The 71,144-nt window shown below is 42.1% G+C and overlaps 4 protein-coding genes and 2 long non-coding RNA genes across 12 annotated transcripts; 3 read left to right on the top strand and 3 right to left on the bottom strand.

Moving 5' to 3' along the window:
- The first annotated feature begins 3,529 nt into the window (after positions 1–3,529).
- Positions 3,530–9,386, top strand: LOC127301315 (probable ubiquitin receptor RAD23). 4 transcript variants are annotated; one of them, XM_051331526.1, is made up of 11 exons: positions 3,530–3,701; positions 5,028–5,189; positions 5,511–5,564; positions 5,998–6,086; positions 6,459–6,524; positions 6,652–6,829; positions 8,166–8,303; positions 8,396–8,512; positions 8,595–8,707; positions 8,786–8,867; positions 8,975–9,386. In XM_051331526.1, exons 1-11 carry the CDS (start codon positions 3,636–3,638, stop codon positions 9,101–9,103), a joined length of 1,194 nt encoding a protein of 397 aa, XP_051187486.1. In that variant the 5' UTR covers positions 3,530–3,635; the 3' UTR covers positions 9,104–9,386. The 4 variants fall into 4 exon arrangements, with proteins under 4 accessions (XP_051187486.1, XP_051187487.1, XP_051187488.1 ...); XM_051331527.2 differs by having other exon boundaries at positions 6,462–6,524; XM_051331528.1 differs by having other exon boundaries at positions 6,474–6,524.
- Positions 9,387–10,293: 907 nt separating this feature from the next.
- On the bottom strand, positions 10,294–15,534 carry LOC127301317 (uncharacterized). 2 transcript variants are annotated; one of them, XM_051331532.2, is made up of 8 exons: positions 15,217–15,534; positions 14,098–14,247; positions 13,940–14,006; positions 13,781–13,864; positions 13,550–13,671; positions 13,058–13,137; positions 10,815–12,371; positions 10,294–10,727 (listed from the first exon to the last, which is right to left on the bottom strand). In XM_051331532.2, exons 1-8 carry the CDS (start codon positions 15,360–15,362, stop codon positions 10,462–10,464), a joined length of 2,472 nt encoding a protein of 823 aa, XP_051187492.1. In that variant the 5' UTR covers positions 15,363–15,534; the 3' UTR covers positions 10,294–10,461. The 2 variants fall into 2 exon arrangements, with proteins under 2 accessions (XP_051187492.1, XP_051187490.1); XM_051331530.2 differs by having other exon boundaries at positions 10,294–12,371.
- A 3,956-nt stretch (positions 15,535–19,490) lies between these two features.
- LOC127298127 (uncharacterized) lies at positions 19,491–20,028 on the bottom strand. The gene is made up of 2 exons (XR_007849625.2): positions 19,936–20,028; positions 19,491–19,828 (listed from the first exon to the last, which is right to left on the bottom strand). It is a non-coding gene; the product is annotated as an uncharacterized lncRNA (long non-coding RNA).
- A 6,520-nt stretch (positions 20,029–26,548) lies between these two features.
- Positions 26,549–32,025, bottom strand: LOC127301319 (uncharacterized). 2 transcript variants are annotated; one of them, XM_051331536.2, is made up of 7 exons: positions 31,726–32,025; positions 30,490–30,636; positions 30,329–30,392; positions 30,168–30,251; positions 29,945–30,066; positions 29,366–29,433; positions 26,549–28,594 (listed from the first exon to the last, which is right to left on the bottom strand). In XM_051331536.2, exons 1-7 carry the CDS (start codon positions 31,869–31,871, stop codon positions 26,853–26,855), a joined length of 2,373 nt encoding a protein of 790 aa, XP_051187496.1. In that variant the 5' UTR covers positions 31,872–32,025; the 3' UTR covers positions 26,549–26,852. The 2 variants fall into 2 exon arrangements, with proteins under 2 accessions (XP_051187496.1, XP_051187495.1); XM_051331535.2 differs by having other exon boundaries at positions 30,329–30,395.
- Positions 32,026–32,340: 315 nt separating this feature from the next.
- Positions 32,341–36,355, top strand: LOC127301318 (protein FAR1-RELATED SEQUENCE 5). Its single transcript, XM_051331533.1, has 7 exons — positions 32,341–32,434; positions 32,508–32,879; positions 33,332–33,596; positions 33,714–34,404; positions 34,545–35,002; positions 35,145–35,432; positions 35,510–36,355. Exons 1-7 carry the CDS (start codon positions 32,394–32,396, stop codon positions 36,152–36,154), a joined length of 2,760 nt encoding a protein of 919 aa, XP_051187493.1. The 5' UTR covers positions 32,341–32,393; the 3' UTR covers positions 36,155–36,355.
- Positions 36,356–44,217: 7,862 nt separating this feature from the next.
- LOC127298128 (uncharacterized) lies at positions 44,218–46,121 on the top strand. 2 transcript variants are annotated; one of them, XR_007849627.2, is made up of 4 exons: positions 44,218–44,333; positions 44,887–45,095; positions 45,783–45,849; positions 45,922–46,120. It is a non-coding gene; the product is annotated as an uncharacterized lncRNA (long non-coding RNA). The 2 variants fall into 2 exon arrangements; XR_007849626.2 differs by lacking the exon at positions 44,218–44,333 and having other exon boundaries at positions 44,769–45,095; positions 45,922–46,121.
- Positions 46,122–71,144: the final 25,023 nt, after the last annotated feature.

Consider the following 71,144-nt stretch of genomic DNA (forward strand, 5'->3'; position numbering starts at 1 on the left):
GTTTCATTAATTGCTATATGTTCTGCTTCGGTCGTAGATTGGGCAACAACAGATTGTAATGTTGCCTTCCAACTCATAGCACATCCACCAACAGTGAACACATAACCTGTGAGGGATCTTCTATTATCCAACTCGGCAGCAAAATCTGAATCCACATAGCCTAGGAGTCCCTCACCGATCTTGTCAAACTTCAAGCAAGCTTTGGATGTGCCACAAAGGTACCTGAAAATCCACTGAACAACTTTCCAATGTTCTTTACCAGGATCAACCATGTATCGACTGACCAAACTCATAGCATATGATAAATCAGGACGAGAACAAACCATGGCATATATCAAGGAACCAACAACACTAGAATAAGGAACTTGTGACATGTACTCAATATCTTCATCATTACTAGGACATTGCAATGCTGACAATTTGAAGTGAGAAGCAATTGGTGTACTAACAGACTTTGCATCATGCATATTAAAACGATGAAGAACTTTCTGAATGTAATTTTGCTGACTAAGAAATAACACACTAGATTTTCTGTCTCTTGTAATTTCCATACCTAGTATTTTCTTAGCAGCACCAAGATCCTTCATCTTAAATTCACTACTTCATTGTGCTTTCAAAGTAGTGATCTCTTTCTTGCTCTTGGCAGCAATCAACATATCATCAACATATAACATCAAGTATATTGGTGATCCATTAACAAACTTGATATAAACACAACTATCATAGTGAGATCTCCTAAACTTATGTGCAATCATAAACGAATCAAACCTTTTATACCATTGTCTTGGAGACTGTTTCAAACCATAAAGGGACCTCTTCAACTTGCAAACAAGATCCTCTTTTCCAGGCACAACAAAACCTTCAGGTTGGTCCATGTATATCTCCTCCTCAAGCTCTCCATGCAGAAAATCAGTCTTTACATCTAGCTGCTTAAACTCAAGATCATGCATAGCCACAATACCAAAGAATGCACGAATGGAACTATGCTTCACAACCGGAGAGAATACATCATTATAATCAATACCTGGAATTTGGCTGAAACCTTTTGCTACTAACCTTGCCTTAAACCTTGGAGGCTCATTAGGAGACAAACCTTTCTTTCTTTTAAATATCCACTTATAGCGGATAACCTTCTTTTGTTTAGGCAAGGGCACAGCACCCCATGTGTCATTCTTGTCAAGCGATTGCATCTCCTCTTGCATAGCAGAAATCCACTTCACGCGGTCAACGGATGCAACGGCCTCAGCATATGTAGTAGGTTCAGTATCATGCTCCACCTGTTCAGCACAACTCAAAGCATGATGAACAAGATTACACTCTTCAATTAAACGAGGACGTGGACCTTTGTTACGCCTCGGTCTATCAGCAGCAATGGAACTATTTGTTTGCTGCAAAACAGGTGGTGAGTGTTGAACAGTAGTGTTATCAATTTCAGCAACATCATTTTCTTTCTCCTCCACGTGCTCCACCTGCACGCTGATCCTCTGTTGCTCATCATCATAATTATCAGAAAAATCAACAGCATCAGTAACATCTGTAGATGAACTCTTATAAAACATGACAAACTCATTAAAGACTACATTCATGCTATGCAAAATTTTCTTAGTTTCAGGATTTCATAACTTATATGCCTTAACTCCTGAACCATAACCAAGAAACACACACTTAAAAGTCCTAGGCTCTAGCTTTCCATTATCAACATGAGCATAAGTAGTGCAACCGAAAACTCTCAACTGTGAATAATCAGCAGATGAACCAGACCATACCTCAATAGGAGTTTTCTTATCAAGCGGAATACAAGGTGACATGTTTATCAAGTAACAGGCGGTGGAGGCTGCTTCAGCCCAGAAACGTCTATGCATACCAGCATTAGACAACATGCAGCGAGCTTTGGAGATGATGGTTCTGTTCATCCTCTCCGCCACACCATTCTGCTGAGGAGTATATGGGATGGTGTGGTGCCTGATAATGCCTTCGTCGCTGCAATAATCATTGAAAACAGTAGAACAAAACTCCATGCCATTGTCAGTACGAAGCAATTTAACTTTCTTTTCTGTTTGCTTCTCTACCATAACTTTCCACGTTCTAAAAGCATCAAACACATCAGATTTATGTTTCAGAAAGAAATACCACACTTTTCTGGAGTAATCATTTATGATAGTAAGCATGTAATTTGCACCACCAAGAGAAGTCTTGCGGGAAGGTCCCCACACATCAGCATGCACATAATCTAAAATCTCTTTAGTTGTATGAACGGAAGCATTGAATTTAACTCTTTTATGCTTACCAAAAATGCAGTGCTCACAGAACTCAAACTTACTCAAATTGCAGCCATCTAGCAAGTCTCTCCTGTGTAATTCTGCCATGCCATGTTCACTCATATGTCCAAGACGCATATGCCACAAATTAGTTTTACCAGGTTTATCAGGAATAACAGCAGCAGCAATACCAGACAAAGTGCTATCTCTAAGAACATATAATTTACCTCCATGGACAGCAAATCTGAAACGATCTCTCTAAAGACCGATAGGTGATTCATCATTGACGCACCTTCTTGCAGCTTGTGCGAGAACAACTTCATCTTCACGTGCATCTTACTGGTTAGATCTTTAGATATGCAGATCAATTCCAGTTTCAACTACAGCGCCGCTGCGGATTTCTCAGATAGCACTTCCCGCAAGATATTATTGGATAGATGAAGCTGAATTAAAGAAAATGCCTTAAGGTCTTTCCTCTTTTCATCATCGGTCCAGGTCTTGGCATCTTTCTTGCCAAATCCATCAAGAGCTTCATCCAGATCAGAAGATTGGGTAAGGATCGCCCTCATCTTCACTTGCCACAGAGAAAATCTCGTGGTGTAATCCAACTGCGGTAGATCGAACTTCAAAGAAGACATGTCGCAAACCCTAGGTTGAAATCTGGGCTCTAATACCACTTGTTATAAAAGCGACAAGCAAATAACGAAGAACGAAACAAGAACACACGCAAGGGACACAAGATTTAACGTGGAAAACCCCTTTCAACACAGAAGGGGAAAAAACCATGGGCGTTAGCCAACAAAACTTCACTATATCGGGGAGTATTTACAAACGTCGTGGGTTATCTTATAATCTGATAAACCCTAGCCGGCGACTTACAATATGTATATATAGACGGTGGCAACGATCTGTACCGTACCGCGGGGGCTGCCGCCCCCCGCACCCCCCTTCGCAGGCGTCCCTGCAGGGCACGATGTATGGGCTAACTTCAGACTCTGCTACGCTTCGGCCCAAGCCTACCGCGCGACGAACCTTGCTCCGCTCGTTAGAAGTTAGCCTCCCTTTAGTATATGAATTTGAATCACAATATAACAATTTTAAAATCTGAAAATACGAATTTTGAGCTCGGCCCAATATCAGGTTCCTGACCAGGCACGTTTTATCAATTGAAAAAAAAAACCCAAACCTAACAAGACAGAAAAAGCGACCCTTTCAGAAAAGTACGGCCGTATATAAATCCAGCAGACCAGAGGGGTTAACCTAAAAAACCATCCGTCCACGCTGCTCCGGGGGGCTCCCCTTCTCCCTCCGCCTCCGCCTCCGCCTCCTCTCGAACTCGACGAACGCCGCGGCGACGCACGCGAGCGACGCGGCGAGATGAAGGTCTCCGTGAAGACGCTCAAGGGCTCCAGCTTCCAGATCGAAGTCAACCCCGCCGACAAGGTACCGCCCGCCGCTCCCGATCTGTACGTCTGCCGTCGCGAGGGTTGGGCGAGATTTAGGGCTGTTGATTGCTGAGCTGCTCGCGGGGCTGGGTTGCTTGGTGCGGTTTCTGCGACGAGCGATTGGTAGAGTGCGTGCGCCGTGCGGGACTGGTGGGGCGCGAGTCGTGTGAGGGCCCAAACAGATGTTTACTGTTATTCCAATCTGTAGTTTGTAATTTTGCGTGGAGCAGAGAGCAGATGCGGAGTTCGTCTAGGTTACGGTTGTGTTCGTTTCGATGAGTAGATTGTGATTGTTTGGTGAAACATGGGTGTAGGATTTGCGGGGTTGGACTGGTTGGTGTGTTCACCAGATGCACAACCAACTTGAATCCTGACCTTACACCGAAGTGTAGAACGTAAGGGTCGTTCTGTTGGGACTTTCTCCTTCCAGGCTGCAGGTGCCATCTATTGATGAAAATTTTCTTCTGGGTGTATATTTTGATGAAACTTTGAGCCCTTGATTACCGACTCAGATAGGAGCAGCTGGAGATTTGGTACATACATCTGTTGGCTGCTAGAAAACAGTTTTTCTTCAGAATATACTGACTTGTTAGTTAGTAATCTTCTGATTTGTTGCCAAAATAGATGAGTACTATATGAGTCCGGGTGGTCGTTCATGTTTTGAATGATTTTTTTGTCAAAACGAAGGGATAGTATGCTGGCAACAATCAGAGGAAAAGCAATGTTAGGAATTAGAGTTAGAGGATCAATGTTGGGGACATGGTTTGGGCTGGCCACAATTGGACTCTCTGTAGGCTGTAGATACCTTTTCTCGGTATGAATGTACCCTTGCAGTACATAGGGTAGGAACAGAAAGGCGAAGGACATCCTTAATTATTACTGTAGTGCTACTTGAGCATTTTGCTACTCATATACTTTTATCACTTGAAAGAATTCTGTATATATTGTCATCTTCCTTCCTATGTTCAACACCCTCATGATGGGCCCATTATGGTATTGATTTGGTATTTCAGGCGTTTCATAAATCTATATTTATGAAAATAATCATGAGCATGTCGAGCCCGTTCCATCCATCTCTGTTTCTTTTCAGATTCCCCGAGCCTGACCTAATCGTTAGCAAGTAGTCAGTAATAGGGACATTGCAACATCACGTGAATAGACCATCAGCGCAGACTGGATTCTTCATAGGTGCAAAAGATGTTGGGCTCTTTGCCATGTTTTTGTGTAGTATGGGGTGTAGCCTTTAGATTTATGTGAATTCCTGGTTCTTCAGATCCTTTGTTATGGGAAAACTACAACTTATATAGTTGATTCATTTGTGCAGATTTCTGATGTGAAGAAGCTCATTGAGAGTTCACAAGGGCAGAATGTGTACCCAGCTGACCAGCAAATGCTTGTACATCAAGGGAAGGTGCTTAAGGATGAGACTACGTTGGAGGAAAACAAAGTTCTTGAAAACAACTTTCTTGTGATAATGCTTAGACAGGTAGGGCATCGTGCTTGGTACTAGTTAATAGATTTCATAATGTCCTGGATTAGCATAGCAACGCAAAAAATGATAGAATATCCATTACAAATTTACAATCTTCGTCTTGTGCATCGTTAAGTATTTATTTTGGATATCAAGAATTTGAACTCTCTGATTGTAATGAACTTCAATATGTATTGGAATTTCCTTGAAAGATATAGTTGTTACTATTATCATTCCTTTTATTTGTGTATAAATGACAGCCTACAATTGCTTTTTCTTAACTGATCATCAGATTGATAATTGTTATTATTGCTTCTGACTCAACTCCTTTCACAGAATAAGGGCTCATCAAGTGCAGCTCCAGCTAAATCGAAGGAACCCTCAAATCAGGTGAGATGGAACTTCATTACACTGATATGGGCTACTCATGGCTAATGTGACTTTATGTTCATTTGGCACAAAATTTTCTTATACATATATCTAAAGCTTTTGAAGTTATTTGCCAATAGTACCACCTTTTGCCACATTTAGTCACTGAAACTACAGTATGTTTAAGTTTGTTGTCCTCTAATAGGCAGACATAGTTAATCAGTATGGTTTAAGTTTGTTGAATTAGAATTGAAAATTTTACGAAGTTCTCAACTACGATCTCTTGACTGGATTAATTTTTATCACCTTGTGTTTTTCTTGTAAAGTCATCATTACTTGCTTATTTCCCAACAAAAAAGATTATGCTCGAGTATGTTAATATGTTTCAGTGCTTCCTGGCTGTGTATCCTTCTATTCCTGAGATCCCACAGTTTAACTTGCATTTATTTTGCAGGCACCACCTACTCAGACAGTGCCTGCTACTCCTGCCTCTCAAGCTCCAGTCACCCCAGCACCTCAAGCAGTGACTGCACCAGCACCCATGTTAGTTTTACTCATATTGAAATAAGAAACCTGATTTGACCCTTTTCAGTTCTATTCCGCTGTGTTCAGGGCTTCTTTTGCTCTCTACTTTTCTCATTGGAGACATTTTTGACAGGAAATATAAAATTCTTATACTGGTTTAGCGCTTTAATTGACATGCCATAAGAGACAGAAGTCTATATCTCTTATCTTTTAAGTTCAGTTACAAACATAGTATTTTACATCCTAGCTGTAGTTTATTTTTAACTTACATAGGAAAGTTGGTTGTCGGTAAATGATAGCTGCCCTATCATTGATTTGCACTATTATTGTTATGTTATATGGCAAGTGGTTGTTGCCAGCTAGATAACTATATCCTTATCTTTACTGAAGTAGTGTACCTGTCAGTGCTCCTGGTCCAGCTGCCACAGCCTCCCCAGCTCCTGCTGTTGCCGTCTCGTGAGTCGATTTATTTTCTTCATTTCATCTTAATTTGATTTGTAATCTCATAAATACATTTCCTGTTTCAGTGAAGTCATACTACTTCCCTGTTAATCCCATTGACTTATTACCATCATTTGTACAGCACTGAAGCAGAACCTTATGGTCAGGCTGCCTCAAACCTTGTTGCGGGGAGCAACCTAGAGGCAACAATTCAGTCGATTCTTGAAATGGGTGGCGGAACATGGGACAGAGACACTGTGCTGCGTGCCCTACGGGCTGCTTTCAACAATCCGGAGAGGGCTATTGAATATTTATACTCTGTAAGAAGATGTCCTACTTTAAAAATTCTCAGGTCCCCTTTGATGGTTTGATTATGACTCATTGTTCTCAAGTTTAGACAAGCAAATAAGCATATTAGAGCATCCCTAGTGGTTCCTCTAAAGGGCCATCCAAACACATTTAGATGGTCCTGGGCCAAAAAAAGGCTCCCAGTGGTCTCTCTATCGCTCCATCTAAATTTAGAGGAGCTCCAATATCCTCGCTCCATCCTCCAGATATAGAGGACCAAGCCACGACCATCGAAGTGAAATTGCTGCCCGCGAGCTCCTTCCCGCGCGCATCTGGAGACGAGAAAAGGAGGCGGGAACGTCTCCCGCGAGGTCGCCGTCGCCGTCGCTTCACTCGCCGGCCAGGTACGATTCAGCAGCGGCGCTGGGCGGGAGCTCCGGGAGGCGGCGCTGGGCGGCGGCGCTGGGCCGCGGCGATGGGCGGCGGCGCTGGCCACGACGCTGGGCGGGGGCTAGGGCGGGGCGCTGGGCGGCGGCCGAAATCGAGGGAGGCGGCGCCGCTGGGCGGGGGCTGGGCGGCGGCGATGGGCGGGGCCGGCGGCGGCGATGGGCGGGGCCGGTGGCGGCGATGGGCGGGGCTGGCGACGGCGATGGGCGGGGTCAGCATCGCTGCGAACGAGGTCTTGGTCCTCCAGCGAGCCAGAACAGCTCGCCCGATGTGCACGTTGCTGTCTGCTAGTCTCTGCTAGTTTCCTTGGACGCGGACGGGGTTGTGTGCTAGTCTCTGCTAGTTTCTGTCCAAACTATGTTGCTAGTTCTATAGTTTGTGCTAGTTTTTGTACTAAAAAATTTAGAAACACAGGTGATTGAATTGCCTCAACTGAAATATGTTTTGACATGTTGTTTTGCTAGACAAATAGACAACTCACAGATGGATGATATTGGGTTTTTAGACATGTTGAATGGGGAATCAGGTGAAGGGAATTGGAGTGGCACACAATATTCTAGCCCGTTTGAAATATAGCCGTTTGAAATATTACTAAACTATATGAGAGAGAATTTAGATGTCCTAGATATAGAGGAACCACTAAAAAACTGAGATCATCTAAAAATGAATCTTTATAGATGATCATCTATATGGAAATATAGAGGACCTCATTTAGAGGAACCACTAGAGATGCTCTTAGATGTCTAAATTATATGGTTATTTACTTGTTATAACCTCTTTTAGGGCGATTTTATGTATTCTAGTAATTTAGCTACCATGTAATATATATATGCAGGGGATACCGTGGTAAATTCATATTGAAATAACTTATATTGCAGATCTCTTGGCTACATAACTAATACCTCTTGATCTTTCATGCAGGGTATTCCTGTGCCGATGGACATTCCTGCACCACCTCCAAGTGCCCAGCCAGCTGATCCTGCCCAGGCTTTACAAGCAACTCAAGCTGCAGTTGCCTCTTCTGGACCTAATGCTAGTCCCTTGGACCTCTTCCCTCAAGTACTTTCTCCCTCCCTTCCCTTCATCCTGTGGTTCTGTGATTTCCTCTTTTATAGTGTTAAGTGTTAACGCTTGCCCTGTTTAACTTGCAGGCCCTTCCAAATGCTTCAGCAAATGCTGCTGGTGAGGGAAATCTGGATGTTTTGCGTAACAATGCACAGTTCCGAAGCTTACTTTCCTTAGTGCAGGCTAACCCTCAAATCTTACAGGTACTTTTAGTGCTGCTGCTCTTTTTTCCTGTGTCAAGTAATCTGCTTATTACAATTGATTAATGCATCATTTTGTTTACAGCCATTGCTTCAAGAGCTGGGAAAGCAGAATCCTCAGATTTTACAGCTGATTCAGGACAACCAGGCTGAGTTCCTTCGTTTAATCAATGAACCAGCTGAGGGTGATGAAGACGAGTATGAATCTTTTCCCCCTTCGTGACACTTTACTTGAACTTTGCATGTTGTTTGACAGTCTCATGCTTGCTGAACCAGGAATCTCCTAGACCAGTTTGCAGAGGGAGTTGTTCCTCAGACCATAGCTGTTACTCCTGAGGAGAATGAAGCTATACTTCGTGTAAGTTACTTGACAATTGCCCGCATTTGCATTTTCTTGTACCTTGTCGTAGTATCATGGTTATTTGCTGCACCACGATACAATCTCATTGCATTTTGCATATGCAGCTTGAAGGAATGGGCTTTGACCGGGCGCTTGTTCTGGAGGTGTACTTCGCCTGCAACAAGGATGAGACCTTGGCTGCAAACTACCTGTTAGACCACATTAATGAGTTTGATGACGGAGGGCCGCAGTAAGATGAAGCGGGTTGTTTCTGAATTACATGCAGATGCCACAAGCCCATTGGAGCAAGGGTGTGTGGGAGGCTGATACTCCCACACTCAGGGCAGGCATTAGAGATCTTTTTGAGATTTGTCTTCTTTAGTCTTAAAATTCTTCTCTGCCTTACAAATTAGTACATGCTCTAGATTATCTTTGAGTGTTAATTACAGACTTGACAACAGCTTATAAAAGTTCTGTGTCAGTTTTACTGGATCTGCTGATCTAGTGATAGTCGAAATGGATGTTTCTAAAGCGTTATGAGCTCTTTGCTTCTGAACAAGCCTGTATCACCTGGCTGCTCGGTCTACTTTTGGGTGTGACTGACCGTGACCCCCTTCTCATTGCCGTTACCAGCTGCGCCCTTAGAAAAAACATAGTACGAGACAAAAGAGAAATTATTCTTTGCCCAGCCCATGAATCATTTTTTTTTATGTCTTAGCTTTCGTTGCACTAAAAGCGGGCCATACCCATACTTCCAAAGCTTTGGTACCATGAAGACTGGGAAATTCCAGCGAGTTATGCAGTCCATACTCGTGTCTATTTAACCCAGCACTGCAGTAAGATGCATATATTCGTAGAAACGTCATGGCAAAGCAAGGAGTGGCAATAACCAGAAACACGTTACAATGAATAAAGTATGAAATGGAGCAGCACAGCTGACCATAGGCTGTATAGCAGGGATACTTTTTTTTTGTTGAACAACTTGAGGTGCGGGTGCCGGAGGTGCCAAACTTTCATTCAGCTCATAGGAAATGTACACCATGTATTAGAGAATTGGTGTTTGCATCTGTTGAACTGCAGAGATGCAAAAATGATCTACAGAGTAACAACTTACAAGAATTCTCAACTTTCTCAGGATACGCCCATCTTTCAACAACACACTGCAGTTGCACCAGTTCACCATGCGCATTGCACGGACGTTCAGATCAAAGCCGTACACGCCCTCCACACGCCCCCCATAGCTACCATGATTATGTTTACACATTTCATGCTATAACGACAGTGGTAAAGCTAATACCTTGATGCTGCATATACACATTTCATGCTAAAACGATAGTAAGCGCTAACCAAATCTCTGAATATGCCAAGAGCTTTGTCAGAATCATGATTCTGAATCGGATCGAACTTTTATGGTAGCATCAGTGCATCACAAACAGCGGGATCCTAACTTTCAGAATCGTTAAATCTTACTTAGCAGGATCATACAATTGTTCCACTCAATTTGGGTCGTAAAGTCGTAGAATCGTATAGTAAAATCATGAATCTGATAACTATGAAAACACTGCCAGCGTTAATCCAGAATAAGCAAAGTGAGAGTTGATGGAGATGAAGTTCAGTCATCATCAGATATGTCTATCACGTCAGGGCTATCAGTGGCGATGGCGCTTGCTGCTGGTGGTTGTGACAGATGTACAGGGGCTCGAGTCATCACCTGGTCAGCAGAGGGGACTGCAGCAATGTCCATGCACGTAGATGAAAGTGGAACGGACGGATCTGCGTGGGCTTGAGTTGCCGCCAGGTCCGCAGGAGGGATGACAATGTCCATGCATTGAGCTGGTGGCTGGAACTGACCTCTAGGGATTCGAGTCGTCATCTGGCCTATAGGAGAGACACCAACAATATCCATGCTTGGAGCTGGTCGCTGGGATTGATCTCTAAGAGTTTGAGTTGGTGGCTGGGACTGACCTCTAGGGGTTTGAGTCTTCACCTGATCTGCAGGAGGGGCAACAATGCCCATGCGTGGAGCTGGTCGCCGGGACTGATCTCTAGGGTCTTGAGTCACCACCTTGTGGGCAGTACCGATAAGAATGAACTCCAAGCATTGAGATCGAGGTGGTGGCTTGGCTTGTTCAGATGAGACTTCTTCCTCCGCAGGTTCGGCCTTGACGGAGCCCATTCCGCTGGCACTTCGCTTCCTCGACCGAGAATAGGTTATCTGAACTGCTCGTTCTCTCTCTCGTTTCCTCCGCTCTGTTCTTTTGTTTACAAGTGGCTCAGCTGATCCACTTGAACATTCTGATTCGTAGATGTTAGCCCACACACTAACGCAAGCATACTCCTTTTTCTTTCCCGGTCCAACGCTTCTCCTCCTTTTCCTCTCACGTGCAACGCTTCTTGTCTGTTGCCTCTCAGGCGCAACGCTTCTTGTCTTTTGCCTCTCAGGTGCAACATGGTTTGATTGCTTCAGTTTACTTTGAGAAATAGCACGCTGAAAATCTTGAAGACTATGCTGCTTCCCTGCCTTGTCTGAGGAGTTGGTTATGTTTTGCTGCTTGGGTATACTTTGAGGGGCAGCACGCTGCGTGATGGGTTTCCGAGTCACTTCAGGCTCACGCTGCTTGTGTGCCTGCTTTGAGAAGACATTGTCCAGTACATTTGCATTGCTGCGACCCACACAAGAGGAAAGTTCATTCTTCTCCGACGCAACCAAGTTTTGTTTCAGTTTTCTGGGAGCGGTAGCAGGTAGAACACTGCCTTTCTGAATGCCTTCAGGCTTGTGAAGTTTGCCTTCTTTGTTTCTGGTGCTGCTTCCAAGTGGTTTTGTATCTTCATGTTTCTCAACGAAGTCTTGCTCAAGCTTCAGTTTTTTTGAGGGAGAAGGAAGCGCGATACTGGATTTCTCAACACCCTCGGGCTTGTGCCACGTGTTTGCTTTCCTGGATGTGCTGCCTCCTGGTGGTTTTGCATTTTTATAACTCCCTAGAGAGAAAGTCATGTCTTCCTCTAGCTTCAGTTTTTTCTGAGATGCAGCAGGCTGGACATTGGATTTCTGAACGTGCTCTGGCTTATGCCACCTACTTGCCTTCGTGGAGGTGCCACTTCTCGACGATTTTGCATTGTAGAAACTCTCTACAGATCTAATTTCATGCTTCTCCGATGCAATAGATGTTTGCTTCCGCTTCAGTTTGCTCAGAGGAGAAGCAGACGAAACAATTTTTTTCTGGAAGTCCTCTGGCTTCTTTGAGGAGCAACTACCAAGTGATTTTTCATTTTTGCAACTTCCTATAGAGAAAAGCTCATACTTCTCCGATGCAACAAACTCCTGCTTTAATTTTCTCCAAGGGGTTGCAGGTACAATTGCTTTCTGAAAGTCTTCAGGCATATTACTCTTGCTTGCCTTTCTCCGAGGGATAGCAGGCACAATTGGTTTTGGCACAGTAGAATTCTCCTGAACTTCATCTGAATATGATTCTTCTACAGCATCTTGTGACTTGGATGTTTCAGTGAGAAGCCCCTGTTTACCTGAACAAGCCATGTTGTTAGTTGATATGGTAACATGAACTTGCTAGAACAACATTAGCTATAACAGGAATTGTCTTTTGGGTGGGGGGGGGGGGCATTCTAAAGTCTGCATTCTTGTTGGAGAATGACATTTTCACACTAATATTGGAAGTACTGAAGTTTGAACAAAAGTTCACTACATCTAAACATTTATATGATCCACTTAGTTACTCAAGTGTAGAAAGAGCTACCATACAGTGGACTTGATCCTTCAGTTGTGAGGGCAACAGATTGTGTTTTTTTTTTTGTTAGGATACCATGGTTTCAGTTTCATTGCTACTCCGGACAGAGACATCTTGTTTTTCAGTTCCTGACTAGCATAAGCGAAATATATACTCCGTACAATATACAAACACCTACAACATGGCATCGACTACAAAATTTCATAATACATGGCAACCATGCTAAATGCATCAAGCTAAAGAATAAAATACAAATGGGCACAAAGAGCTGCATGCTGACAATAATTAACGTGTTTCCTTATAAAAATGGTGAAGCTTGAATCCATACTTCAATTGTGCTTGCACGAACATGATGCATCAATGGCAGATACAAGAATGTAGATTGATTGTAAACCGAACTAATTAAGGTGGATTACATAGTAGGAAAACTATGAAGCTCAGAAGCCAAGTTAGTTCAGAACTTACAACCAACAGCATAACCTTTCGGAACCATCTTTTGACCTCGTTTTGGCACCACATATGTACCACCACAATTCATCTTGTGGCTGCAGACAAGAGCATCAGTCAATGCACCTTTGAAGTTCACCACGCAAACAATAGTTGAAAGTAAATATTATCAAGAGATAAATTGATATAACCCACCAAGAGTATTAAAAAACAAATGGAACATGCATCTACTTATCAGTTTGAGAGGTTATTATGCATCTGAATGATTCAGAGGCAAATTCGCAAAATCAGATGCACCACCCATGGTCCAACGGCATATTTTATCGACTTTGTGCAACAAAACAATATCTAAGAATGTAAGGTACAATTTTGAGCCGCATGCACCGGTTGATGCAGAGGCTGGGGCTGCCCCATTTCGAAGAAAAAAAAAAGAATGTAAGGTATAATTTTACGACGCTATCCTATAATCATGATGAGTTTATACGTCAGGGCAAACTTATGCAGTCTTACTTGTGCCAGTAGCAAAGCATGTTGCCACAGGTAGCATGTTTGCTAACATTCTCAATACAGCAGGAATCAGATGGAGGGCCCAGCTTCGTGGCTCTCAAAAGTGTAACGGCACACGATTCACACTGAAATGTAAGAAGTTGAACATTCCGGTAACAGGTAAAACAAGAAAGCAATTTAACAAAAAAAAGGGGACATTAAGAAAGAGAGCTTTGGAAACTTGGAAAGTAGTACCTTCCACAGATTTCCCTGGATACTCGGGAGTTCTTCCGGACTGAAATCATGGGTGGTGGTGATACAATAGCCACCTTCTGGTCTCTGAGTGGCGCAAGCAAAAACGAAATCATCAATGGAGTACAATGGTTTCAAACTTATCTGCCAGAAAATACAAACCATATAATCTTCAATGGAGCAAGCGTTGATAGCATCCATCCAATCACGGAAAACAGGACCATGCATACTGCATGGATTCGCAAAAATAATTAAGCAGCGGGCAGGCTGGGGCTGGGACTGGGAGATGACTAAAGTGGAACGCACAATCGAACATTTACCTGAGTTTCGCCATACCATGCTTCATAAATACGATTGCATGAATCATCAGATGCAGAAGGGCGTTCTTCAGATCATCCTTTGTGCGATGTTGCAGCATTGGTTGATAGAGTGTTATGGTTTTGCTTCCAAATGAACAGGATCCGAAACCACTGCTTATAGACAATGAAATCAGTGCTTTCATTGCGCTTTTTTCATATAAAGTTTGCAAACACAATTAAATAACTAACCGAAACACTATATTAACACATACTATTTTATAGCCCAAGATCAACTTGGTACTGTGATAATGAATCTGGCTACTGTGATAATGAACTTGCAGTAAAAACAAATCTCTTGCAGAAGTCTATCTAGCTACTGTGATAATGAACTTGGTAATGATATGATGCAACCTAGTACCTAGAGAGATAATTAGCTCGAACAAGAAGTCAATAGGAAACTGCTATATCTGAAAGCAATATATAATTCAAGTACATGTCCTGTAAATACATTGGTGTACACCAATTTCTCTAGGAATAACTAATTTGGCATGCACCCAAACCCATAATCAATATTCCAAATCCATGGAGATGATCTAAATGTCAGACAGACTAACCAATGAATTGTTCCTTGCGCTATGCGTAGCCATTCTTACACTGCGAATAAGTAGGTAACGTTAAGCAGAGTCTGTAATCCGTGTGCAGTATATGCTGAGGGAGGTTGGCCTAAAGCCACAACCCTTGCCAACACATTATTAATATACACAGCACTTGAACACCTTGAGTACTAATTGAACCTCCTTGTAACCACTATGCCCTTAGCCAGGGGGAAATTTGAACATTTTGCACCATCTCCTCGGAAACACGGAGCTTCTCCCATCGAGAAAAGGAAATGAAAGGCAGGATTGCAGAGAATCTGAGTGGGGGAATCTAAGGCAGGAGTAAGAAGAACAAAATCTAAAGCAGCGATCCTAGGGATGATCGGTCTTGAAGGAATCGAAGAAAGAATCGGCGAGCCAGCCGGGGATTTTTTTGTAGCAACAATCTGGCACGCCCGCCCAAAATCAAAGAAACAGGGGCGCAAGAACCGACTTGAGCGGCAGCAGCAGGGGGGAGGCCGAGAGGAGAGGCCTTCGAACGCACCTGCAAGTCTTCGTGCGCGGGGAGGTCCACTCGACGGCGAATGCGGCGTCGTCGAGCGCGCCGCGGAAGTAGAGCCCGTCGTAGTGCCGGAACAGCTCCCACACGTCCGGGTTCTCCTCCGCCTCCGGATCCGACGCCGATTCCATGGCCGCCCCGCCCCCCACACTTCAAGGCTCACGCAAATGCAATGCAAGGCCGAGCAGCAGCACAAATTTCTCTTCTCGGGTGAGCAGCAAGAAGAGCCGGCGAGGGGAGGGGAGAAGGGGAAAAAATTGGGGTTTTTGATCTTGATGAAGGCTCTGCTGGTGCATGAGAATGGTGCTGGGAGAGATAGTGTGGGTAGTGGGGGGTGTCAGTGAGGCTGACGGTGGGCCAGCGTGGAGACTGTGGTTCTGCGGTGTGGGCCATTGGCTTCTAGCTCGCGTGTGGGTTCCACACCCAGCAGGAGCTACAGGAGTAGAACTCAAAGTTTTACTGAGCCCTCTTTTGGTTCCTTTTGACGTAGCATCGTTTTTTTTTTTTACCTTCTTGTTGAACCGTTCCCTTGTTCAGGGTGGCATCTGTTGAATCCAGCAGGATCAACTAGCTCTAGTTTGAGCCACAAAAGAATAAGATCAGAAATACCTTGATCTGAAGATGATGCCATGTCTCCTCTTGTTTAATTGCTCACACCAAAATGGAGCAACTTGTGCTTGATTCTTCCCAGTGCTTTAGTGCTAGCCTGATCGGTGGCTTAATTTGTGTGAGAGAGAGAGTGAGAGAGAGAACTGAGAGCAGCCGTGTATTCTCCACTCTTCTAGGGTCATTTGACCCCTTTATATATGTTTAGCACTATGCACTAGGGGAACCAGCACCGTTGGATCAAAATCGATGTCTCCGATCAAGACAACACATAAGGATAGGTGGCCAGTTAGCACCGCCCTACTGTAGCACCGTCCTACTGTAGCAACCCAAAAAGATCTGACCTAGGAGAGCAGCCTAGATCACCAAAATATCCAACATTCTCCCCCTTAATCGTAAGGCTGATCATTATAAGCTCATTTTTTCAACAAAATAATGTACTAGGACGAAAAGATTATAATGGTCTGTTAGGTACCATTTAATCTAGTGACTATAGCACATTACTTCATATCAAAATGAACCTCTTTAATTTATGAGCTCCATAAACTTTATTCACATCATATATTAACTTAATTTACATAATTCTTTTCATAAACATCATAAACATTACAGACTCATCTTTTGATAAAATGGTACACCAAGACAATAGGTTACAACAGTCAATTAAGTACTGCTAAACCAAGTGACTATGGTTCCCATCCGATCTCAAAATGAGTCCCTTTTGGGGAGATGGTGCCATAATAGTTCCAACTTCTCCAGGATTAAAAGCTTTCAACCAAACCCATGCCGGCAACATGCTCTCTAAATACGCTGGGTGGTAAGCCTTTCGTGAGCGGATCCGCTAACATAAATTTAGTACTAATGTACTTGATATCTATTGTTTGATCCTGGATTCTATCTTTCACAACAAGATACTTAAGGTCAATAAATTTGCCAGCTGCACTTGACTTGTTGTTACTCGCATAGATCATAGGGTTGATTATCGCAGATAGAGTGAGAGGCCTGGAAATCTTGTCAATCACTCTTAGTGCCGGATAAAATTCTTCAACCATACCGCCTGCCCGGTTGCCTCATAACATGCTACAAATTCTGCACTGCATTGTCGACGATGCAAGAATAGCTTGTTTGAGCTTTTCCATGATATAGCTCCTTTTGCAAGGGTGAAGATATAACCTGATGTGGATTTCTTAGTATCAACACACCCCGCAAAATCAGCATCTGAATAACCCACTATTTCGAGATTATCAGATTTCTCATAAGTAAGCATGAGGCCTTTAGTACCTTGCAAATAACGCAAGACCTTTTTACTGACCTTCCCGGTGATCCAGGACCTGGATTGGACTGATATCCGCCAAGCATCCCGGTCACAAAAGCTAAATCGGGGCGAGTGCACACTTGTGCATACATAATACTCCCAACAATTGAGGCATAAGGAATTGACTTCATCTGCGAGATTCATAATTATTTCTTGGGCCTTTGGAAAGTCCCAAATTTATCGCCCTTAACAATAGGAGCAGGCGAGGCTGAGCACTTATACATATTGTATTTTTTCAGTACTTTTTCAATATATGCTCTCTGAGATAGCCCCAAGATCCCTCTGGATCTATCCCGGTGAATTTCAATTCCTAAAACATAAGTTGCTTCACCGAGATCTTTCATATCGAACTTTGAAGACAGGAATCTCTTGGTCTCCATCAACATATTTTTATCACTGCTGGCCAAGAGTATGTCATCAACATACAATATCAGGAAGATATAATTACTCCCCCTGAACTTAACATAAACACAATTGTCCTTCTTATTTTCCTTAAAACCAAATTTCTTTATGACTTGATCAAATTTGAGATACCACTCTCTTGATGCTTGTTTCAAACCATAGATGGATTTCTTCAGATGACATCCTAAATGTTTATTTTCTTCCATAACAAAACCTTCCGGTTGTGCCATGTATACATCTTCATGTAAGTCACCATTTAGAAATGCCGTTTTGACATCCATCTGATGTAGCCCTAAATCATAATGAGCCACGAGTGCCATAATTATTCTGAATGAATCCTTCGAAGAGACGGGTGAAAAAGTTTCATTATAATCAATCCCTTCTCTTTGAGTGAATCCTTTTGCCACAAGCCTTGCTTTAAACCTTTCGATATCACCCTTGGAGTCACGTTTGGTCTTATAAACCCATTTGCATCCAACTGTTTTGGCTCCTTCAGGGATTTCTACTAAGTCCCATACATCATTAGTGCTCATGGACTTCATTTCATCTTTCATAGCATCGAGCCATTTAGACGAATATTCACTTTCCATAGCCTCCTTAAATGAGGTGGGATCATTATCCAACACTGGCTCATTTGTATCCTCACTCATGTAGGTGAGATAATCATCAGGAATAGCAGGCTTTCTAGCCCGCTGTGACCTTCTAAGAGGCTCATTATTCGGCACATTAATAACAGTTTGAGACTGCTGATTATTTTCAATAAGAGCATCATTAGTTGTGACATCTGGAACAGTCGCCGGTGTATCAGCAGGTGTTGCATTAGCAGCACGTTGCCTTCTTGAATACACTCGTAATTGCTGTTCTTGGTCCTTTTGTTGTCCAGTTATGTGAGCACCATCAGCTACAGGAGCTGAAACTTGAGGTGCAATTTCAGTATGTACTGGAAACACTGGCTCTTGGATTACAGGCATCGGGACATATTCCTGTTTTTCCTCCAAGACTATTTTTCTGGGAGTCATGCTCCCCCTCATCATATCACTTTCCAAGAACACAGCGTGTCTTGTTTCAACAAATTTCGTTGTCTGATTTGGACAATAAAATCGATATGCTTTAGATTTGTCAGGATAACCAATAAAATGGCAAATCGACTGTCTTGGGGTCTAATTTTCCCATAACTTAGGATTAAAAATCCTTGCTTGAGGACAGCCCCATACATGAAAATAATTCAGGGTTGGCTTTTTCCCAGTCCATAATTCATACGGTGTTTTGGGCACCGATTTACTGGGAACCCTGTTAAGAATATGTGCTGTTGTTTTAAGGGCTTCCATCCATAAATTCACTGGTAAAGTGGAGTGGCTTAACATACTCCGCACCATATCCATAAGTGTGCGGTTTCTCCTTTCAGCCACCCCGTTTTGCTGAGGTTCACCCGGTGCTGAGTATTGGGCGGCAATGCCATTTTCCTGTAAGAATTTTGCAAATGGTCCAGGAATTTGACCATAAGTTGCATGTCTGGCGTAGTATTCACCACCACGATCAGATCTTACAACTTTAATTCTTTTATTACATTGATTTTCAACCTCAGCTTTGAAAATCTTGAACTTGTCTAATGCCTCTGATTTTTCTTTGATTTGATAAATATATCCATAACGGGAGAAATCATCAGTGAACGTTATGAATGAATTATAACCGTCCACCGATCTCACATTAAACGGACCACATATATCCGTATGAATTAATTCCAAAACTCCCGTGCTTCGGTTTGCACCTTTCTTAATTTTCTTGGCATATTTTCCTTTGATGCAGTCGATACAATGATCAACATCCGCATCCGAAAAATCAAGAGAAGGAAGAACTTGATCTTTAATGAGACGCTCAATCCTCCCCCTCGAAATATGGCCTAAACGATAGTGCCATAATTTCGTTGGTACCGACATTTATATTTGAGGTAGAACCCACATTATTTATATCATCACAAAGGGAAATTACATAAAGTTTGTCGTGTCGACAGGCAAGGCCAACATTATTATTGTCATACATAATTATACACTGCTTATTCCCAAAGTGACACTCATAACTATCATCATCTAAACATGAGACGGAAACTAAATTCCGTTTCATCGAGGGTACATAAAGAACATTATTTAGCTGAAGCTTAAAACCGCCATGAAGTGTAAGAGTGAAGTCTCCAATCGCCTCGGCATAAGCTTCAACACCATTAGCAACTCTAATTGTTCTTTCCCCTCTTTTTAGGGTCTTCCTCATATTGAATCCCTGCAACGAATTTACAACATGAATTGTTGCACCTGAATCAATCCACCAAGTATTGGTGGCATAATTAACATAAAGGGATTCTTCAACAACAGTAATAGTGTCGGTACCTCTTTCTTTGAGCCATCTCTTGAAGCCAAAACAATCCTTTCGCCTATGCCCACCTTTTCCACAAAAGTGGCAAGCATTGGAATTATTTCCTTGACATTAGGCGCTTTTTACGGCTTCTTTTGCATGTGAACCTTTTGAGGATTGGCCTTTTTCCTTGAACTTATAAGGCTTGGGCTTCACATATTCATTCACAAATTTTCTATACTTCTTCTTTTGTGAATGACCAAACTGATTAACATGATCAATTCTGTCAGCCTTAAGCCTTTCTTCTTCTTGCACACATCGCGCCATCATTTCATCAATCTCCCATTTAACATCCATCGCATTATAGTTGATCATAAATGGATCAAATTGGGGGGGCAAAGATGACATAATAAAATGGACGAGGAAACCATTAGAGATTTCCATCTCCATTGACTTTAGTTTGGCGGCCATATTGCACTTTTTCATAATATGCTCTCGAAGACTTCCAGTGGGATCATATTTTTCATCAACTAGCCTTCTGATAAGACTTGTTGCATAAACTTTAGAAGACCCTTTAAATTGATGCTCAATTTTTGCAAAGTACCCTTTTGCTGTCTCACAATCGGAAGGGCTCCCCTCATACTGTGTAATGGAGCCCTTTATCATCATAAGGCACTTGCGATTAGAGTCATCCCACTTAGCCTTAATAATGTCATATTCCTTCTTGAGGGCTTCATAATTTTCATTATTTTCTTTAGGCACCTCAGGAGGATCATTAAGGAGAGCATAATCAATATTGAGTAAGGCCATAGTGATCTCAAGCTTCTCCTTCCACGTGACATAATTGCTGCCATTTAGCTGTTCGATGCCATTTAGCATTCCAGCAATATTAGAGACATTAGTTGCTGCAAAAGAAAAATTTAAAATGCTTTAGTAAGCATCATCATAATCATCATTAAATTTTATTGATCAAATTCAAATCAGCTTTGGCCAGAGATGAAAATGAACAACAAAATTTTGTGGACAAATATTCATCAATTAGCTTTGGCCAAATTGATAAATAGAAGCCACACATTAATGATCCTCATTCATTATTTTCTTTTACCGACCCGGTTCACATCAGCTTTGGCCAGAAGTGAAACAGACCAATAAAAGAATTTTGCAGTTAAAATGCCCGTCAAACAACTTTGGTCAGAATGACAAGGCATAAAACCACACTTTATTTGAGGATCCATAAACTTTATTTTGCAGCGGAAGCATTATCACATAATAATTATAGTGATAAATATCACCATAATTCATTAATCATAAATAAACTAAATAATAAAAGTAATATCAACATGTAAATTAACTAAGCATGACAATTAAAATTGTGGCCTAAAATAAACATAATAAGCATAATCAATTCATCCAGAAAAATAGCCCTGAAAAGATATTTATTTCAGCCCTAATTTTTTTTTTTTATTATTAGCATAATAATCCTGCTGAACTGGGCCAAAATTGGCCCAGCCCAGTATTAGCTCCCCCTGATCCCCTCTTGGGCCACAGCCCATTTGCAACGCCAGGACCACCCGAGCCGTCGGATGCAATCCGATGGCCAGGAACGACCCCGGCTGGATCAAAACCAGCGCGTCGTTGCCGCCCGGCTCCCGGCGAAAAAACCCTAGCCCCCTTTCTTTCTTCCTCCTCTCCCCTCCCGACAGCGATGGCGACGCCGAGCGACCAAGAGGCGGTGACGGCGAGCACCACGCGACGGGGAAGAAGACTCGGCGTCACCCAGGCCCTCTCGCCGGAGTTGCGTGCAACTTTGGTCAGCGCGCAGCCCCGTCGAGCGGCTCTGGGCGGCGCCTCCGTGCGAGGCAGGCGCGCGCGTGCGGGCGTCCCCGCGACGGCGACCTCCCCTCACCATTCTCCAGCACGGCTGCGAGCTCCAGCGGCGACAAGCGCACGTAGAGACGAGCTGCCGGCCGGTGTAGCGGACGGCGAGGCCGCTCGGGTTTGAACCCGAGCACACCTGCCAACATTAGAGAATGGCTCCGACGCCGCCGTGGCCAGCGACGATGACGAGGCCCATAAGGTAATCGTCCGCTTCTTAATCTTGAATTAGGGTTAGGGTTCCTCCAAAATTGGGGAATTTCATAATTTAGGGTTTCGGAATTGGGAAGAAGTGCTTAAATTCATCATTATTTATTCATTCCCCTTTAAAGAATCATGCTTAAGCCGAAACCACAACTTGATTTCAGAGGAGAATCATAAAGGATTTTAACTCTAGGGTTTCTAGGAATTGGGGAATTTGAAGATTTGCAAGAATCTGCCTTAATCCCCTTCATATATGCTTAAAACCGAGAAAACCCTAGATTCACTTTAGAACTTTTAGGGCTGTTACTTAAGAAAACAGGGCTTAAACTTAAAACATAATTGATAACCAGGAAGAACAGCCTTTAAACATAAGCATAAAATTCTTTCACAGAAACAACTTGGGCATATGTCTTGACTTGGTGACAACATATAAACACATGGGTATGTGCATATGCCCCTGATCTTGATTTTGGCTTGATAAATCAAGCATGAATCTTAACATAAGAGGGCTCAAACTTAAGAGCTAGATGCTCTGATACCATTGTTGAATCCAGCAGGATCAACTAGCTCTAGTTTGAGCCACAAAAGAATAAGATCAGAAATACCTTGATCTGAAGATGATGCCATGTCTCCTCTTGTTTAATTGCTCACACCAAAATGGAGCAACTTGTGCTTGATTCTTCCCAGTGCTTTAGTGCTAGCCTGATCGGTGGCTTAATTTGTGTGAGAGAGAGAGTGAGAGAGAGAACTGAGAGCAGCCGTGTATTCTCCACTCTTCTAGGGTCATTTGACCCCTTTATATATGTTTAGCACTATGCACTAGGGGAACCAGCACCGTTGGATCAAAATCGATGTCTCCGATCAAGACAACACATAAGGATAGGTGGCCAGTTACTGTAGCACCGCCCTACTGTAGCACCGTCCTACTGTAGCAACCCAAAAAGATCTGACCTAGGAGAGCAGCCTAGATCACCAAAATATCCAACAGCATCTTGTCCTGCCCATGCATCGTGCTAGCGGCGTGGATTGCGCTGCCGAGCAAGAGCAAATTTATAAGAACATCTCTACCGATGCATTCTATAGCGGTTCCGTATGGTTTTGAGGATCGGGAGCAAAAATAAGCTTATATCGGCGTGCCTCAAATAGCGTCAGCGTTTTTTCGAGCCTAATACAACCGTCGGCAATCCCGTGCCGGTTCCTTGGCGAAGGGTGCGAATTGAGCGCTCCGGCGCCTCGCGAGGCGGAAAATTTTGGACGTGGGAGCCGCCTGTCAGCCACACATTCCAAAATTATACATCTTTTCCATCAAAACCCCGTTCCCTCCGCCGCTCATTTCTCCCGCCCGCCGCTCCATCTCTCATCCAGCCTCCAACCGGAAAAACCCTCGCCGCCGCCATGCCACCAAAGAGAAAGGCTCCGGCGAAGGCAGCGAAGGCGCCGCCGAAGCCGTGCACCGTGACGCCGAAGAAGAAGCCGTGTGTTAGCTCAAACTTTAAATTCGAAAACCTATTCGAATTTGGTGGCCGTGTGTTGGCTCAAACTTTAAATTTGAAAACTTATTTGAATTTCTATGCTTTTGTTTGAGTTTTCAATTCAAATTATCAATCGGGACTGTCGTATAGGGCGCGTCGGTATGGAAGCAGCTCCCCCAAATGGAGGATGATGTGCCGGTGCGACCGTGTCGACGCCCCTGCCGACGACTATATGAAGCGCACCGGTGGAGATGCTCTAACTTACCAAGAAAAATGCTCAACCGTGTAGCAGACTCGTCAACAAATTTCTACGTCGTCAGGCTGTGTGTTCTGGCTCCTTCGCATTTTTCTCTCCCGATCTTTGCATGACTAAACGGGACGCTGCTTTGCAACCCTAGTTCTGTCCCTAGACACGGTGTCGCTACTTTCAAATATGCATGATACTAGTGCATAATACTTTTCATTGTGATTAGTCTTAGACTACCCATAATAGGGTATCATAGGTAGTATCATGCATGCATGCAAAAGAAATGATGTTTCACTATAACTAATGATAAGAGAGATAGTGATACGTTATCATAGCACGTAGAACTAGAAAGATAAATTTCAAATAAATCTTATACACAACTTTTTACTAAGATTTTGTAAATCAATTAATATAAGGAGAATATGATAGTACTACAACATGAAACTATGCATTATAGATACAGTATCTTATACTAATATCATATGCATAATATTGTTGTACGATACTATGCATTTTGACTAGTAGGAGAGGCTCTGCGAGAAAGGCAAGAGCTGATACAAATAAACATAGCTCTAAATCTATTTTCCCCTCTCGTTAGTTGTGTTAATTTAATTAGAGAAGACTGAAAAGTTTGCTAAATCCCTCTTTTTGCGGTTAGATTACTTATAGTAGTAATATAGATAGTAACATCATACACCGCAAGATATCTTAGTGACATGCCATAAGAAAAAATGAAGAAAGAGAGCTATTTTTCTTCAGACAAGATGAGTCTACAATGAAACGAAATAAAAATTATTACCCAAATGGAGGATGACGGCACATGTTATTACTCTAAGTTACTCCTCAATATAAGGAACCTTAGTTAGTTTTTTTTTTTTTTTTGAAACGGAGGCAAAAGCTTTGCCTCATCCATTAATTAAGCAGAAGGTGTCCGGTTTTTAGGAGAAAACCGGGCGAAAACCTACAACAGGGCCAAGCCCACAACCACCCACAAGACGCCACGAAGGGCACACCGAGCCACCCTGGCTACCTACAGAAGCTACACAAATGTGAAGCTCGAGTTGGCCTATGCCAAACAGATGGCTCCCCAAGAAAAGGCCGGTAGCTCCGATTCTGACGACGAGCCCCGGAGAGGAGATGCACAAGACCTGCGCCGAAAAGGACCTTCAACGCCGGACCACCCCTTGAAGGTCATCGTACACCACCCAAAGGAAGCTTCGACTTCCCAGCAAGAGGAGGCCAACCTGAAGACATTCGGACACGCCGGGACGGAGCCGACTAACACGGTCTTGCAGCAACCAAACCATGCTCAGCACCATTGTCATTGCCGCCAAGCCCACCGTCGAGAGTCACCTTATCGCCCACACGATCCAAGGCCAAGCACCCTCGAAGATGACGAACATTCGGAGCCGCCGATCCGACATACCGCTGCTCCATCGCGCCCTGCGCGCCCACCAAGACCACCACCTTCCGGGGCCGCCGCCCCGACGTACCACCGCTCGCTCTCGAGCTGCAATGCCGCACGAACCATCGGCCCGGAACCTTAGTTAGTTGCGCCGATTAATTAGGGAATATTAAAGAGTTGCATGCAAGCGCATGCAAATGACGCTGATTTAGACTAGTCACAATGGGGAGTATCATATAGTATCATGCATATGATACTAGTGTGTGATACTATCTTCACAATGCATAGTATCATGTAGTAGTATCATAAGTTAATGATATTTAGTGATTTGTAGAATCTCAATGCAAAAGTGTGTACAAGATTGGTTTAACATTAATTTTTCTAGTTCTACATGCTATGATACAGTATCTACCTATGATACTACTACCATCTCTTTCTTCATTTATTAAGGTGACACATCAGCTTTTTGCATGCATGTGATGCATGATACTACCTCCATTCCAAGGAATAAGGCGCACGCGTATTCCAAGGCGAAGTTTGACCATAAAAATTGAGCAACAAAATCTTAGTTATATTATATGTAATTAGTATCGTTGGATTCATATTGAAAAACACTTTCTAATGATGTTAATTTCATACAAAATATCTTTATATATTTGAAGTAATTCTTAGTCAAACGAAAAACACGTAAAATGAGGGCGCCTTATTCCTTGAATCGGAGATAGTACTAGCTATGATACTCCCATTGTGGGTAGGGAGAGGGAGTGATTTCAACTAGAAATCAATTCATCTAGTAACTGCCAAACTGTGCATATTTTTTCGATTTTTTTTCAGAATAATTAGGTGCCCAATAAACTGATATGGAGTGAGCAAGAAAATTGCATTGGGAAAGGCTAAAAATTTCGGTTGAGGTTTCGGTTGGTGTTGTGATATTTGGCTAGAATGCTAGTGTATCACACTCTCTAACCTTGTCAGGCTTCCTTTTTTTTTTTTTTGCCAGGAAAGCTTGTCAGGCTTTCATTGGTACTGGAATTGTGGGAGTGTAGCTTTGCTGAGCCCAGAAATTGAATTTGTCTTTAACAACCATTTCCTTTCGTCTCCCAATTATAAAACTAACCAAACTGTACCTTGGGTAAGCGTTTTTTATTAGCTTCTCGTTGCAGAAAAGAGGGCCAGACATCCAGAGCTTCAATACCACGGAGACTAGGAAATGTCAGCGGATTCTCTCGTTTTTTATGTTAACATTTCAGTTCCCTGTTCCCATGCTCGTCCCAGAATCACAGTAATAAGCATAATCATACGACGACATATTTCGTTTACCAAATTATCATGTTCATAAAAACACAATCGCAGTAACCAGTAACACGGCACAGAAGAATACACGGCAAAACTGAACACAGGCTGTAGCATTTTTAGAACAAGTAGCAAGAGGTGTGAAACTGATCTAACAAGAAGTCTCAACTTTCCCAGAATTCATGCTTCAGTTTAGCAGACACAAGTGTCTTAAAATATGTTGCAAAAAGATATTTTAGTACGACTAAGCACCATCAGTCATTCTACCTTTACGATGTTTATACATTTCATGCTGAAGCGGCAGCTATAAGCTACTAGTACTGCTACCTCTATAGTAAGCGCCAACCAAACCTCTGAATATAACACTCCTCAAAATGCTTATGATATATGGCTGAGTACGTACACTACCAGCGTTAATCCAGAAGAAGCGAACTTTAGAATTAACGGAGATAAAGTTCAGTCATCATCAGAAATGTCTATCACATCAGGGCTACTGCATGGATTTGAACTGTCTGGATCAGCCGAATGAGGCGGAACCACCTGAGAAGTGGCGATGGCGCTTGCGGCTGGTGGCTGTGACTGATGTACAGGGGCTCGAGTCATCACCTGGTCAGCGGGACGGACAGCAGCATTGTCCATGTGCCTAGATGGAATCGACAGATTTCCGTGGGTTTGAGTCATCGCCAGGTCAGCTGGAGGGATAACAATGTCCATGCATTGAGCTGGTGGCTGGGACCGACCTGTAAGGGTTTGAGTCGTCACCTGGTCTGCAGGAGGGACAACAACAATGTCCTTGTGGGGAACTGGTGCCTTGAACTGATCTCTAGGGCCTTGAGTCACCACCTTGTTAGCAGCATCGATAACAATGAACTCCAAGCCTTGAGATGGTGGCTTGGTTTGTCGAGATGAGGCTTGTTCATCGGCCGCACTTCGCTTCCTTGACCGCGAATAAGTTATCTGAACTGCACGTTCTCTCTCTCGTTTCCTTCGCTCTGTTCTTTTGTTTACAAGCGGCTCGGCTGATCCACTTGAGCATTCTGATTCATAGATGTTTGCCCACACACTCACGCAAGCATACTCCTTTTTCCTAGCAGGGCTACTAGTTTTGCTTCTCCTCTTTGGCCTCCCCGGCGCAGCATGGTTTGGTTGCTTCAGTTTACTGTGAGAGACAGCAGGCTGAACAAATGTTCTCTGAAAGTATCCAGGAATTTGCTTCCCTTCCTTAGTTGAGGAGTTGGTTTTGGTTTGCTGCTTGAGTATACTTTGAGGGGCAGTAGGCCGCGCAATTGGTTTCTGGGGCTGTTCATGCTCACGTTGCTTGTGTGCCTTCTGTGGGGCAGTTATCAGGACAGTGGATTTCTCAACACCCTCATGCCTGTGCCGTTTTCCTGCCTTAACTGCAGAGTTGGTTTTGTTTTGTTGCAATGCAACCAAGTCTGGCTCGAGCTTATGTTTCTTCTGTAGGGCAGCAACCGGGACACTCGATTTCTCAACACCCTCGGGCGTGTGCCGCTTCCCTGCCTTAATTGAGCAGTTGGTTTTGTTTTGTTGCAATGCAACCAAGTCTGTCTCGAGCTTCAGTTTCTTCTGTGGGGCAGGAACTGAGACACTACATTTCTCAACACCTTCGGGCGTGTGCCGCCTGTCTTCTTTCCTGGAGGTGTTGCTTCCTGGTGGTTTTGTAGTGTTGTAACTCCCTGGAGAGAAAACTGCATATTTATCCGATACACCCAAGTCTTGCTCCAGCTTTGGCTTTTTCTGAGATACTGGGGGCTGCACACTTGGTTTCTGAACGTGCTCTGGCTCCTGCCACTTGTCTGCCTTGCTGGAGGTGTTACTTCTGGACGATTTTGCGTTGTTACAACTCCCTACAGAGATAAACTCATGCTTCTTCGATGCAACAGATGTATGCTTCCGCTTCAGTTTGCTCGGAGAGAACTCCTCTGCTTTCTTCGTGGAGCAACTTCCCAGTGGTTTTGCATTGTTACAACTTACCATAGAGAAGAGCTCGTGCTTCTCCGATGCAACAACCTCCTGCTTCTGCTTCAATATTTTTTTCCGAGGAACCTGTGATCTTGCATTCCTGCAGCCCACTTGAGAGAGAAGCTTGCCTTCTGCATTTGGTTTTCCCACAGTAGAATTCTCCTGAACTTCATCTGAGTCTGATTCTTGTACAACTTCGGATGTTTCCCGCTTAACTGAAGAAGCCATGTGGTTGGTTGATATGGTAACATGAACATACTACAGTAATATGTTAGCTATAACAAAATCTGTCTTTGGGAACCGTTCTTAAGCACACATTCTTGTTGGAGAATGATATTTCACACTACTAATTGAAGTGCCAAAGTTCACATAATGGAATGATTAAACAAAAAACAGTTCACTACAGCAAAACGTTTATATGACCCACACAGCTACTCAAGTGTAGAAAGAGCTTTGTTAGTAAGTGTAAAAAGAGCTACCATACACTGACTTGATCCTTCATTTGTGTGTGCAACAGATGATGTATCTTTTGTTAGGATATCATGGTTTCAGTTTCAGTGCTACTCCTGTCAAAACATCTTGTTTTTCACTTGTTGTATAGCACAAACGAAAAAATATACAACAGATAAGCACCTACAACATCAATTACGAAAAAAAAAACCTACAACATCAATTACCAAACTGTATAATATATGGTAACTATGATGAATATATCAAACTACAGAGTAAAATACAAAATATAAACACCAACAGTTGCATGCTGACAAATAAACGGTGTGTTTCTTTATAAAGATGAAGAAGAATCCTTACTTTAACTGTGCTTGCACCAATTTGATGCATCGATGGCAGATATAATAATGTAAATTGATTGTGAACCGAACTAATTTAGGTGGATTACATAGTAGGAAAAGTATGAAGCGCAGAAGCCAAGTTAGTTCGGAGCTTACAACCAACAGCATATTAGATGCTTTAATTTAGACATGTACCTTTCAGAACCATCTTTTGACCTCGTTTCCCTGGCACGACATATTTACCATCACATTTCATCTTGTGGCTGCAGAAAATAGCATCAGACCATCAGTCAATACACCTTTGAAGTTCTCCACACAAAGTTGAAAGTAAATATTATCAAGGGATACATTAATATAAGTCACTGAGAATATTGAAAAAGCAAATGGAACATGCATCTAGCTATCAGTTTGAGAGGCCATTATGCATCTGCATGGTTCAGAGGCAATTTAGCAAGAATAAATGAACCACCCACAGCAATTTAGCAAGAACTAATACACCACCCACGGCAATTTAGCAAGAACAAATGCACCACCCACAGTTCAAGGGCGTATCTTATCGACTTTGTGGAACAAAATAACAGTTAAGGATGTACCCCCTCTGTCCCAACATACATGGTGTATACATTTAGCTAAATAGTTGATGCTTTCTACGTTTTACCAAATATATAGTAGAGAATATAAATAGCTAAATATTGAAAAAAATACATTATGAAAACGTATCTTAATCCTATAAACATGATGAGTTATATGTCAGGAAAACTTATGCAGTCTTACTTGTGCCAGTAGCAAAGCATATTGCCACAGGTTGCATGTTGGCTAACATTCTCGATACAGCAGGAATCAGATGGAGGGCCCAGCCTCGTGGCCCTCACAAGTGTATTGCCACACGATTCACACTGAAATTTTAAAAATTGAACATGCCAGTAAGAGGTAAAACTTGAAAGAAATTTAACAACAAAAAGGGCAAATTGAAAAAGAGAGCTATGGAAAGTAGTACCTTCCACAGATTGCCCTGGATGCCGCAGAGTTTTTCTGGGCTGAAATCATGGTTGGTGGTGATACAATAACCACCTTTTGGTCTCTGGGTGGCGAAAGCAAGAAAGGAAATCATCAATGGAGTATAATGGTTTAGAACTTATCTGCCATAAAAATACTAACCAGGTAATCCTCAACGGTGCAATCGTTGATAGCATCCATCCAATCACGGAAAACAGGACCATGACTACTGCATGAATTCACATAAATAGTTAAGCAGCAGGCAAGCCGGGAGATGACTAAATTGGAACGCGCAATCTTAGTTAACAGGATATGGGCATTACCTAAGGCACGTCATACCATGCTTTACAAATATGATTGCATGAATCATCAGATGCAGCAGGGCTTTCTTCACATCAGCACTCGTGCGATTTGTGCGATAGAGTGTTATGGTTTTGCTCATTTTTCCAAATGAACAGGATCCGAAAGCACTGCTTATAGACAATGAAATCAGTGCATTCATTAATTTTTTCTTATAAACTCTGCAAACACAGTTTAACAACTAAGCAAACCACTATATAACACACATTTTATAGCTCAGAATCAGCATCCAGTAAAAATATTTTTTGCTGAAGTCCACGTATCTCGACGCGATTAAGAATGTGATTTGATACAAAGAACTAATTAGCTCAAGCAAGCAGTACACGTATCTCGACGTGTTTTAGCCTGTAGATACATACGAATGTAGTGAAATCCGAGTGACTTATTTCCAGATGGAGGGAGTACTATATTTGAAAGCAATAATTCAAGTACCTGCACTGTAAATACATTGATGTACACCAATTTTCGTAGGAACAACTGATTTGGCATGTATCCAGATACATAATCAAAATCTAAAATGCATCGAGATGATAGAAATGCCAGACTAACTAATGAATTGTTGCTTTTCCTAACCATTTTTACACTGCAAATAAGTAGGTAAAGAGAAACAATATCATTAAGCAGAGTCTATAACGCGTATGCTCTTTTGGTTGGTTGGCCTGAAGCCATGAACCTGGACAATAATGTTTAGGACATATACACATCAATTTTCTTTTTGAGCAAATATACACAGCAATTGAACACGTGCTTGTAGCCCTAAATCCCTAATCCCTATGTGCCCTTATCCGTCTAGGAAAAATTAACAACTCATGGTCATGGGACAAAATAAAAAATCTCCCCTCTCAAATCTGAACATTTTACATGATCTCCTCGGAAATACCGAGCTCTACCCATCGGGAAAAGGGAAAGAAAGGCGGGATTACAAAAGAATCTAACAAGAAGAACAAAAAAGGGGGCATCTTTTATGCGAATAGTACTAAACAATGAAATATCACTGTGGAGATTACGAGGAATGCAAAGCAACGCGATCGTTCTTGAAAGAATTGAAGACAAATTTTGGCGAGCAAGACACATCTCGTGCTGGGGATTATAACAACAAAGCCCACCAAAAAGCGAAAATAAATCAAAAAGAAACAGCAGGAGTACAAGAACCGCCCGACCCGAGCAGCATCAGGTGGCCAAGAGAGAGGCCTACGTACTTGATGTTGTTGGTGCGCGGGGAGGTCCATTCGAGGGTGAAGGCGGCGTTGACGAGCGCGCCGCGGAAGTAGAGCTTGTCGTAGTGCCGGAAGAGCTGCCACACGTCCGGCTTCTCGTCGGCGTCCGGATCCGCCCCCAATCCCATGGCCTCCCCCGCTCACGACATCACGCAAATGTAGGAATGAAGCAGTAACAAGGAATCTCTCTCTCTCTTCCAGTGGGCTGGGCAGGAACGAGAACCGGCGAGGACAAAAGAGAAGGGGGAAAATTGCGGTTCTGATCCCGGAGAAGGCCGCCTCTGGTACGAGAAGGGATTTCCCGCAACTGATTGCAGCTGCTGCTCGTATCCTGTACGTCTAGATTTGTGTTGGGATCTGTGCCACCAACCTGCTCCAAAGATTTGAACTGAAATACAAGCGGGAGAAAATCTTCTATACGGCCAGATCGTATGATAGGAGGCCCATGATGGTCAGAGCATTCATTTAGAGCAGTTATGACAAATTCGAACGATTTTGAATTCGTGTGTGCCAACATTTAATGCATCGTTGGCACAGAAGATAGCTCTTGGAATAATCTGTACCAAATCGTCCGTACTTCTGTTTCCTTCTCCTTCATTCCTTTTGCTTTCCCTCCGCGAGCAATTTCGAGGCGGCCAGCCGGCGAGGCAATGGCGGAAACAAGCACCGGCGACCACGGACTCAGTTCTAGGTAGGCACATCAGGTTCAGGCTGTTCCTAAAATTTTCGGATTGTTTGTTCAGCTGAATTTATACCGTAAGCAGGCCCAGCCCACTTTTGCTATGGGCTGCAAGCAGTGGTACGGTGGATGCATCCAGGGCTTGCATCGTTGGTGGATCTACAGAATTGAGCAGCGGTTCAGGCCCTTGCATCTCTGAGAGCTCATGCGGCGGCGCCGGCGCCGCCAGCTTCGAGGGCGGTGGTAAGGGCAGCGATCCAAATCTAGTCGGAGATGATTCGAGGTGCCAAGGAAGCCTCTCCGCGGGCTCACGCGGTGGCGGCTTCGAGGGTCACGGCCGGGCTGTCGCGGGGTGGCACTTAAGCCTAACTGCGAGTTCATGCGGCGCCGGCTCCGAGGGTGCTGGCCGAGCAAGCGAGACGGAAGCAGCTGTAGCTGCTCCGGGCTGGCAGCGTAGGTACGTGATTTCGTGCATATCCCGTTCAGGTTGTCCATGTACAATTAGAGCAGTAATTTGGGATTGCACTAGCGATTCAATGCCGTAGATCTTCTTGTTCATCCACTGGGGGGGGGGGGGGGGGGAGACCAATTTCCTGTGTGAAACATTTGTTGATTTGTTGCCTATGGCATGCATCGAATACCAGAAATGGCCAGCAATTTTTATACTCCGTACTAGTATACTTCTGATTGTTAATTAATTCGAACTGCATAATGCTTGCCAGTAGAAACGCATGCTCAGCTTTTATTCAGTAACCACCAGCATGATCTGTGTACAGCTTCTTCTTGTTCTAATGAAAGAAGGTCTGCAGTGATGTTGTGTGTACGCGAGTGAAGCTATTTGATAGTAAATTTACAGAACCCAGATACATATGTTGTATTTTTAAAGTCATGTATGTTCTACTTTTTTAGGGTGCATCGTGGTAACATTCCAGAAGGTAGAGACCCGGATGCTGGAAGGGTTAGTGCATTGGAGAGTGCAATGAGGGGATTTGCGGATAGGAATACCGACTTTGTGATTGATCCATCCTTAGGAACTGAATTTGACTCCTTATCTGAGGCATATGACTTCTACAACCTATATTCTTGGGAAATTGGATTTGGTATTAGGTATGGGCACAGCCGGAAGAATGTTGCTGGCAGCAAGACAGTGCAGGAAATAATATGCGGTTGTGGGGTGAGTGTTGCAAATGTGATGATGGATCAACCATTTTTTTATAGTTAATACTAGGTTGGAGTTTTGGGTTTTGGGTTCTGGCTTAACATGGTTTTATGCATGCTAATTCATTTTCAGGGTAAACCTCAGAGAAGCAACAACACTTCAGTTTGCTGTGAGTGCCCTGCTCGTATTGTGCTCCGTAGAACAGATGATCATGGATGGTACATCAGTGACCACAAGAGCGGCCACAACCATCGTTTGTCTGAGACTTGTGCAGAGAAGAGGAACTGGCCTTCACATAGGAATATTGATAAGTACACAAAAGATCTGATTCGACATTTGAGGGAGAACAATGTAAACCTGAACAAGGTGTATTGTGTTATAGGCAGTTTCTTCGGAGCGCTTGGTAAGGTTCCCTTCAACAAGAGATCTCTACGCACTCTCTGTGCTAAGATTAACCATGAACATTCTGACGATGATGTCCTGAAGACCATGGAGGTTTTTCGGGAAATGAGGGCACATGATCCAGAATTTATCGATAGTGTTCGCGTCGATGGTGATAGTCGAGTGAAGGCATTGATGTGGATTGATGGTAGGAGCAAGATGCAATACAAGCACTTCGGAGATGTTATAACCTTTGATACAACATACCGGACAAATCTCTATGACATGCCTTTTGGACTGTTTGTTGGGGTAAACAACCACTTCCAAAGCATAGTACTTGGTGGTGTGTTGCTCCGCGATGAGACAATTGAGAGCTTCAAATGGGTCTTCACTGAATTTGTATCTCTAATGGGTGGGAAGCCTCCCATGACAATCCTTACAGGTATGGGGATAAAATTCATTTTTCTTGTTGTTGTTTGTGGTACTAGTATTGTCATTTTTCATAGTACTATTATTGAGTTCATAGCACCATGTCAGAAATGACGGAAAATACACTCTCATAACATGGTTGTTTCTTTGCAGATCAATGTCGTGCAATGGAGGTAGCAATTGAAGATGTCCTTCCAGACACCACACATCGCTGGTGCAAGTGGCATGTTCTTAGGAAGGCAAAGGAACGCCTTGGCCCAGTTTATTCCAAGAATAGTGGTTTTAGGGATGAGTTCCACAAAATTATAAACAGCATGCTAACTACACATGAGTTTGAGTGTGCTTGGGGTTTTCTGATTGAAAAATATGGTTTGCAAAATCACCCGTTCTTGACCCAGATATATGAGGTACGCAGACGGTGGGCGAAGCCGTATTTTAGTGGCAAGTTTTGTGCAATGCAGACAAGCACTCAACGGAGTGAGAGCGCGAACCATATGCTCAAAGGCTATGTTCCACCTGGCTCATCAATGAACATGTTCGTTCGGCAATATGCTAAGCTGCAGTTTGACCGCGAATCTGATGAAAGTTTTGAGGAGAAAAGGACTAAATTGGTCAGTTTATCATGTTTGTTGGTTTTTGAGGAGAAAAGTTTTGAGGAGAAAAGGACTAAATCTGATGAACCATATGCCTTTTAGGGAAAGATGGACTTTTGTCAATAGACTAATTTTTTCTTTACTTTTTGAGATGGTGCAGGCGGGGTTTGTGCTACAAGTCGGGGTGCCAATTGAGCTACATGCTAGCAAGTTGTACACTGCGGCAATGTATGAGCTGTTTCGTAAAATCATCTTCGAATCCGGTGCATATGTCGTGGAAGTGGTGGTGCCTAAATTAAAATATATTGCAAGGCATGTGCAAAGTGAGAGAAGGGAGCGTTGGTCGAAGGTTTCATTTGAAGTTAATGTTAGTGGCGATGGAGATGCATACAACTGCGAGTGTGGGCAATTTGACCACACGGGCTTGCTTTGTTGTCATGCTTTACGGGTAAGCCAAGACCTCAGAGTGCTTGTGTCAGTTGCATGCCTACATGCAAATACTGATTTTTTTCTCTTGTTTTGAAGGTGATGATAAACTTAGGTGTTCAGGAGATCCCTAAGCATCATATCATGAAGCGCTGGACGAAGAATGCTAGAGACATCTTGCCTGAACACCTTGCGCACTATCAGAAGGACAGTGGCCCTGCTAGATCTCAGACTTTTCGTCATTCGACTCTATACATTTCAGCGCTTCAGTTGGTGAAGATGGGTGATGCCAATGTTCAGAGCTACCATGTTCTGATGGCATGCTTTGCAGATGCTAAGTCAAAGCTTGCAGAGATAAGTGCTGAGCAGGATGGTATGAGCTTGGTTGAGAAGGAGTCTGTTGAAGCGACGGGATCAAGCATGACAATAGTGGAGACGAATCCAGACTTTGCAGACCCTGCAGTTCGCAAGCGATTGCATGAAGGTGTGAAGCCTCCAGATCGGAAGCGAAAGTTAGGCCGCCCAACTAATGCGCGTGAGAAGCCAGGATATGAAGTCGGGGTTCAACGATCTAGGTATTGCACTGGTTGTCATACAAAAGGGCACACAATTACAACCTGTCCGATGCGTAGCCATTTGCCAAAAAAACCTAGAAGGGAGGCCACTTGCAGCAATTGTGGTCTCACTGGTCATAGGAAGACAAATTGCAAGGTTTCGTTCCAGGATGCGCTGGCTGGCATGTGAGAATTCTTGTGCTGTACTAGGTATTGTGCTTGGCTTGAGCACACATCTTAGTAAATGTTGTCCCTTGTTAATAGTGGGGAAGATGCTAGCTTGTAATTGTACTGCCCGTCTGGAGTTCAAAATTTGCTTAAGATTGATCTGTCTAGCAAATTTGTATCCTTATCTTCTCTTCAATGTTACTGATCACATGGTAGCTTTTAATTCGACTGACAATTTCATTCAAATGGCCATGTAGAGATATCCTTCTTTGAAAGCAGCTAGCATGGCAATGTGCCTCCATGTTTGTGAAACTCAAATCTAAATATGTTTATGGCCGCTCTTTATTTACTTAACTACAGATCGGAATTTCAGTTCAACGATGGACAGTTGAAAAAGAGAAAGGTGATGATGTATGCTCTTGTCATAAATAAGTTGGTACATTGAATTTTGACGGCCGGCATTTAATTCTGACATTTGACAGCCAGGAGCTACCCAACTACTCATCTGACTGAATACTGGCCATGTACGGGAATCCAAGGAAGAAAAGTGCATTGAATACATTGAGAATCTCAGATCACGATGCATACTGGTCGGCACAGATAAGAGCACCGCCCGCAACTAGTTGTGGATCGTCATTTCCGCTCTGGTACTTGGAAATTGGCAAGAGAAAGAGGGAGTGAGCAGGAAGGAGAAGTGAGTGCTGCAGTATGGGGAGTGGGTGTGTCAGTGTGTCTGACAGTGGGCATGTGCAGTGGCGAAGGACGAAAGAAATTTGGCGATTTTTTTTTAAATAATACACTTTTTAATATTAATTCCAGGAATAATAGCCGTTTTGAGCTAATTTCAGAAATAATACACCGTCCGGTGGGGGAACCCGAATTTACAAAATCGGGTTTGAGGAACCCGAAATTAGGAAATCGGGGTTGGGGAACCCGAAAAATAGATTCTTCTGCGCCTTCTGCGCCGTGATGGAAAAAAGAAAAATAAAAAAAGCATAAATCGGGGTACTAGAACCCGAATTCTAAAAATCGGGCAAGATGAACCCGATATATAATAATCGGGCAACTTGAACCCGAGTTCAAAAAATCGGGTTTATTGAACCCGATTTTCTGCCCAGCACGAAATTTTCCCGCCTTTTCGCGTTCGCACCGCCGTGTTTTCCTCCCGCCTTTGCCGCCACCCTTCCCGCCACTTCTTCCCGCCACTCTTTCCCGCCATCATCTCCCGCCACTATCTCCCGCTAAATTTTCCCGCCACCTTTGTTGAATTTTTGCCTATAAAAGCGAGCATCGCTACTCTGGAGTGAACAAGTTCTTGGATCTCTTTTTTATCAAGGATGCTCACTCTTAGACATCATGAGTGTGCCGTGCTCTGACCAGGAGTTTAGGCCGGTGAAGGCGAAGGCTGCAAGTTTACCCCGGGTGTATTGCGGAGGAGCGTTGTTGGTGCGGCCGTGTTGCTAAGGTTAAGCGGTGGAGGATTTCTCCGACTGGTTCGGCATGAAATTTTTCATGTGTGCGAGCTATGAGCATGATCCACCCCGTAGTTCAGCTTCGTCGTCCACCAGGCCGCCGGTATGTTTCGACATAATTGTATGTTGGCTTAAATTTGTTTGTGAATTTGATTTAATCTTACTGTTTGTGTTGTAGTCTCCCCCGCCCCTATGCAAATGGTTTCACTGGATAGACACGGAGCAGCCGGATTGGGCGCGCGAGGAGGTTGAGGAGAAACAGCGCCGTGCGTGGGCAACGTTCTTTGAGGAGGAGCGTTGGGAAAAGGTTCGTGCTAATGAGAAAGCAGAGCGAGAGAGGCAGATACAGAAACTAAGGGCGGAACAAGCTCGTAACCGAGAGGTGAATCAGAAGAGGATGGATGATGAGGCTGCACGTAGGTTTGCAGACGAAGAGGTTCGCAGGGAGGCTCGTGAAGCGGAAAGGAAGAGACTAAGGGAAAGAGCTGCTGAAGCGCAAGCGGCAGAAGAACGCGGCGACAAGTCTGGAAAATGGCCACGGTGGACGCAGGGAAAGTAGTGTGATGTGTCGTATTGGCTATGTATCGTAATTTCAGTTGTATCTTAAATTCCGTTGTAGTGTCGTTGTATCTTAAATTCCGTTGTAGTGTCGTTGTATCTTAAATTCCTGCAGATGTCTCTTGTCAGCATATCTAGCACCAACTGAGATGGTGTTCATGCTGTACTCCCAGGCAGAATCGTGCCGATCATCGACTATCATTGCCTCCGACAAATCATGGTTCCAAGAAGAGGGGATCGGATCCGCCTCTTCGTTATCATCTGAAGTATCGGATCCACCGGATTCATCTGAGTCAACCTCATTGTCCACTCCATCCTCGTCTTCCTCGTCCATCATGTTCTGCATCTGTTCTTCTTCTTCGTCCACGCTTTCAAGCTCAACAGTATCGTCATGACCACCTGCTGCATGGCTACTCTGCCCGGATTGGAAACTGCTGCCGCCAGCATCAGAACTTTGACTGCTCTGGCCTGGATGGAACGCACCCTCGCCTTCTTGGAAATTCACCACCTTCGCCTCGGGAAGCATTAAGGCGATGGGGTGAGTTCCCCTGCGCTCGCACGCTTCCAACCAGTGCACCCACTGAGAGGTCCGCTCAATCGGCTTCAACCGCCAGAAAATCTGGGTACTAGAGCTGCTCCACAAAGCATGCACACCAACAGTGTATGCTTCGGGATTAAGCCCGAAATTCACGGTCAACCACTCCTTCAACTGACTAACTCGCCATGTTTTTGGGTTTGTCAGATGCAAATCCTCACTGCTGAAACTCGCTCGAGATCAGCTCCCATCGGAGTTGTTCGGACCGTGCCATGACCGAAGTAAACAACGAATTTTACTCTATCTGACATATCTGCTCACCTATACAAATTACAGACTCGTCAAAAAAATCTAGCACCTACACTCTAAAATAAATAAAAATCTAGCACCTGCAGTCCTAAATAAATACTATCTACCGGTACATATTACACTAACTAATGTGCGAAGCTAACGAACGCAACATGCATTATGATTACACCATCTAATACCAGGAATTAGGGTTTACCCTTGAAGCGTGCCAAACACCTCTCACAAGAGCTCAGCTTCTCCACCCCGCAGCAGCTCCACCACCACGCAGCAGCACCACCACCACCAGCTCCACCACCACCACCACCAGCTCCACCACCACCACCACCTCCACCACCACCAACACCACCTCCACCAAAACGCCTCAAAAACTAACCCATATATAGATCAGCTGATTCTACCGCATTTGGTGGTCAAACTACAACAAATGGCTGGATAAATCGCTCAGAAATGAGATAAAACGTTGCTGGTCTGAGAGCAAACGAGAGAGAGAGCTGAGATGAACTGAGAGAGCAGCAGGAGGAAGAAGAGAGGTGCGTCGGCCAGCCCAGCAGGAGCGCGCGTCGGCCGAATTAAAAACTCCACGCTTCGGGCGCGGCCAGCCCGACTCGGGGTCAGGGACGCCGAAGTTTGCGCCTCGGGATGGCGCACCCCGACACCGGCTGCTCCTGCGGAGGAGACAGACCGACAACGGCCCGGCGTGGCCGACAGCCTCGCTTCGGGCGCGCTGACCCCGACTTTGGCCATCCCCACCAGATTCCCTCCACTTCGGGTTCGCCGTCCCCGATTTTGTAATTTCGGGTTAGCGGACCCCGACGGTGTATTATTTCTGAAATTAGCCAAAAACGAATATTATTTCTGGAATTAATATTAAAAAGTGTATTATTTAAAAAAAATTCGCAGAAATTTGAGGTCGGGCGAACTTTAAATATAAAAAAGTTGACGCATAAAGTAAAATTGTCTTGGCAATTAATATTTTATATGATGTATAGCATAGTTGCTCGGTACTATGGTAAAAGCAACATATTTGAATATAACCAGAACCTTCAAATGTACCGATAATGAAGCTTCAACATCGTTTAGAAGTTCCATGCAATGACAAATCTGCAATTGAAAACATGGAATACATTAGTAGTTAAATAGCCCATATTACCAACCTCACAATTTACAAATTTAAACTTCATCCAATTGACAAAAACTCCGACAATTGTACCTCCCCCTTAGCTGCAGTATTCTTCCTCTTCTTGTCCATCTTAGTTCTTAAACATCGACCACAAAATCACAACGACAAACTGTCCGTAGTCTCGCAGAAACTAGCGTGATTTGCGGGCAGAATTAGGGATAGGAGTACCGGAGTAGGGCCGGAGTGGAAGGGATGCGGTCGGGACTCGGGAGAAAGCAGGCAGCGCAGGTCATCGGGCGGCCGGTCCGCGGCGCAGCGGAACTCACGTCGCCAGTCGCCCATTCCCCTGCCCGTCGCCCGTCGCTCGTCGCGTGGAAGACGAAGTGACGAACAGCGCACGACGACGACGACGCCTAGAGGCTCCAGCCCTGGACTCCTGGACACCTCGATTCACGATCGAATCGATTGAGGACTCTGTGGCCTGTGGGGCACGGCCGCACGCCTCATGGGCTGGTGGTTTTCCTTCCACTGTCCACCACGCGCGGCCTGGCAGGCTAGCCAGCAACCCATTCCGTTATCAGCTTCTTCCTGTGGCCCATTTCCTTCCTTTTTCTCGGTTTTTCCTTCAGATATGAACAGAAATTGTGCAAATCTTGATTGTATGTCTAAAGATGCATATATATATGCGATTTTTTACAAAAAATTAAGGTAGGGCAGCTGCCATACCTTGCCCAAAGGGGAGCTTCGCCCCTGGGCATGTGTCTGTATGAGAGAGTGGGTTGACGCTTGAGCTTCTCCTTGCGTGCGCGGACGGTTGAGATGCTCCGACGCTTGGTGTGGGAGCGGCTTGAGCCGCCGGATGGGAAGTCACGCGGACTCCTTCCGGCGGATGTGGCAGTAAACGAATCCCCTCCTTGGCAATCGATCGCTCAAGCGATCAGTTTCGGTCGGTGCGGAGCGCTCGCGCGGAAGCGCGAGTCAATTCCCTTTTTTTGTCTCGTACTGTTTAATTACGTTCACATGCAGATGTGTGTTCACACTAACAGCTCATGTGTTTAATTACGTACACATGCATATGTGTGTTCACACTAACAGCTCATGTTCCCGCTTGCATGTTGCATACAACCAAGAGCGTTCACACTACATGCATGCATAAACTATCTCATGGGTTTGCATTTAATGAGCCAACTTTTCAGCACTACCTCTCACAAGTTTCTGTATGCATGCACGTTCTTTTTTTCAGCACGAGGCGGACTCTCAATTCTCTTTATTTGCAATTCCCTTTTGATAATTCTCTTTTTTTGCAATTCCCTTTGTGTTGTTATTTCGTACGGTAATTCATGTTTTTTCGATTAATTTTTATAATTCCCTTTTTCGGGCTAGTGGTTTTTAAGGGGGGAAATAACGGGTGGGGAGATCCACTTGCAACTCAAATGAACTACCACTTGCTACTCAAATTAAGTACTATTGTTTAAGTTGTAAGCTAACAAAAATTGCTAAAATATTCTAAATTAAATTTACCGTTGATAAATAACGGGGCACCGGGTTGATAACTTGTAAACAAAAAAGAGTCCCTACATATTTTAAATTAAATTAAATTTCTAGGGTTGATATTTATTTATATTTATCATTGATAAATAGCGGGTCACCGGGTTGATAGCTTGTAAATTAAAAGAGACTCGCTAAATATTTCTAAATGAAATATGTTTTAGGGTTATTATTTATTTATATTTACCGTTGATAAATAACGAGGCACCAGGTTGATAGCTTGTAAAATAAATAAAATGTTCGCTAAAATATTCTAAATGAAATAATTTTTATGGTTGGTAGTTATTTATAATTACCATTGATAAATAACAGGGCAGCGGGTTGATAACTTGTAAACTAAAAAGAGTCGCCAGATATTCGAAATAAACTTAGATTTTTAGGGTTGGTAGTTATTTATATTTACTGTTGGTAAATAACAGGACAACGGGTTGATAGCTTCTAAACTAAAAAAGATTCGCTAAAATATTTCAAATAAAAATAACTTTGAGGTTGATAATTTTATACATTTACCGTTCATCACTCAAGTACGGAGGGTTGATTATTCAAACAAACAGGGTTGATAATTTTTAGCCAGAAAAAAAGTTTCTCGAAACATATTAACATGGGTACTAGTTTTGAAGATCTCGTTGAGACGGATTTATTGGAGAAAGCGAATCTTAATTTGGAGTTGTCGTTTGAAAGTTAAAACGTTTTGAAAATTTTCAAATTTGGAAAACATTCCGCTGACATCAGCGGATTCGTCTATTTGTGCATGCATGCTGAACTTTCCCTCAATAGTCTGCACCAGGTTGATAATTTTATACATTCACCGTTGATCACTTAAGTACGGAGGGGTTGATTATTCAAAGAGAGAGGGTTGATAACTTTTAGCCAGAAAAAAAGTTTGTCGAAACATATCAACATGGGTGCTCGTTTTGAAGATCTCGTCGAGACGGATTTATTGGTGAAAGCGAATCTTAATTTGGAGTTGTCGTTTGAAAGTTAAAACGTTTTGAATTTTCAAATTTGGAAAACATTTCGCTGACATCAGCGCATTCGTCTATTTGTGCATGCATGCAGAACTTTCCCTCAATAGTCTGCACCAGGTTGATAATTTTATACATTCACCATTGATCACTTAAGTACGGAGGGTTGATTATTGAAAGATAGAGTGTTGATAACTTTTAGCCCGAAAAAAAGTTTGTCGAAACATATCAACATGGGTGCTAGTTTTGAAGATCTCGTCGAGACGGATTTATTGGTGAAAGTGAATCTTAATTTGAAGTTGTCGTTTGAAAGTTAAAACGTTTTGAATTTTCAAATTTGGAAAAGATTCCGCTGACATCAGCAGATTCGTCTATTTATGCATGAATGCAGAACTTTCCCTAAATAGCCTGCACCAGGTTGATAATTTTATACATTTACCGTTGATCACTGAAGTACGGAGGGGTTGATTATTCAAAAAAAGAGGGTTGATAACTTTTAGCCAGAAAAAAAGTTTGTCGAAACATATTAATATTGGTGCTAGTTTTGAAGATCTCGTCGAGACGGATTTATTGGTGAAAACGAATCTTAAATCGAAGAGTTCATTTGAAAGATAAATCATTTTAAACAATGGTTTCTGCTACATATATTCTACATGTGACCCTAAATTTGCATGCGGTGATTAGCCATGCTAATTAGGAATGCACGTGACGCGAGAAGAGAGAAGAAAAGGTGGTCCATCCCATGCATACCTTCTACTTATTGTCATGCTAACTTGCATGCATTGATTATTAACATTAATTACATGAAAGGAGAGACATGCACTATGTGAAAGCTACCTCTCAGAAAGGGAAACACGGTTTTTCCTAATTAGGCTGTTGGAAACCGATCGCGCATTAAGAACCTGACGCGCGAGCGCCAGCTAGGGACGCTGGGCAGTAAAACCCATTGGACGTAGGAAAATGCATCCTTGCTCATTCTAAAAAAAAGTAGTACTGTAATTCAGAAAGAGAGAAAAAAATATAAATTATTTTGGAAACTAAAGATGATCAAGTATTATACTCGTATAAAAATATAAATCCTTTTCATTAACTTTTGTTTTCATGAGGATTCGGATTTTTTACAATATTTGAAATTATCACGAATTTTCGAATCTAAAGGTATAAACGATGCCCCCCATAGGGGAACTCACAGCGATTTGCATTTCTCAGCCGTTGGATCTTGCCTGATGCTAGATCTTGGCCGTTCATTGTTTGCACCGCGGCCATATAAAAGGGGCACCACAAAGTGAGAAACCCTAGCCCCCATTATGCTTTCCCCTCATGCTCGCACTCGCGCCCACCCCCCAATCAGCTTCCCCGTTTCTCCCCAATCCCTGCCCCATCTCTCCCCCAATCCCATACAGATCCTCTTCGCCTCCTTCTCCTCTGCTGCTCTTCTCCATGGCTTGAGAGGCAAAGGACCAGCCATGGCGAGCCGTCGTCGGCGTCCTCCCGATCCAGATCATCAAGGCCAAGGACGATCGGCTCTGCCTGGCACGGCCGCGCTCGCTTTGATTTTCGTCGGATCCGGCGTGGCAGGAACGTGGGTGTCGGCCGTGGCCGTCCTCGGCGGCGCGCTGGCCGCGGCGGACCTCATCTTCATCGGGAAGAGGGGCAGGTGCCCGCTGCACTCCACCTCTCCCTCATGTGCCCAGGTACCAGCTCCACCTCTTCTCCTCTCTATACCCGAGATCTTGCAGCCGTCACACTTGTTTTCTCCTTATGAGTTGGCATGGTCTTTCCCTGAGGTTTTCTGTTTGTGCCTCTCCTCAATGGGTCAAGAGGGGAAAAGGTGGAGGCCGTTGGGAGATGGGTGGCGCCCAGATCTCCATGAATTTAGGTTAGGTGATTTATTCAAGTTGTGTCACAGATTGTTGTCTATGATGAACAAGAGTGAACAAGAGTGTGATGATGAAATAAGAAATGCACAACTTGTTGCCAATCCAGGATGTTATCCCACGTCTGTTCAGATCCATTCTTAGTTATAATAGTCCTTGACGAAAGTTACAAAATATTAGACATAATAGCCCTCACTTGTGTCATATACCTACAAACTCACAAAGAATCTCCATTTTATGTAGCATGGATGGCAAATTTGCGAAAGTATTCTGCCACTGTCATGCTCCTTTATGTACACTTACTAAATGGTATCAATTTAATAATCTTCTTAATATATAAGTTCTTAGCATATTTTATTTTGCCTTGCAGGCAAAAACTGATCAAGATGAGAAACATTATAATTGATGCAAAATCTGTGGTTATTGGGGCAGGTTTGTGTAATTTCAAGGTACCATGACTTTAGAATTCAGCACCTACCCCTCCTCTGATGTGGTGTTGTGAGAGCAAGAAAAAGAGCAGGCATGCTCTATCTCTACATCGAGCGTTCACATGGCCAGATTGACGGGAATAAACTGTGGGTGAGCTCTTGCACGACCTGATTTCTTCTTCTTATCTATGCTTTTTCTTCTTCAGATTTCATAAATTTACCTTCCAAGACAAAGCCTAATGGCGAAGTGCCTAAATTTAATTATGTAATGCCTAGAATCCTTGGAAAGAAGAGGTCTTGAGGTGTGGAAATCAAGCCGTCTATTTATTTATACCTCCATATATCAGTGCAACAGACTAATGAAGTTGATGTTTCTTATTTTTTCTATTCCTTATTTATACCTCCAAGCGTTGGTGGGGAGCCTAATGAAGTTACAGATTATAGATGCGAAGAGGAATATTTCATTGTGTATGAACAATCCTAGAGCTCTTAGATATGTGTTGGAATTTTAGTTTTTCTAATAGATGTGTAATGAGGAATATATATGTGTATTGGAATATGACTCTGGCTGAGTAATGAGGAATATTCCATCGTGTAAAAAAACATTTTCTAATATTGGAATTATAATTTGTGCTTTTGTGTCAACTTGAGAAATAACCGGTCAATGGCAGTCATAAGTTCATCATGTGTAGTTGTACGTACTTTTGTTGATTTCTGCACCACATGGAATGATCTGATAGTTATTCCCAAACCACAACTCAATGAATGAACTCTACATCTTTTATTCAGCATATTATGTATACAAGTACAAGTATACTGATATTTGATAGTGGTCCAGGTGAAACTTGATTGCAGACAGCCGGGAAAGAGTTTTCCAACATTTGTCCCTGCTACAAGATTTATTGGTGATGTCATCTATTCAAGCTCTGATTTAGTACACTCCAACAGGAGTCAGAAACACTGAACTATAGGTGCAGTTAAGCTGGTCTGGTAGTCTGCTCCTCCGGAGATGCTGCAAATGGTGCTACCTCGCCATGAAGCTCGTCACCCATGTGCAGCGGGTGGACACTGTCTGGGCTTACAACTTCGAAGCATGAAGGTGACAGTACGATGTGCCCCTTCCCCTGCTGTTCTACCTGCAGACGCAGTTTACGCCCGTGGCCTCGCTGTCTAGGTCAGAGTTGGGTAAGAATAGATTGTTCAGAGGTTTAATATGGTTCCAGTGTGTATAAATTACAAAAACTGTATTTCTTGATATGTTTTGGTAGGGCCTGGATCTGGACGAGGAACAGAATATCCCGGCGAACATCGCCCATGCCGGCGGCTCGAGAGATGCGGGGTGACAGTGAGGCCCTGTTTGTTTGGGCTAGAGCTTGAGCTTTTACTGCTTTTGAGTCTTTAAAAGCACAAGCCTTTAAAAGCACAAGCCCAGCCAAACACCTAACTTCTAGGCATGAGCTTCTACAAGCGCTTCTCACATTTACACTTGAAGCCCATAAGCACGTCCCGGGTACTTCCTGCAGCTTCCCGTGGCTTCTCACTTACAAATCGAGAAAAAAAATTGCATCTTGAGAAAAAATTCAGATTCTTAGTTAATTTATATTTTATAGTAAAATCTTTTTAAATAGAAAATAATAAGGAAAATAATATTTTTTTATTAAATAATAAGGAAAATAATTTTTTATTATTAAATAATAAGGAAAATAATATTTTTGTTGTTATTTTCTATTTTACATTTGACCAGTCTACCAACAGTCCTGGATGCAGTTTGCCAAACAACAATTTTACATTTGACCAGCCATCCAGCTCCAGCTAGATGCAGTTTGCCAAACAGCAATTTTACATTTGACCAGCCATCCAGCTCCAGCTGCTTCTCAGATCTTACCAGCTCCAGCTGCTTTTCGTTCAGCTGCAGCCCAAACAAACAGGCACTGAGTGTGCCTGTGAGCATGGGACGCAGCGCAGCAGTCTAGACAGACAACATGAGTGGAGTCCAAAGTGAGCTTCTGTCCCTCCAAACATGTGCGATGTGGCTGAGCTTCAGCTCTTGATAGTGTATGGATGATTATGACGATGATTTGGTTCTTAGAAGTTTCTATTGACTTCTCTTTCTTTCTTGTTTTCACATGCTTTTCAAAACTTAGACTGTCAGTACTTAATACATGACGGATATCCAATTATGTACTCGTCATTCTTTATTGTTCTTCACCTTGGCTAATAAAAACATAAAGTGCAGTCTTCTAATACCATCATCATCACACTCTTGTTCACTTGCGTGTGAGGTATGTGATGAGGAATCTCTTGGGAATACGGGTTTATTGTAGATAAAAGAAGATCTTTCTGTTAGAGAATCTTGAGAGTATCTTCATAGATATTTAAAGGATACTTTTAGATATCATCATTTATTACATGTAGGCAAGTGCCTGGTGAAATATGCTCAAATCATAACAGTTTTAATTTCTCATGATAGTTTTTCGGGCCTTGAGATTCTCACTGAGAGCTCCTTGATGCAATTATTAAGATGGAGTTACAAGGAAGTCATGGATAAATCCATGAGCTCATCAAATGGAAAAAATTGTATGGTAATATTTGTTGCTTGCCTTTGTAAGTTGCCTTCAATTTTTGGTTGATAACTGTTGGCACCACACTGCCTCTTACTCTTGAGTCTTAACAGATCTTTTCAGTTTTAGAGTGTCGTATGATTATGTGGCAAGCTCTCTATTTTGGCCATGGTTGAGGTGTGATTTTGATTTATTGGGCACTGATGGCGTGCAACATATATCAGATGATACCAATGTGTGTTCCCTAGCCCTTTTGTCATATTCATCAATATTAAAATAACAGTATCCTATATAAATTGGATGAAAGATAGCTTGAATGATTTCAACTTTAATCAAATCCTTTTTTTGATAATTAGTTAAATCATTATACACTGATTTTTTTTGTCATCTAATGTTTAAATTCTCAGAATAGTGGAAGTGATTGTACTTTTCAGTTCTTTGTTGATTGCGCATTAAAAGCTCTGATTCTGTAGGCAACCGAGGAAGTGGCATTTGGTGTCACATGGTGTGGCTTTCCACTAATATTAGCAGAATTTTTTTACCATTATATATGTTTGGTCTCACATGGGCTATCGAAAGAATTAATCCTCTAAGGTACCCAATAATTGTACTTTGTTCGATGCTATCTACAGTTATTAGATTTTAAAATTTTATTTAATTTGCTGCAAAACTGAGCATCTTCTGTATTCTCATGTACATGGTCATTAATATATCGTATCTAGAAGTTTTTCAGGTTGCAGGTTTGTGTTTTAGGAAACAACCCTACCAGATTTTGAAATTGATTTAGCCATCTGATCGAATAAGTAAACCTATTAGGGTACTGCTGTGTAGAATGCAGAGAAAGTAATATTTTTAATCAGATAATGCTGCATCTACTTATTTATAATTTGTAAAATGAAAAGGATATTTTGCTATATGGAATAATCTGGAATGTTTGCTTCATGATTGCTTGTACACTACGATCTTATATGGTTCAGATTAGTGATCCTATCGTAGCCAGCTGAACAGAGCAAATCCAGTGTACCGTCTCATGCTAATCTGATATAGAACTATCATGCTAATCTAATATAGCACTCTTGCATTATAGTTGATTTTATAGTACCAAGTTTTGGACCAGAATATGTTCCATATTTGGTGGTTATTTCCTTATTTGTTACCAAAAGAGAAGGCTTCATGTATCAGTACTGCTACCAATAGTCCAGCAATTGAAGATACTGTAAGACATTTTTGTTTCTCGATAAAGAGATAGTTTAGTTCGGTTCTTTAATCAAGAGCTCTTTTTACAATACAATCGCATTTACATTCTGGTAGAAGCCGCCCACTAAGAAAGTACTTCAGCTCATCCTAACTGGCAAATGATCTTCCCATATTCTTGTCATTTATCTAACTCAAAATCAGTTCTATATGTAAATATGGTGCCAAAGGCAAAGAGCAAAGCATACTTTACAGTTGTCCATATCTGCTCCTTTTATCATCATGTTACCATTCATCTTCTTATTGTCTGTCTAATAATTTAAGGGTGATGTTTGTTTTGTAGGAAGTGTTGCACCTAACATCTTATACACGATGAACTCTCACATTTATGTGAACTCAATTTGTGTGTTCAGGCAACAGGCTTAAGTTTTAGTCTAATCCTGATACTGAGTTGAAACTTGCTAGAGAAACTGGCCTTAGTGTTTTCTCATGGGGTTCAACTTGACAAGGATAATGCCCAAGGAACCAAATGAAGACTTCAACAGCTTGGTAAGTTGATAGCGGCATGTTATGCACATCACGTTCCTCCCTAAAAATTATATAACTTTCACTTTCTAGCATGCAAATCTATGTATTGGTGAAACATAAGACATATATCGTGTATTTTCTAGGTTAAACATGAAGGTACTTTAGGAGAAATATAAAGGTGAAGATACAAACCTTTGGGTCCAATAGCAAGTTGGTATAAATTTGAATTGACAAGATATTTAGCTTGTTAATTCTCATGGGAACCTTGAATGCAAAAAAACTGATCAACAGTCTGAAAAATCACTGTTGTAACGTAGATAGCTGGGATAAAGTCACTCATAGTTACTTACAGCTGATACAAATTCATAGATTTTAGAAATGAAAAAGAGTTGCTAGAACAGCAATGCTTTCAGGATAAATAGAGTAATAACATGGAGATAACATTTGGACAGAACGTACAAATACATCACAGCGTCAGAGTACCAAATATGTGTTCTGACAAAGTGTCCATGTAGGCTGCTGAGTTCTGACTTCAGGAATGGAATGTGCTAACTTTAGTATATTTGGACAGCATCATTCTCTTTATGCTGATGATACCCAAAAACTTTCACAATTAAAGGGATGGTCCTCTCCATCCCAGGGGATATGGAGACCAATTATCTATGTAGGTATTACTCCTACTTGATATAAGCTAGGGATATGGGACTGGAAGCTTTAGAGAAAACCAAAGACAAGAAGCTACAGAGCTACCTCAAAAGGCTTTTTTCCAAAAGTTAACAAATTTACTGATTCTTATATACGAAGAAAGGATATGTGCAGAGAGGCCATTGACTGATTAAGAAAGCTCACCTTTCTTCTCCACATTAACATATCTGCATGGTGACAAGGAAAGGTCGAAATAAAAAGAAGTGCTGGATAGTGTCATTGGCTGCATCATCTCCCGTATCTCTGAGCTGCAAAATTATATTAATAGAAAGTTAGATGACAAATGTGGTATTATTAGTGTTCATGTGAGAACAGTCCGTCAAAAAAGACAAAGCACATCATGGTGTATGATTTTTGAATGCGGCAGGGAAAGCGTCAGCCGAAATAGGCTTCCGTTGCCCTTTCCTCTACCTAGGTGGCCGATGACGGGGGTAATAACCTCGCTGCCATCGACGTTCACAAAAGCGGCGTCCTACGCTGTAGTTGGGCCACCTCGGATAAGAGTATTGTCCACGGCCCATCGACAACACTCGCTGCATATGTCCATGACCCAACCTGCGCCGAGCCAAAAACCTAGCTTCCCTGTCTCTTCTCCCTTCCTCGCTGTCTTCGTGCCTTTGCGGCGTCGATCCCGTCTGGTCAACGCACGCACCATCCCTTCCTGGGCAACGCTCCTGCTCCTCGAAACATGGACACTGCCCTGGCCCAAATCGCCTGTTGCGGCTCCATCGATGATCCCCATCCAAGGCCTTGGTGACCCCAGATCTCCAGGTTCATCGTCATCAACGAGCAATAGGCTTCGAACCCTTGCTCAGGTGCTCCCTTAGAACATGTTGGCTCCTTGGTACGGTGTTTTTGTCATGATTATTATTACATTGCTCTCCTGCCAATCCCCACAATCTTTTACCAAACCAGACTTCGTACATTAATTGAGAACCAAACAACCATCTCTACACACACCGCCTGTAGTTGTATTTGTCATTTTGTCGTCTTAACAGGTCTAGAACACCCTATCATAAATTAGGTAGGTAGGTATGAAGACATAATTACCGGTTAGTTTCTATCTTAAGTACATTCCGAATACGATGAAAACTAAACAGATGTGTACTTTAATTTATTTAAATAGAAGTGTACTTTGCCTCTACCAGCGCTACCATGTTTAAAGTTAGTTGGAATATTTACACCCATATTTACTCATGTAGGAAAAACCAAGCGTGATCAGGATTCCTTCCAAAGTATCACTGAATATAATGCTACAAAAACTTGGTGTTACAGAAACTAATAACACCAGCGAGAGATCGGATGGTCAATTCAGTGAAAAATACACATGCATACTTTGTCTATTTACGCATATACATACTTTATACCTACATACATGTTTTCTACTTAACATTTATACCATCTTCGAATTTGCTCACACTATCTAGACAAATGTTTCATGTTGTAGGAAAACCCAAGGATAATCAGGATTCCTCTTAGAATAATACTAAATATAATGCTAGAAACACTTGGTGTTTCAAAGGCTGAGTACCGACTGCATCTATGCGAAGATAACAAAGTCCGTGTAACTGTTATATTCAACACATCTACCCTACCAGTGGAAGGTGCTCCTGTATATCTCTCGATGTCTGGAACAGAGTCTGAGAGCTATGAAATAGCAGAAGATTCTGCATGCGTTCAAGCCATAACATATGTTGAGGAGGCAACCAACACGGTCATCAAGGATTTAGGTTACGGACGGCTGCTAGAAGTAAAAGGCCAGAACAAGATCCTCTTACGTAAGCTAAAAAAGGCTCATGGATACAAGAAGCAGCTTGCTAGGGGTTGGTTTCTTTCTGTGAGGCGTATGGCTTCATTCTCTAAATTCATTCTCTAAACAAGTGCTCAATATTACACACCTTAACTATTCTGGTGGACAAGACTCTGTTGACACGGTTTGGAACATACATATCTTCACTAAAATTTCTGTAGAATGTACATACAGACCCTGTTAGCTTATGTAATTTCTCTGGACTGTACATGCACATCCTGCTTTCTATCTTACCTAATTTATGTGCACTGTACATCCAGATTCTATTATCTATCCTATGTAGTAAACTTAGCCAGTATTAAAATTACCTTGCCCATTACCTGTTTTCATCTACCTATATATATGTTACCTTGTGCCATTCATTGTATCAGCTTCCTGTTTTCACCAACGACACAATTGCTGAGACCCTGAAGTAGTTCTGTAACTGTCCTAAAATTAGGTGACAGTTCCTTCTAATTTTCTACATACCCATTAGAATCTAATTCAATTTGTAATACCCTGAAATATGCTGGGAAGAATTGCTTTGCTTTAGGGAGTGAATCTACTCCAGAATTGTGGTATTAAATAAAATGTTTATTTCCTACCCTGTACAAATCACATGTGGCAGTTAACTACAGCTTAACGCACATGCTACATCTTTGTAAAACATTTGTTCCTCTCTAAGATATTACCCTTCTAATAAATTAGATGCATCCTCTGTTTTTTATTCAGTTCTTCTAATAAAAGAGCTTTCCTCCACCAATGAGACTACAATTGAAAAATACTGGAATGATTTACAAAACTACTTATCGTACTTCCATAAAATGAACAACAACACGTCATTCACGGGATCGTGCGCCAAGGCGCACATTTAAATCTAGTTTATAGAGTGCATAGCACCCATGTGTGAAAGGATAGAGATGGTAACCTACACGATGAATAGGTTCTACAAAAAAAATTGATTTCTTTTACAAGTTTAATCTTTGCGGAATAAAAAGTGAGTCTAATGCAAACTAGGTGAGGCAAGTTATATGTGATACAAGATACTTCAAGCGTAAAGGCTATCACACAAGTAAAAAACACACATAAAATGATCGGTTAGAAATAACCGAAACACATGGAGACGAAGACGTATTCTCGTGTTTTCTTCCTTGAGAGACGTTGGAGAGGTGTGGGATCCTACGAAGGATTTCCCAACGCAACAAAGGCTCTACTTTTTCTCCAGAGTATATCCCACGAAGGAATAGCTCACTCACTCGTGGTAGACTTTAAAGGTGGTCTCCAAACACTCACAAACTTCTTCTTGGAGCAAATCCATAACCCGGATGCTTCCGAGCGGCCCTAGCCGCCTAGGGTTTTCACAAAACCAAGACCATGATTAAGGGAGATTAGTCCACCTGTACTACGGGGTTGTGATAGTATCTTGATCTATTTCTCTCATGCTCTTCATAGTTCTTAGTGCCATATGAACCGCCTCACATGATTATGGCCATATTTGTAATACCTATGTGGTGGATCCTTATTCTATGATATTGTGCTATGAGATCTGATCATATTATATTTAAGATGTATTGATAGATGCATATTATGTATCTCGTTCTTAATATTTGTTCTGATCCAACATCTATGCAAGAGCGTGTGTGGGGTGATATGTGTATTAGATGGAGTAGCATGGTTTAAATAATTGGATAGTGACAATAAATTCAAGATCTATTATGGCTTTGCTAATGTTCGTCACGTGACAGTAGTGATGATCTTGTTTTTCAATATAGCATATTTGATATTCAAACTGTAGGGATTCGTAGCATAAAAAACAAAAAATTTCCTACCGCGAGAACGCAATCCAAGCCAAGATGCAATCTAGAAGACGGGAGCAACGAGGGGATGAACGAGACTAACCCTTGAAGATTTCCAAAGCCTACAAGAGGAGGCTCTCGTTGCTGTGGTAGACGATCACTTGCCGCTTTCAAAAGCGCGTAGAAGATCTTGACGGTGCCACAATCGGGAAGCACCTCCGTACTCGGTCACACGTTCGGTGTTGATGAAGACGACGTCCTTCTCCCCGTTCCAGCGGGCAGCGGAAGTAGTAGATCCTCCTTGGAATCCCGACAGCACGACGGCGTGGTGGCGGTGATGGTGAAGAACTCCGGCAGGGCTTCGCCTAAGCGTATGCGGGAGTTGTATGTGGAGGAGAGGTAGCTAGGGTTTGGGAGAGGGGGCTTGGGCGCCGGCCCTCAAAGGGGTGTGGCCAAGGTGGTGGCAAGAGTGGCCGGCCAGCCCCTCCCCTCCTCTCTTTATATAGGTGGAAAACCCCAAAGATTAGGTCAAAAGTCTCCGAATAAGACCCCAACATAAAACCTTCCATATGACCAAACCTAGGGGGAGTGGGATGATGACCCACAAGTATAGGGGGTGTATCGTAGTATTTTCGATAAGTAAGAATGTCGATCCCAACGAGTAGCAGAAGGTGTGGACAAGCAGTTTCGATGAAGGATTCACTGTAAATGCTCACAGACAAGTATTCAGGGGGTTTTGATGTAGCAGTTGAATAAAGTACGAGTAAGTAAAGTGCGAGAGTAACAATTGCAGCGAGTGGCCCAATCCTTTTTAGCACAAAGGACAAGCCGGTTTGTTTACTTATAATGACCAAACGTTCTTGAGGACACACGGGATTTTAGTCTAGTGCTTTCGCTACATACGGCTAATTAATCTTCATTGTTTTGATAAGTGTTGTGTGGGTGAACCTATGCTAATGTACCGCCCTTCGTAGGACTAATACATACTTGTGATTATACCCCTTGCAAGCATCCGCAACTACAAGAAAGTAATTAAGATAAATCTAACCACAGCCTTAAACTCTGAGATCCTGCTATCCCTCCTGCATCGATATACCAAAGGGGGTTTAGGTTTCTGTCACTCCGGCAACCCCGCAATTGGCAAATGAGTACAAGATGCATTCCCCTAGGCCCATAAAGGTGAAGTGTCATGTAGTCGACGTTCACATGACACCACTAGAAGAATAACACCACAACTTAAATATCATAACATTGAATATTACTCAACCATACTTCACTACTAACATTTAGACTTCACCCATGTCCTCAAGAACTAAACGAACTACTCACGAGACATCATATGGAACATAATCAGAGGTGATATGATGGTGAATAACAATCTGAACATAAACCTTGGTTCAACGGTTTCACTCAATAGCATCAATAACAAGTAGAAATCAACACCGGGAGAGTTTCCCCTATCAAACAATCAAGATCAAACCCAAATTGTTACAGCGGTGACGATGTGCAGCGGTGGAGACGGCGGTGATGATGATGGAGATTATGATGATGGTGATGGAGATGATGTCCAGCTCGATGACAGTGACGATGGCGTCGATTTCCCCCTCCGGGAGGGAATTTCCCCGGCGGATCTCAGCCTGCCGGAGAGCTCTTTTCTTTCTGGTGTTCTCCGCCCCGCAGAGGCGGCTGTGACTCTTCGCGACTGTTCCCCTGGAGCTTAGGTTTTCGGGACGAAGAAATACGCGAAGGAGGGGAGGCCAGAGGGGGCTGTGGGCCCCCTCCTCACAGGGCAGCGCGGCCAGGGCAGGGCCCGCGCCGGCCCATGAGGTGGGCCCATGACGGCCCTCCTCGGCTCCCCCTTCTGGCTCCCTTCGTCTTCTGGAAAAATAGGATTTTTCATATAAATTCCGTCAATTGTTGATCTTCCGAAATATTGCATTCTGACGGCGCTTTTTCCAGCAGAATCCTGACTCCGGTGCGCGATCCTCCAATAATCATGAAACATGCAAAATAGATGAAATAACATAAGTATCATCTCCAAATATGAAATATATCAATGAATAACAACAAATTATGATATAAAATAGTGATGCAAATTGGACGTATCAACTCCCCCCAAGCTTAGACTTCGCTTGTCCCCAAGCGAAACTGAACTCGGTAAACAGGACCACATGTTTATGGAGTGAAGAGTCGATAAATAAAATACGGACAAGAAGCATCATATTCATTCACACAAGACATTCTAGTAGACAACTTCCTCATATAATTCAACTTGAAACAAGTATAAGGTAATCACAAATAAAGGTGCATAAGAAATCATAGTTGGTGATGGCAAACTTTGTTCTTGGTCAGAGAACAATTAACAGGTTATACTTATCTATTGAGCAGCGCTTTCATGTTAAAGTTTATATAGCACAACTTGCATACTCAATCATAATAATCTCCTCATAATCATTGATAACTTTCAAAGCTATATTCATTCGGATAAAACTTGTACTAAACAAGGAAGAGTAAAAGACATGATGAAGTAAATCACAATATAGATGGTTTGATTACAACAACTCAAATGCTTGCTTAAGATGGAGGGAAATAGGTTTACTGACTCAACATAAAGTAAAAGACAGGCCCTTCGCAGAGGGAAGCAGGGATTAAATCATGTGCTAGAGCTTTTTCAGTTTTGAAATCATATAAAGAGAATAAAAGTAACATTTTGAGAGGTGTTTGCTGTTGTCAACGACTAGTAGCGGGTACTCTAACCCCCTTGCCAGACAAACTCTCGAAGAGCGGCTCCCATTAAGTTTTATTTTTGGTTGGCACTCCTTCCAACCTTTGCTTTCACAAACCATGGCTAACCAAATCCTCGGGTGCCTGCCAACAATCTCATACCATGAAGGAGTGCATTTTTATTTTAGTTTTATTTAGATGACACTCCTCCCCACCTTTGCTTTCTCAAGCCATGGCTAACCGAATCCTCGGGTGCCGTCCAACAATCACATACCATGGAGGAGTGTCTATTTTTCTAACATTATGATGGTTAATTAACTTGGGACTGGGAATCCCATTGCCAGCTCTTTTTGCAAAATTATTGGATAAGCGGATGAAGCCACTAGTCCATTGGTGAAAGTTGCCCAACAAGATTGAAAGATAAAACACCACATACTTCCTCATGAGCTATAAAACATTGACACAAATGAGAGATAGTAAATTTTGAATTGTTTAAAGGTAGCACACGAAGTATTTACTTGGAATGGTAGGAAATACCATATAGTAGGTAGTTATGGTGGACACAAATGGCATAGGTTCGGGTTAAGGTTTGGATGCACGAGAAGCATTCCCTCTCAGTACAGGTTTTTGGCTAGCAAGGTTAATTAGCAAGCACAAGAGTTGAGGGAAACAAACAAATATACATGTGATAGAAACAATCATGCATCTTCCTTGTAAGCACAAACAATTTTAACTTCAGAATAATAAGCTATGAGCTAACAAGAAAGGAAGACAATGAAACAACTACATGTATTTCTCTTTTCTACTTAAACCTCAAAGTGTTATTGCTATTGACCAATGCTAAGTTTGCCAAAACCAAATAGATTTACTCAATGCTTCCAAAGTGATACCAATACTAATAACAAGATCAATCATATAATAGGGATTGCAAACTAAAATAAGATGTGCAATATGTAAATGATAAGACTTCTCATTAATATTCCATAACGATAACTCACACCAAGGGATACATAGACAACCAACTAAAGGAGAGATACTTCCACACTGCAACCCATCTTATATGATAACTTCCCTACTCATGATATGACACTACTTGATAGTAAAAAAGTAAAAGGTAGTGATGATGTGATACCGCGGCACTCCCCCAAGCTTGGAACAAACCAAGGGGATGCCAATACCGATGATGAGTTAATCCTTCGGCGATGGTGGTGATGAATTCTTGACAAGCTTCTCAACAAGCTCCTGAAGCTCATCAATCTTGTACATGAGGTTGCGGATCATCTCTGAATTGTGCTCGACGCGGTTAAGAAGTATGTCTGACGGCGAGTCCCAACTCTTGGAGTTATTTCCCCACTCTTCAACCTTAGACTTCATCCTTCCTGCAGTGTTAGAACGATCTATATCCCAATTGCTAGGCAATGCTGCCTTGGGAGTCCTTTCAATTTGACTATTGTAAATTAGATTGCGGAAGGGGTGGTGAGTTCCTGAAGAAGATGTCTTTGGAGCTAGGTAATGACGTGGAACCCTTCCTCCGGTGCGAATTCTTGCGCTCCTCTTTGCACTAAGAGGGTTATCCACCACCTCGATGCTTGCGATGGTAGCACGCGGGTATGCGCGCGAGTCTTCCTCCACTTCTTCTTCATCTTCTTCCTTGACGCTCTTGTCCACCTCTTCCCACTCGGGATCTTGAATATCCTCATCTGGAAGTCCCTTGCCCTTGTTCTTGGAGACCATGGTGCTTCTAGATTGAAAACAGATCCTGGCAGAAACAGCTCGAAACAAAACACGTCGAGAAAACGATATACGGACCTCCAGGGGTCAGGGGGATTATATAGCAGGAATTTTCACGACAAAAGGAAAGTACCAGGTCGAACCAGAGTCGGAGAGGGGCGTGATGTCTACTTCCCCCCTCCTTTTCCTGTAGACAGTGTTGGGCCTCCAAGAGCAGAGGTTTGTAGAACAGCAGCAAGTTTTCCCTTAAGTGGATCACCCAAGGTTTATCGAACTCAGGGAGGAAGAGGTCAAAGATATCCCTCTCATGCAACCCTGCAACCACAAAGCAAGAAGTCTCTTGTGTCCCCAACACACCTAATAGGTGCACTAGTTCGGCGAAGAGATAGTGAAATACAGGTGGTATAAATAAGTATGAGCAGTAGCAACGGTGCCAGAAAATAGCTTGCTGGCGTGTAGTTGATGGTGGTAATATTGCAGCAGTAGTAACACAGTAAAACAGTAAACAAGCAGCGATAGCAGTATTTAGGAACAAGGCCTAGGGATTAGACTTTCACTAGTGGACACTCTCAACATTGATCACATAACAGAACAGATAAATGCATACTCTACACTCTTGTTGGATGATGAACGCATTGCGTAGGATTACACGAACCCTCAATGCCGGAGTTAACAAGCTCCACAATTTGTTCATATTTAAGTAACCTTATAGTGTAAGATAGATCAAAAGACTAAACCAAGTACTAACATAGCATGCACACTGTCACCTTCATGCATATGTAGGAGGAATAGATCACATCAATACTATCATAGCAATAGTTAACTTCATAATCTACGAGAGATCATGATCATAGCATAAACCAAGTACTAACACGGATGCACACACTGTCACCATTACATCGTGCAGGAGGAATAGAACTACTTTAATAACATTGCTACAGTAGCGCATAGATAAATTGTGATACAAACACATTGCAATCATAAAGAGATATAAATAAGCACCTCACTATGCCATTCAACAGTGAATAAGTATTCTGTGAAATATAGCCTAAGAGACCCACACGGTGCACACACTGTCACCTTTACACACGTGGGACAAGGAGTCTCCGGAGATCACATAAGTAAAACTCACTTGACTAGCATAATGACGTCTAGATTACAAGCATCATCATATGAATCTCAATCATGTAAGGCAGCTCATGAGATTATTGTATTAAAGTACATAGGAGAGAGATGAACCACATAGCTACCGGTACAGCCCCGAGCCTCGATGGAGAACTACTCCCTCCTCATGGGAGCAGCAGCGGTGATGAAGATGGCGGTGGAGATCGCAGCGGTGTCGATGGAGAAGCCTTCCGGGGGCACTTCCCCGCTCTGGCAGCGTGCCGGAACAGAGACTCCTGTCCCCCAGATCTTGGCCTCGCGATGGCGGTGGCTCTGGAAGGTTTCTGTGGTTTTCGTCGAACGTATCAGGGTTTTCGATCCAGGGGCTTTATATAGGCGAAGAGGCGGCGCAGGAGGGTCGAAGGGGCGACGACACCATAGGGCGGCGCGGCCAGGGCCTGGGCCGCGCCGGCCTATGGTCTGGGGGCCCAGTGCCCCCCCTCTGGTCCTTCCCGGGTGTTCTGGATGCTTCCGGTGAAAATAGGAACTTGGGCGTTGATTTCGTCCGATTTCGAGAATATTTCGTTACTAGGATTTCTGAAACCAAAAACAGCAGAAAACAGCAACTGGCACTTCGGCATCTTGTTAATAGGTTAGTTCCAGAAAATGCACGAATATGACATAAAGTGTGCATAAAACATGTAGATAACATCAATAATGTGGCATGGAACATAAGAAATTATCGATACGTCGGAGACGTATCAGCATCCCCAAGCTTAGTTCTGCTCGTCCCGAGCAGGTAAAACGATAACACAGATAATTTCTGGAGTGACATGCCATCATAACCTTGATCATACTATTTGTAAAGCATATGTAGTGAATGCAGCAATCAAAACAATGTATATGACATGAGTAAACAAGTGAATCATAAAGCAAAGACTTTTCATGAATAGCACTTCAAGACAAGCATCAATAAGTCTTGCATAAGAGTTAACTCATAAAGAAATAATTCATAGTAAAGGCATTGAAGCAACACAAAGGAAGATGAAGTTTCAGCGGTTGCTTTCAACTTATAACATGTATATCTCATGGATAATTGTCAACATAGAGTAATATAACAAGTGCAATATGCAAGTATGTAGGAATCAATGCACAGTTCACACAAGTGTTTGCTTCTTGAGATGGAGAGAAATAGGTGAACTGACTCAACATAAAAGTAAAAGAAAGGTCCTCCATAGAGGAAAAGCATCGATTGCTATATTTGTGCTAGAGCTTTGATTTTGAAAACATGAAACAATTTTGTCAACGGTAGTAATAAAGCATATGTATCATGTAAATTATATCTTATAAGTTGCAAGCCTCATGCATAGTGTACTAATAGTGCCCGCACCTTGTCCTAATTAGCTTGGACTACCGGATCATCACAATGCACATGTTTTTACCAAGTGTCACAAAGGGGTACCTCTATGCCGCCTGTACAAAGGTCTAAGGAGAAAGCTCGCATTGGATTTCTCGCTATTGATTATTCTTCAACTTAGACATCCATACCGGGACAACATAGACAACAGATAATGGACTCCTCTTTTATGCATAAGCATGTAACAACAATTAATAATTTTCTCATTTGAGATTGAGGATATTTGTCCAAAACTGAAACTTCCACCATGGATCATGGCTTTAGTTAGCGGCCCAATGTTCTTCTCTAACAATATGCATGCTTAACCATAAGGTGGTAGATCTCTCTTACTTCAGACAAGACGGACATGCATAGCAACTCACATGAAATTCAACAAAGAGTAGTTGATGGCGTCCCCAGTGAACATGGTTATCGCACAACAAGCAACTTAATAAGAGATAAAGTGCATAATTACATATTCAATACCACAATAGCTTTTAAGCTATTTGTCCCATGAGCTATATATTGCAAAGGTGAATGATGGAATTTTAAAGGTAGCACTCAAGCAATTTACTTTGGAATGGCGGAAAATACCATGTAGTAGGTAGGTATGGTGGACACAAATGGCATAGTGGTTGGCTCAAGTATTTTGGATGCATGAGAAGTATTCCTTCTCGATACAAGGTTTAGGCTAGCAAGGCTTATTTGAAACAAACACAAGGATGAACCGGTGCAGCAAAACTCACATAAAAGACATATTGAAAACATTATAAGACTCTACACCGTCTTCCTCGTTGTTCAAACTCAATACTAGAAATTATCTAGACCTTAGAGAGACCAATTATGCAAACCAAATTTTAGCAAGCTCTATGTATTTCTTCATTAATGGGTGCAAAGTATATGATGCAAGAGCTTAAACATGAGCACAACAATTGCCAAGTATCACATTACCCAAGACATTTTAGCAATTACTACATGTATCATTTTCCAATTCCAACCATATAACAATTTAACGAAGAAGAAAACTTCGCCATGAATATTATGAGCTAAGAACACATGTGTTCATACGAACCAGCGGAGCGTGTCTCTCTCCCACACAAGCATGATGTAATCCAATTTATTCAAACATAAACAAAAACAAAAACAAACAGACGCTCCAAGCAAAGCACATAAGATGTGACCGAATAAAAATATAGTTTCAAGAGAAGGAACCTGATAATTTGTCGATGAAGAAGGGGATGCCTTGGGCATCCCCAAGCTTAGACGCTTGAGTCTTCTTGATATATGCAGGGGTGAACCACCGGGGCATCCCCAAGCTTAGAGCTTTCACTCTTCTTGATCATAGTATATCATCCTCCTCTCTTGACCCTTGAAAACTTCCTTCACACCAAACTTCTCATAAACTTCATTAGAGGGGTTAGTACATAATCAAAAACTCACATGTTCAGAGGTGACACAATCATTCTTAACACTTCTGGACATTGCTCAAAGCTACTGGAAGGTAATGGAACAAAGAAATCCACCCAACACAGCGAAAGAAGCAATGCGAAATAAAAGGCAGAATCTGTCAAAACAGAACAGTCCGTAAAGACGAATTTCTAATAAATACTTCCGTTGCTCAGATCAGAAAACTCAAAACTAATGAAAGTTGCGTACATATCTGAGGAACACGCACGTAAATTGGCATATTTTTCTGATTTTTATACAGAGAAAACAGCCCAGATTCGTGACAGATAGAAATCTGTTTCTGCGCAGAAATCCAAATCTAGTATCAACCTTCAATTAGAGGCTTCACTTGGCACAACAAAACACAAAACTAAGATAAGGAGAGGTTGCTACAGTAGTAAACAACTTCCAAGACACAAATATAAAAAAAAGTACTGTAGCAAAATAACACATGGGTTATCTCCCAAGAAGTTCTTTTCTTTATAGCCATTAAGATGGGCTCAGCAGTTTTAGTGATGCACTCACAAGAAATAGTATTTGAAGCAAAAGAGAGCATCAAGAGGCAAATTCAAAACACATTTAAGTCTAACATGCTTCCTATGCATGGGAATCTTGTAAATAAACAAGTTCATGAAGAGCAAAGTAACAAGCATAGGAAGATAAAACAAGTGTAGCTTGAAAAATTTCAGCACATAGAGAGGCATTTTAGTAACATGAAAATTTCTACAACCATATTTTCCTCTCTCATAATAACTTTCAGTAGCATCATGAGCAAACTCAACAATATAACTATCACATAAAGCATTCTTATCATGAGTCTCATGCATAAAATTATTACTCTCCACATAAGCATAATCAATTTTATTAGTTGTAGTGGGAGCAAATTCAACAAAGTAGCTATCATTATTATTCTCATCATCAAATATAGGAGGCATATTGTAATCATAATCAAATTTATCCTCCATAACAGGTGGTACCAAAAGACTACTATCATTATAATCATCATATATGGGAGGCAAAGTATCATCAAAGAAAATTTTCTCCTCAATGCTTGGGGGACTAAAAAGATCATGAAAACCAGCTTCCCCAAGCTTAGAACTTTCTATATTATTATCAACAATGGTGTTCAAAGCGTTCATACTAATATTACTACCAGCATGCAAATAAGATTCCATAGGTTTTTTAATTTTCGCATCAAACAATCCATGTTTTAAATCAGGGAATATAATAAGAAGATCATTCTTGTCCATTATGCCAAACTAGTGTAAACAAGAAACAAAAAGTTGCAATTGCAGGATCTAAAGGAAATAGCTTTGAGTACTTACAATGCGCCAGAAATAGCTTGGTAGCCGAGGTCCGGAGTGTGAGTACCTTTTACCTTTCCTCCCCGGCAACGGCGCCAGAAAATAGCTTGATGTCTACTTCCCCCTCCTTTTCCTGTAGACAGTGTTGGGCCTCCAAGAGCAGAGGTTTGTAGAACAGCAGCAAGTTTTCCCTTAAGTGGATCACCCAAGGTTTATCGAACTCAGGGAGGAAGAGGTCAAAGATATCCCTCTCATGCAACCCTGCAACCACAAAGCAAGAAGTCTCTTGTGTCCCCAACACACCTAATAGGTGCACTAGTTCGGCGAAGAGATAGTGAAATACAGGTGGTATAAATAAGTATGAGCAGTAGCAACGGTGCCAGAAAATAGCTTGCTGGCGTGTAGTTGATGGTGGTAATATTGCAGCAGTAGTAACACAGTAAAACAGTAAACAAGCAGCGATAGCAGTATTTAGGAACAAGGCCTAGGGATTAGACTTTCACTAGTGGACACTCTCAACATTGATCACATAACAGAACAGATAAATGCATACTCTACACTCTTGTTGGATGATGAACGCATTGCGTAGGATTACACGAACCCTCAATGCCGGAGTTAACAAGCTCCACAATTTGTTCATATTTAAGTAACCTTATAGTGTAAGATAGATCAAAAGACTAAACCAAGTACTAACATAGCATGCACACTGTCACCTTCATGCATATGTAGGAGGAATAGATCACATCAATACTATCATAGCAATAGTTAACTTCATAATCTACGAGAGATCATGATCATAGCATAAACCAAGTACTAACACGGATGCACACACTGTCACCATTACATCGTGCAGGAGGAATAGAACTACTTTAATAACATTGCTAGAGTAGCGCATAGATAAATTGTGATACAAACACATTGCAATCATAAAGAGATATAAATAAGCACCTCACTATGCCATTCAACAGTGAATAAGTATTCTGTGAAATATAGCCTAAGAGACCCACACGGTGCACACACTGTCACCTTTACACACGTGGGACAAGGAGTCTCCGGAGATCACATAAGTAAAACTCACTTGACTAGCATAATGACGTCTAGATTACAAGCATCATCATATGAATCTCAATCATGTAAGGTAGCTCATGAGATTATTGTATTGAAGTACATAGGAGAGAGATGAACCACATAGCTACCGGTACAGCCCCGAGCCTCGATGGAGAACTACTCCCTCCTCATGGGAGCAGCAGCGGTGATGAAGATGGCGGTGGAGATGGCAGCGGTGTCGATGGAGAAGCCTTCCGGGGGCACTTCCCCGCTCCGGCAGCGTGCCGAAACAGAGACTCCTGTCCCCCAGATCTTGGCCTCGCGATGGCGGTGGCTCTGGAAGGTTTCTGTAGTTTTCGTCGAACGTATCAGGGTTTTCGATCCAGGGGCTTTATATAGGCGAAGAGGCGGCGCAGGAGGGTCGAAGGGGCGACGACACCATAGGGCGGCGCGGCCAGGGCCTGGGCCGCGCCGGCCTATGGTCTGGGGGCCCAGTGCCCCCCCCCTCTGGTCCTTCCCGGGTGTTACGGATGCTTCCGGTGAAAATAGGAACTTGGGCGTTGATTTCGTCCGATTCGAGAATATTTCGTTACTAGGATTTCTGAAACCAAAAACAGCGAGAAAACAAAGAATCGGCACTTCGGCATCTTGTTAATAGGTTAGTTCCAGAAAATGCATGAATATGACATAAAGTGTGCATAAAACATGTAGATAACATCAATAATGTGGCATGGAACATAAGAAATTATCGATACGTCGGAGACGTATCAGGGCGACGAAGCGGCCAGCTCATAGGGCGGCGCGGCCAGGCTGGGGCCCGCGCCGGCCTATGGGGGCACGCCCTCGTGCGTCTCCTCCACTCCGTTTTGATCTCGTAATTTTTCATATTTTCCAAAAACAGCAAAAATATTGTTCGGAAGGTTAATCGCGAACTTTTTATTACCAGTACTGTTACCTATTCAAAGTCGAGTTCTGGCGGACTGTCAATTTGACCTTTGATGAAAGCCTCCGGTGTTTCCACTCGAATAACATCAACATCTACATTATAAGAATCACCTGAGATATAATGCTTGAGTCTTTGTCCATTCACCACTTGTGTGGCATTGCCTTGGAGAGAGCTAATTTTAATTGCTCCTGAACGATACACCTCCTCAACGACATATGGTCCTTCCCATTTCGAGAGTAATTTCCCTGCAAAGAATCTGAGACGAGACCGATACAATAGGACTTTATCCCCAATATTGAATTCTCTTTTGATAATCCTTCTATCATGCCATTTCTTAACTTTCTCTTTAAAGAGTTTAGCATTTTCATAAGCTTCACTTCTCCATTCATCTAGAGAACTCAATTGTAGCAATCTTTTCTTACCGGCTAATTTAGGATCTTTATTTAATTCTCTTACAACCCAATAAGCTTTGTGCTCTAGTTCTAAAGGTAAATGACAAGCTTTTCCATAAACCATTTTATAAGGTGACATACCCATGGGATTTTTATAAGCAGTTCTATAAGCCCATAGTGCTTCCTTCAATTTACTAGCCCAATTCTTTCTAGTTTTATTAACAGTCTTTTGTAAGATAGCTTTAATCTCTCTATTTGATAATTATACTTGCCCACTAGTTTGAGGATGATAAGCGGAAGCAATTCTATGATTAATACCATATTTAGCAAGAGTTTTCCTAAAACCACCATGAATAAAATGAGAACCTCCATCAGTCATAATATATCTAGGAACTCCAAATCGAGGAAAAATAATATCTAAAAGCATTCTTAAAGAGGTCTCACCATCAGCACTTTTTGTAGGTATGGCTTCAACCCATTTAGTAACATAATCAACAGCAACAAGTATATGAGTGTTACCTTCTAAAGAGGGAAAGGGTCCCATGAAGTCAAATCCCCAACAATCAAATGGTTCAATAACAAGAGTATAATTAATAGGCATTTCATTGCGTCTGGAGATATTACCAACCCTTTGACATTCATCGCAAGATAAAATAAACTTCCTTGCATCTTTGAAGAGAGTTGGCCAATAAAAACCTGATTGTAGAACCTTTTGTGCGGTTCTATCTCCGGCGTGATGTCCTCCATAAGCAGTACCATGACATTTACTCAATATCTCTTGCTGTTCATATTCGGGAACACATCTTCGCAGAATACCATCCACTCCTTCTTTATATAAGTGTGGGTCATCCCAAAAATAATGCCTCAAGTCATAAAAGAATTTCCTCCTTTGCTGGGCTGAAAAGGTTGGAGGCAAGTACTTGGAAACAATAAAGTTAGCATAATCAGCATACCAAGTACTGTCTCGCGAGCTCACCTTTATTACAGCTAATTGTTCATTTGGAAAACTATCATTAACAGGAACAGGATCATAAGCAATATTTTCCAATCTAGACAAATTATCAGCAACAGGATTATCAACACCTTTCCTATCTACAATATGTAAATCAAATTCTTGCAACAGAAGTACCCATCTAATAAGCCTTGGCTTAGCATCTTTTTTTTGCATAAGGTATCTGATTGCAGCATGATCAGTATGAATAGTAACTTTTGAATCAACAATATAAGATCTAAACTTATCACAAGCAAAGACTACAGCTAACAATTCTTTTTCAGTAGTAGCATAATTTCTTTGAGCAGCATCAAGGGTTTTACTAGCATAATGAATAACATTCAATTTTTTATTTACTCGCTGTCCAAGAACAGCGCCTACAGCAAAATCACTAGCATCACACATAATTTCAAATGGTAAGTTCCAATCAGGAGGTTCAACTATAGGGGCAGTTGTTAAGGCTTTCTTTAGAGTTTCAAAAGCTTCCTTACAATCATCATCAAAAACAAAAGGTACATCTTTTTGAAGAAGATTAGTAAGAGGCTTTGAAATTTTGGAGAAGTCTTTAATAAACCTCCTATAAAACCCAGCGTGACCAAGAACACTACGAATACCTTTAACATCCCTAGGATAGGGCATCTTCTCAATTGCTTCAACTTTAGCTCTATCAACTTCAATACCTCTCTCAGAAATTTTATGTCCCGATACAATTCCTTCATTAACCATAAAGTGGCATTTCTCCCAATTAAGAACAAGGTTAGTTTCTTCACATCTCTGCAAAACTTTATCGAGGTTTCGCAAGCAATTATCAAAAGAATTCCCATAGACGGAAAAAGCGTCCATGAATACCTCTACAATACTCTCGCAAAAGCCATGAAAAATAGCAGACATGCATCTTTGAAAGGTAGCAGGGGCATTACATAAACAGAAAGGCATACGTCTATAAGCATAAGTTCCATAGGGACAAGTGAAAGTGGTTTTCTCTTGATCCTTAGTTTTAACAGCAATTTGTGAAAACCCAGAATAACCATCAAGAAAGCAAAAATGAGTATTTTTGGATAACCTTTCTAACATTTGATCAATAAAAGGCAAAGGGTAATGATCTGTCTTAGTAACCTTATTAACTTTTCGATAATCAATGCACATTCTATACCCTACAACTACTCTTTGAGGTATGAGCTCATCATTATAATTAGGCACAACAGTCATTCCTCCTTTCTTAGGGACACAATGCACAGGACTAACCCATCTACTATCAGCAATAGGATATATAATACCAGCTTCAAGAAGTCTTAATACCTCATTTCTTACCACATCCTTCATCTTAGGAATTAGACGACGCTGATGTTCAACAACAGGCTTTGCATCATCTTCCATATTAATGGCATGTTGGCAAATAGAAGGAGAAATCCCCTTCAAGTCATCAAGAGTGTAGCCAATAGCTCCTCGGTGTTTCTTCAATATTTCCAATAACCTTTCTTCTTCAAACTCTGAAAGCTTAGAACTAATAATAACAGGATATATTTTCTTATCATCAATATGAGCATATTTAAGATTATCAGGCAATGGTTTTAAATCAAAGACAGGATTTTCCTTTGGTGGTGGTGTTGTACCCAGATCTTCTACCGGTAAATCATGCTTAAGAATAGGTTGACGAAGAAAAATTTCATCAAGCTCATTTCTTTCTTCCCTAAAAACTTCACTCTCACTATTCTCCAAATGTTGCTGCAAAGGATTATTAGGAGCAAGAGCAATAGATGCACACTGTTCAACTCTAAAATCATTATTAGGCGAATCAGCTTTATAAGGAGTTTTGGCAAATTTAGAGAAGTTAAAATCATAAGATTCACCAGCAAATTTAGTCAAAATTTTCTCTTTCTTGCAATCTATAATAGCTCCACAAGTATTTAGAAAAGGTCTACCAAAAATGATAGGACAATATTTACTAGCAGCAGAACCAAGTACCAAAAAGTCAGCAGGATATTTAATCTTACCACATAGAACTTCCACATCTCGAACAATACCAGTTGGAGAGATAGTTTCTCTATTAGCCAGCCGAATAACCACATCAATATCTTCAAGTTCACAAGAACCAATTTCGTGCATAATCTCCGTGTAAAGCTCATAAGGAATAGCACTAATACTTGCACCAATATCACATAAACCATAATAACAATGATCACCAATTCTAACAGATAGCATAGGAACACTAGCTTTCCTAGACTTATTAGGATGTGAAATAATATTAGAAGCATCTTCACAGAAAATAATATGACCATCCTCCACATTTTCAGTCACAAGATCTTTAACTATTGCAACAGCAGGTTCAACCTTTATTTGTTCTTCAGGTTCTATAGGTTTCTTTTCACTTTTATTAACCGCACTATTTATAACAGAGTACTCCTTCATTTTAGCAGGGAAAGGAGTTTTTTCAATATAAGCTTCAGGAATAACATGATCAACAGTTTCAACTACAACACATTTATTTATAGATGAATCAATTTTATCTTTATACGGTTCATGATACTTATCAAAGTTCTTCTTAGGCAATTCATAATGAGAGGCAAAAGCTTTATAAAGATTTGCAGCAACTTGAGAATCAAGACCATAAGTAGCACTCATATTACGAAATTTATCAGTATCCATAAAAGCTTCAATGCATTTATAATCATAATTTACACCTGATTCTCTATCTTTGTCGTTCTCCCATCCTTCAGTATTCTCCTGGATCCGATTAAGAAGGTCCCTCTTAAACTCTTCTTTGTTGCGTGTAAATGATCCAGAACAAGAAGTATCCAGCAAGGTCTTGTCTTGAAAAGAACGTCTTGCATAGAAATTATCAATAATAACATTACCAGGAAGCTCATGAATGGGGCATTTGAGCATTAAAGACTTCAATCTCCCCCACGCTTGGGCAATACTCTCTCCATCATGAGGCCAAAAATTATATATGCGGTTCCGATCCTTGTGAATTTCGCTTGGAGGATAGAACTTAGAATAAAACCGGGGCACAATATCATTCCATTCAAGAGAATCCCCATTATCCAGTAATTTATACCAATGCGCCGCTTTACCAGACAGCGATATAGAGAATAATTTCTTCCTCACTTCATCCATAGCAATACCTGCACACTTGAATAAGCCGCATAATTCATGTAAGAACAGTAAATGATCTCCAGGGTGGATAGTTCCATCCCCTGTATAACGGTTATCCACTACACGTTCAATAATTTTCATAGGTATTTTGTATGGTATCTCTTCCTCACCTGGCGCCTTATCCACTACCTTTGCAGTAGTAGTAGATTTTCCAAATAAAAATTCAAGAGAAGATCTCTCCATAATGAATTATGGCAGCAGGCAGAAATAAAATCAGCACAAACAGTAAAAGTTTCCCTTACCAATTCCACTTACCAATAGCGCTTCACTCCCCGGCAACGGCGCCAGAAAATAGTCTTGATGACCCACAAGTATAGGGGGTGTATCGTAGTATTTTCGATAAGTAAGAATGTCAATCCCAACGAGGAGCAGAAGGTGTTGACAAGCAGTTTCGATGAAGGATTCACTGTAAATGCTCACAGACAAGTATTCAGGGGGTTTTGATGTAGCAGTTGAATAAAGTACGAGTAAGTAAAGTGCGAGAGTAACAATTGCAGCGAGTGGCCCAATCCTTTTTAGCACAAAGGACAAGCCGGTTTCTTTACTTATAATGACCAAACGTTCTTGAGGACACACGGGATTTTAGTCTAGTGCTTTCGCTACATACGGCTAATTAATCTTCATTGTTTTGATAAGTGTTGTGTGGGTGAACCTATGCTAATGTACCGCCCTTCCTAGGACTAATACATACTTGTGATTATACCCCTTGCAAGCATCCGCAACTACAAGAAAGTAATTAAGATAAATCTAACCAAAGCCTTAAACTCTGAGATCCTGCTATCCCTCCTGCATCGATATACCAAAGGGGGTTTAGGTTTCTGTCACTCCGGCAACCCTGCAATTGGCAAACGAGTACAAGATGCATTCCCCTAGGCCCATAAAGGTGAAGTGTCATGTAGTCGACGTTCACATGACACCACTAGAAGAATAACACCACAACTTAAATATCATAACATTGAATATTACTCAACCATACTTCACTACTAACATTTAGACTTCACCCATGTCTTCAAGAACTAAACGAACTACTCACGAGACATCATATGGAACATGATCAAAGGTGATATGATGGTGAATAACAATCTGAACATAAACCTTGGTTCAACGGTTTCACTCAATAGCATCAATAACAAGTAGAAATCAACACCGGGAGAGTTTCCCCTATCAAACAATCAAGATCAAACCCAAATTGTTACAGCGGTGACGATGTGCAGCAGTGGAGACGGCAGTGATGATGATGAGATGATGATGATGGTGATGGAGATGATGTCCAGCTCGATGACGATGACGATGGCATCGATTTCCCCCTCCGGGAGGGAATTTCCCCGGCGGATCTCAGCCTGCCGGAGAGCTCTTTTCTCTCTGGTGTTCTCTGCCCCGCAGAGGCGGC

Source organism: Lolium perenne, chromosome 5 (assembly GCF_019359855.2).
Source record: "Lolium perenne isolate Kyuss_39 chromosome 5, Kyuss_2.0, whole genome shotgun sequence".
In the NCBI taxonomy this organism is placed as follows: domain Eukaryota; kingdom Viridiplantae; phylum Streptophyta; class Magnoliopsida; order Poales; family Poaceae; genus Lolium; species Lolium perenne.

Coding starts and splice junctions, on each gene's coding strand:
- LOC127301317 (XM_051331530.2), bottom strand. CDS start 15,362: ATGGAATCGGCGTCGGATCCGGAGGCGGAGGAGAACCCGGACGTGTGG. Junction 14,007..14,097: donor CATGGTATGGCGAAACTCAG/GTAAATGTTCGA, acceptor GAATCCATGCAG/TATGCATGGTCCTGTTTTCC. Junction 13,672..13,780: donor TCCAGGGAAATCTGTGGAAG/GTACTACTTTCC, acceptor CTTACATTTCAG/TGTGAATCGTGTGCCGTTAC.
- LOC127301318 (XM_051331533.1), top strand. CDS start 32,394: ATGGCGGAAACAAGCACCGGCGACCACGGACTCAGTTCTAG. Junction 32,880..33,331: donor GCTCCGGGCTGGCAGCGTAG/GTACGTGATTTC, acceptor CTACTTTTTTAG/GGTGCATCGTGGTAACATTC. Junction 35,433..35,509: donor TTTGTTGTCATGCTTTACGG/GTAAGCCAAGAC, acceptor CTTGTTTTGAAG/GTGATGATAAACTTAGGTGT.
- LOC127301319 (XM_051331535.2), bottom strand. CDS start 31,871: ATGGGATTGGGGGCGGATCCGGACGCCGACGAGAAGCCGGACGTGTGG. Junction 30,396..30,489: donor CATGGTATGACGTGCCTTAG/GTAATGCCCATA, acceptor GAATTCATGCAG/TAGTCATGGTCCTGTTTTCC. Junction 30,252..30,328: donor GCACCGTTGAGGATTACCTG/GTTAGTATTTTT, acceptor TTCGCCACCCAG/AGACCAAAAGGTGGTTATTG.
- LOC127301315 (XM_051331526.1), top strand. CDS start 3,636: ATGAAGGTCTCCGTGAAGACGCTCAAGGGCTCCAGCTTCCAGATCGAA. Junction 5,190..5,510: donor TTGTGATAATGCTTAGACAG/GTAGGGCATCGT, acceptor CTCCTTTCACAG/AATAAGGGCTCATCAAGTGC. Junction 6,087..6,458: donor GTGACTGCACCAGCACCCAT/GTTAGTTTTACT, acceptor TCTTTACTGAAG/TAGTGTACCTGTCAGTGCTC.